The sequence below is a fragment of the Phascolarctos cinereus genome, unplaced genomic scaffold, assembly GCF_003287225.1.
Source record: "Phascolarctos cinereus isolate Bilbo 61053 unplaced genomic scaffold, phaCin_HiC Scaffold_3;HRSCAF=262, whole genome shotgun sequence".
Lineage (NCBI taxonomy): Eukaryota > Metazoa > Chordata > Mammalia > Diprotodontia > Phascolarctidae > Phascolarctos > Phascolarctos cinereus.
In genome coordinates this window covers 211149187-211221275 of record NW_027555736.1, presented here as the reverse complement: position 1 = coordinate 211221275, position 72089 = coordinate 211149187, and the positions used below count along the sequence as shown (strand labels likewise).

At 38.8% G+C, this 72089-nt stretch overlaps 1 long non-coding RNA gene across 1 annotated transcript; it reads right to left on the bottom strand.

Moving 5' to 3' along the window:
• Positions 1-41645: 41645 nt before the first annotated feature.
• LOC110217803 (uncharacterized) lies at positions 41646-70710 on the bottom strand. The gene is made up of 6 exons (XR_002327144.2): positions 70591-70710; positions 70051-70153; positions 67910-68037; positions 52019-52636; positions 42224-42289; positions 41646-41815 (listed from the first exon to the last, which is right to left on the bottom strand). It is a non-coding gene; the product is annotated as an uncharacterized LOC110217803 (long non-coding RNA).
• Positions 70711-72089: the final 1379 nt, after the last annotated feature.

Sequence of the window (72089 nt, the reverse complement as noted above, 5' to 3'; positions counted from 1 at the left end):
TTGTTAATATTAAGTGAAATACAATAAAACTGGAAAGGTAGGCTAAAGCTAGAATGTGAAGGGTTTTAAAAGCCAAAATAGAGGAATTTACGTTTTGTTCTAGATGTAATAGGGAGCCACTGCAGCTTCTTAAGCAGGAGAGTGGCAATGTCAGTCAGTTAGCCTATCAACAAACATTGAACACCTACCTTGTGCCTGGAACTGATCTGCTTTAGAGATACAAAGAAAAGTAAAACACACTCAGTGCCCTTGAGGAGTTTACAATCTAACGGAGATCAGAACTGTGCTTTAGGAAAATCAATTTGGCAGTTATGTAGAAAATAGATTGGAGACATAAAGAGTCAAGAATTTATATAAAACATGGAGTTTCCTCAGGACCATTCAGATACTGCACAAAGTCAAAATGATTATCTCTTATAAATTTTTACTTGATATAGCCATTCACTTACCAGTTAAAAATGATCCCCTTTCAATTCCTTCTGACTCCTGATATCTTTTCATCATCCTGAGAAAACCGCTCTGTCAGCTAAATAGCAGGCTCCAGTTTGGACTGAAATCCTGCAGCAGATTTACAGCTGTTACTTAGGATTGCCTTTTAATTGCCTTGTAAGTTGCAAATACCACCTTACATGTGAGAATTCAACAAACAGAAACATCTGGTCTTCACAAATTGCCAGCATTAGAAAAGCCACCATCCAAATTCACAACACATGTACATTTTAACGGAGACAAACAATGTTCCAAAGAAGTACAATCCCATTTTGCTATTGGGTGAGACTGATGTCTTTTTCAATTTGGGATGAGGCCTCCAACTTTGAGAGAGGATGAGATAGAAGAGTAAGAATACCAAGCTGGAAGCCAGGAAACCTGGCTCGGCTCCTAACTAGGTGAGAAAATTACCTAACCTCTCCGAGCAGTAACATTTTTTTTGTTTATAAAATCAAATTTTCAAGGTAGATGGTCTTCAAGATTTCTTTTCTGCGGGGAAATCTACAAGTGAGGGCCCATTAATGAACACTATGAAAATAGAAAAAGAGCATTATGTTATGGTGAGGCATGTAATCACAAAAGGGAAATAGAGTCTCCATTGGGTGAAGGAAATTCTATGATAATCTAACACTACAGAGACTTTCTATAATCATCAGATTACATATTTAGAGCTGAAAAGCAGCTTAGAAGCGATAGAGTCAAACCCTCCTCTCCCATTTTATAATTGCGGAAAACTAAGTCCTAGACAATATAGGTCACTTGCCCAAAGTCACCTAGGCAGTGACAGAGCTGAGAGTCTCATTTTCCTCTGATGTCAAATTCATTTTTCCATGCTACCTCTGAAAGCTGGAGACCAATGTCTAGCTCCTGTCATTGCTATAGCTGGTCAACTAAAGTTAACTTAAATAATAACAATAATATCAACTAACACTTATATTTTTGTTTTTCAGTCATGTCCAATTCTTCCCATTTGGGGTTTTCTTGGCAAAGCTACTGGAGTGGTTTGCCATTTCCTTCTCCAATCATTTACAGATGAGGAAACCGAGGCAAACCAGATCAAGTGACTTGCCCAGGGTCACACAGTTAATAAGAGTCTGAAACCAAACTTGAACTGAGGAAGATGAGTCTTCCTGACTCCAGCTCTGGCACTCTATCTGCTGCAGATTAAGTGCTATAAAGAGCTAACTATGAACATATTCCTTCCCACCTTACCAGAGATCCAGGTGGTACGGAGTAGATTATACCCCAAGGTATTAAGGAGAAATGTTTCTCCTGGCTACATGTATGACGTAACTATTCTTTTGTAAAAGCTTTTTTTGAAAAAAATGAGAAATATTGTAAAAGTTGAATTGACATGATTTGGTAGCTGATTGGATGACCAACAGTCAAAATAAAACCAAAATTTCAAGCATGGGTGACTAGGTGGTAATTTTGTTAGAAATAGTCCATTTGAAAAAAGTAGAAGTTTGGGTGAAAAGGATGCCCCTAAGAATTAATTGATTACCTTCCCTGAGCTAATTCTATTCTTTAGTAACAACTCACATTTATGTAGTTCTTGACAATTTTCAAAGTTGTTTCCTCATAATAATACTATGAGGTACTTTTTAAAAAATTTTTATTTATTTTATTTTTAATTTATAGATAAAACAAGCATTTCCATAACATAGCATAATAAAAAAAATGATTGCACATGAAACTGCAAATCTATTATGTATAACTTGCTATTCCTTTTAAATATATAATAAAATTATCATGCAAATTTCTTTTTTCCCTTTTTTCTTTTTTTCTTCCCTCCCTACTAGACGCTTTATTGTAACCACTTTTACGAATAAGGAAACTGAGGCTCCAAAAGGTTAAATAATTCACCTGAAGTTAATGAATGCCTAAACTTGGACTTAAGTTCATCTACCAACTCTATACATAACACTCTTAAACTACATTTTGCATACTATAGTTCAAATACCTTCTGATCTCTTTTGTCTTCTATTTCTAATGAGAATAATCATTTTCTACCTTCTTCACAGTATCCACTTATATATTAGTAGAGAATTATTTCTTCTCCAACTTTATGTGATTCAGAACCAAAAATATTTTGCCCTCTTGCCTTTTATTCAAGGGTCTTGTTTTCAAAGCATTCAATTGGTTTTTTTTGTTATTCTCCACTGAGCTTATCCAGGTAGCTCTCCGTAATGCAATTTCTTTTGAATTGTATCAGTCATGCAAAAGGATTGCAGAAAGAGGCTTGCCAATACTTAGGGTTTATATCAGCCTTTGTGTCTTCAAAGGGCTTCATTCTCATCAGCTGATAATTGTGGATAACCCCTTGTACCATGCCCCAAGGATACAGAAAAGAGAATCCAATAAGCAATAAAACATCCTAAGTGAGAATCATTGCATGTATTTGCATTAGGCTGGGTATTTGAGATAAATGTCAGATGTGCTAAATGCCAGGCTGTCAGAAGCAGGTTCCACTGCCATCGTTTTAACACTGTTGGAGAAGAGAAACAACAGCCTCTCAATCCATAGATGAGAACAACTAAGGCAGACAACTAAGCCATCTGCCCCTGGCCAGAGGCATGACTCATATTCCCAGTGCATGAATCTAAGACCTAAAGTGTTCTGCTCCAATTCCAGCCTAATGCATTCCTCTTTATATGGAGACCACTTTCCACATATAACTTCTAGGGATCATAAAAAGCCTCTCAGATGAAAGACTTTTTTTTCTTAGATTCTCAGAAAATCATGCCGCTGAAGCTTTAACTTTCATTGAACCTTCCCACATTTACCATCATCCCAGGGAGTAAACATTATTCTAGGCAGGCATGTAGATCATTCCTCCCAGATACTGTGGGAGGAAAATAACTGGGGGTGAGAAGAGTTTAAGTAAATTTACAGGTTAAAAGGGTAGCAAGAGGTTATCAAAAGGAAGCTATGGATGTTACTGGGTTTGAAATCAGGTCCTGACACTCATTAATGGTGGGCAGCTACCTAACATTATAAGGTATAAGTGAATTGCTAATCTATATTAGCAGAGAGGGTCATTATACCAGGAGTTTTTACCACATCCATGAAATCACAGATCTGGATGAAAACAAAAGAATATCTGGAATACATGCATAAACTTTTTTAAAGCAGGACCTGTGTCTTATGCTCAATAAGCATTTCCATAAAAGTCTCAGAAAAGGAACTGATTTCATTTTTGTCATTGTGTCCCCAGATGGTAGCATAATGCCTGGCACACAAAAGGCTCTTGATAAATGTTTATTGAATAAGTAAATATTTTGAAGTGTTCATTAGAAAAGTTATCTGACCTGATCCCATAAACCTGTACTCATGAAGTATCTCCAAACCACAATCATCCCTCCTAAAAGGTTTGCATAATCGCTAATAATAATTGCCGTTGTTGTCGTGTTGCTCGGCTGTATCTGATTCTTTGTGATCCCATTTGGGGTTTTCTTGGCAAAGATACTGGAGCGGCTTATAGCTAGTAAGTGTCTGAAGCCAGATTTGAACTCAGGAAGATGAGTTCAGCCACCTAGCTGCTCCAACATTTATATAGCATTTATTATGTGAATACATAGCACACTCATAGCAATAATGCCATTTGCTATACATTAGAATTCCATGCCAGATGACAGCTTGGATCTAGCCAAAAAGCTTTAGTGCTTTAACACAAAATAGACCTTTATATAAGGTGTTCTTTTTTGTTGTTTGAGTTATTTCAGTTGTATCCAACTCTTTGTGATCCTATTTGGGTTTTCTTGGCAAAGATACTGGAGAGGTTTGCCATTTTCCTTCTCCAGCTCATTTTACAGATAAGGAAAATGAGGCAAACAGGGCTAAGTAACCTGAATTATACAGCTAGTACGTGTCTGAGGTTGGAATTGAACTCAAGAAGATGAGTCTTCCTGACTCCAAACATAGTGTTCTATCCACTGTACCATCTACCTGCCCCTACCTTAGCCAAAAAAACAAAGGCAGCTATATTGCTATGTTGCAGTACTTAAGTTCTATTTATCTTCTACCTCCTTATCTTCTCTAAGATAATCAAGAGGTAATACAGGGTAATGAGTGCTATAATGTTGACCTAAGACTCAGGAAAACTTGGGTCCAAGTCCCATCTCTGACTTATACAGAGTATAACCTTGAGCAAATAATTTAATCTTTTAATGGCTCCAAGCAAATGACTGACACTGTAGGAGAAGCAGAGGAAGTACCAACCTGCACTGTCAGAGAAAGTTTCTCACCAAGAGCTCCTTGTGCTGTTAAAATCACAGTACTGATTCCTCCCCACCAGCACTCCCCAAAAGATAATTGATCTAAGATGGGGACAGATTTGGTTCCTTTACCCACATCAGTTGATATGACAGGCCAATATGACGACCACAAATAGCAATGTATTAATATGTTAACAAAGTGTTGATGCCCTGTCAGAAAGAAGTGATTTCACTGGATGATCCAGGATTGGCCATTCCTCCAGGAGACCCTTAAAAGATTCAGTACAGCCAGTTTGTCAGTCAACACAGTTCAAGACATTTCGATCACTCTACCGAGTTAGAAAGAGAACCAATGGTCAGGGAAGAAAAGAGGATTTCCTCTCATTCCCTTGACATTGCCATAGACTATATAGCAGCAGAACTTGTCGCCTAGAGGGAGTCACCCTATCAAGTGGCTGGAGCATTAGCTTGAGAGAGTCTGAGGCACTATTGAATGGAAAAGAGACAAATATACCAGACACACACAAATATGGAGAGACTGTCACTCAGAACTGGAAGCTTGAGTAGTATGACCCCTGCCAACTATGAAAAGAACCAACTATGAACTCACAAGAGGGACAGCCCCTAGGAGGAACAATGACCCAGCAGAGATTTCACACCTAGAAGGGAGCTTCTAGGTTTCTAACTTCAGATTCATGAATGTGGTTTTTTAAAATATATTTTAATACTTGTTTCAATGTAATTTATTTCCTGTATAATCTAAATATTTTATTTTATGGTTTTAATAGCATTATTCTGAGGAGAAAGGGTCTATAGGCTTCATGAGACTGCCAAAGGAATTCATCTCTCTCTCTCTCTCTCTCTCTCTCTCTCTCACACACACACACACACACACACACACACACACACACACACACACACACACACACACAGAAAATTCATCAAGGTCCTGCAATAGTGGAATCAGTAGTCTTAGCCACATGTGTTTCATGCACATGTGTCTTGCTACCACTGTATTCTATGTATGTTCTTATATTTTTTGCAGAAATTACATGTGTATTAAAGAATGTACCCCCAGGCCTGCAGAGTGAATATTTTGTACCTATTGTTCTTATTATGACATCTTAGTAAATGCCTTTGCTACAAGCTAATTGCATCTACTGACTGTTAATAAGAAATACACCAACGGAGGTTCATGAGTTATAATTTTAGGAACAGGTACCCACAGGGTCCCCTTTGAACCTCATAGTAGCAACGTCCCTCTTGAGACCTACATCAGTAGTGTAAGGTTAAACTGAAAGAGGAGCCCAGAGAGAATGCTACACTGGGTAGGTTGCTTATGGGATATATTTAGGTCCTCTATGCATTTGCAGAGACCAACTAGAGAAATTCTTCATCCAGGGCTCTCCTTCTTGTATAACCTAGTTTTGCAGGTAAACAGTACTGCTCCTTTTGTATAACAGCAGTTTGCTGAAAAGTCAGTCAGTTAGTCCACAACCATTTATTAAGTGTTTACTATGTGCCAAGCTCTGTATATAGCATTGGGAATACAAATATAAGCAAAAAAAAAAATCAAAAATCTCTTCTCTCACAGAACTTACATAATTGGAGAAGATAACACATAAAAAGAAGCTGAAAGGCTTCTTTCAAAAAATAAACTTTTACATAAAGAAAAAGAATTAGACCAACTTTTGAAGGATGTAAGGTCCTGTTGCTTTCGTATGTAAACAGTTCAGTTGTGAAAGAGGACAAGAAAAAAAAAACCTTTATGAAAAACTGATCAAATTCATGTGTAAAGAAACATAGTTTTCAAATAAAGTGTGCCAAATCAAAGAGAGAATTGAGAGGACCTGTTGGAGGAAAAGATTGACTAAAGAAATCTACAGGGCATCATACTTCCTCAACTCATTTGTATATGAATGTTTTTAGACTGAGAAAGTTTAAAATCCACAAAATTATAAACTATATACCTTTTGACTACTCTAGAGTGATTAATAAGGACTATAGGTTTCATAATGATCAGAAATGTGGATTTTGTGCCTTTTATCTCATAAGAGAAAGATGAGTCACTGGCCACCAGGAGACTGATTTCAGGCATTGAGAGAGTTGAAGACCACAGCAGGGGAGATGGTAACAGGAGCACAGTTAGGTAGGCAGCAGGAGCTGAATGGGAAGGTGCTAGCAGGAGCCATCAGCAAAGCTTCAGCTACCATACTGGGATGCTGCTGATGGGAGAAAAAGCATTGCTTTGCAGATTGGCTGAGCAAAAGGCTACAAGCTTTCTGATTGGAGGAGAGCTGAACTCTGTTGTGGTTTCAGGTATTGTCTTTCAGCACCATCTATAGTTTGAAAGAGGCGAAGCCTTTCAAAAGTGCTCTTGAAGAAATTGTGACCTCTACTTCACTGTAACAAGATGTTGACAGCTGATTGGACAACAAAGAATCCAAAATCCTGACAACTGGCACCATGAACCATCACAACCACCATTTGTGCAGAGACACAAAATGATATTGTAAAATCATAGCCTTCTCTACCTCTAGTCAATTTGGCTTAATAATAGCTGTTCAGTCATTTCTGACTCTTCGTGACCCCATTTGGGGTTTTCTTGGCAAAGATATTGGAATGGTTTGCCATTTCCTTCTCTAGTTCATTTTACAGATGAGGAAACTGAGGCAAACGGGTGACTTGCCCAAGGTCACATTATATTTGGACTCAAGTCTTCCTGACTCCAGGCCTGGCACTCTGCACCACCTAGCTGCCACCAGTCATATTACTGATCTTCACCAACTCCATCAAGCATTTCTCCATATCTCCATATCCATATCTCCACATTTTTTCAAAGTAATACCATTATTATGCTCATGATCTATTATTTATTGTCAAATGATGAATAAGATATCTAAAAAATAGGAGGCATACATCAATCCATACCTATCACATATCTTCTCATCTATAATAATTAAAAGCTTTGCTTTTATCTAGCTTACCATTCCTAGCTGTGTCTGTTTGTATTCCCCAGAATCGATTTGAGGAGCTTTTCCGTTCTTTGGTTGAAGGGACCTGCTTATCATTACAATAGTAAAATACTTCCTTGACACCCTTCAAGGGTGATTACTAATTTAAAAAGCTTATTACTGCCTCATCCCTCTGAAAGTAAAAGAGAGCCTAGCAAGAGAACAAGAAGGATCAGAAGGGGAACAGTTAGCTGAGAAGTAACTTCACATAAGGGAGATGTTCATGAATGGACCAAGGATTCCAAGGCCTACGGACCAAAGTTGGGAGCTGCCCCAAGCACATCAATCGGTTGTGTCTCTTCTAGGCTTCTGTAAGTATGTGCCCACTCTCCCCCACAAACATTAAATGCATTGGTAGGAAAGTGTGACCTAGGTTTACATATGGACAATGTCTTTCACTGAGTTTATATTGAGTAAGTATGATGTTGTGGTTATGATTGATTTTGCTTTTATTGTTAAGTAAATGTTTTGTGTTTGAGTCAGTGATATTGTCTTTGGAGTTGAAGATTTTGTATTGGCGAGAAGCACATTGAAGGGAGGAGGTAGTTCATGAACTACAGTATCAAGGAAGGAGAGTGTACCCCTCCCACAACAGGGTTATCTCCTGGCACTCTAAGAAGGTTTCAGTTGTAGCCATGTGATAGTGGTCGTTCTCTGAGAACCCAGACTTCCCAGTGTGAGGGCAGGTTGGAGTGAGTTAGTTAACCAGAGAAAGAGTGGTTGACATGCCCTATTTGAGGGGTTACATTGGGGTTCTGCCATGCAGTTTTACATAGTGATTCTAGTATGGGGCAAGTTCAGAATTTCATTGGGATTGTCTTCTGTGTTATAGAGTTCTGCTAGAGAAATTCCAGGTGCCTGCTGCATTGCAAAGAATTTTCACACACCTCCCCAATACCTCCTAAGACAAAGTGGTTTGGTTTTTCACCGGAAGGATAAGGAGGTGACTTCCAGCCTACATCAGATCCCTAATCCCTGTGGGAACTGTGTAAGGACCAGGCTTTATCTCTGAGGGGGTGAGACTCAACTTTTCTTTCCCCTTTTCTTTATCATCTTTGGGTTTAGGAAGTTCTTTACAAGTACCAAGACGGTAGTAAACCTATAGCGATTTTTTTAAAAGATCTACTTGCGAAAAATTGTATAACTAGTGTAATCAAACAAACCCACCAATGGTGGTATATCTTTGAAGAAGAATATTATACTGTGTGAACTGTGCCATATAGGCTCTCCCAAAGCAAAAGGAATTTTCTCTCCTGTTTCCCCATTGGCTATGGAGTCGAGGATCAGAGCTACTTACCCAGAAAGATACTCCTCATCTAACATTTTATTTGTTAGTTCAAAAAAGCTTGAGGAGCAATTGAGAAAGCAGAGTCATATACTTCACATAGACATAAATACAAAGAAGTTATTCAAGGTCAGAAGCAGCTTCAAGAATTGGAACCCCAGGCAGTAGAGAAAAGAGCTAGATATAGACTCATGAAAGTTATTGTGCTTGTTTTACAAATAGATACCCACAGAGCATACCCTAGAACCCCATGTATCAGTAGCAAAGTCTCAATCCAAAAGCATGAGTACAAGTTGTATATATAGGAGAATATGGCAGAAGGGGATGTAGGGCTACATTACAGCTAAGAAACTTCTCAACTAAATGGGGTTCATCTATCATACCAAATAATGTGTACAACCTTTATTAGACAGTCATCACTTGGAAGGCTTTGTAAGAAATTCTAAGGATATAAGTAATGTTATACCCAAGGGCTCCCAAACCTAGGTGCTTTATAGAGGCTAACAAAATCAAAAAAAGACCTAGGGTCCCTAACCAAGGCCAGTAGGAGCTATCAAGGGGCCAGTTGTAGTGAGGTATCACTAATGGAAAGTTTTTTCACTTAGGGAGATGTGGCAGAATGTGAGAGAAATTGATAGATGCCAAAATGGAACAGAGGCAAGAGTGGCAACTTGGAAGCTGATAGTTCTAGAACCAGGAAGCCAAACACAGGAAGGGAGCAGGGGTCCACTTCAATAAGACCAAATCCAGAGACAAGTCTGAAGTGGAATACCAAAATCAGACAGGGAGCACAATAATAGTAGAGGTACAGGAGGGAAAGACCATTGGAATTGACTTGAATTTTACCAGAACAAGGCACTTTGGACAACCTTTAAGTACCACTGCATTCTCAGAACCATAGCTCACAATTTTTATGTCTGATTTGCAACAGAAACAAACTACAAACCACACCAAAGGCAAATAGTTGGCCCTAAGTTTTAGAAGTTTGGGGATGAAGTAAGAAGATGGCCAGGATCTCAACCCAACCCAACATTTGGTAGTTTTGATTTTAACTAATTATTTTTTCTAAATATCTGCTGAATTCTGCTATTTCTAGCTACTGATGGACTATATGTAATATCAGTCCCCCATAAATTCAAGAACCTAGGGCAAAGCCCCAAATATCCTGCCCTAGTCACAGCTCTATTCTGTCTGACTATTAATGAGTCACCATCTAGCCAAACACTAAAGTCCAGTCAAGACCTGTCATTTAAGAAATGTATAAGTAGCAAAAAAAATATTTCCTCTCCATACATTCAGGTATTACAGACTTGAGAACTATAATCCCAACAGTTAAATAGAGTTCTGAGTAATTCAGGCCTGCACAACATATGGCCGCTTGTGGTCCACCAAAGGATTTCAGGCAGCCTGTGAAAAATGTAGAGGATGTAAAAGAAAGTAAAGCTGTAACAAGCACTTTGTCCATGCCTCGCTTAACCCATCTTCCACTAGTCTCTACTGTGCCCATCATGTAACTTGGTGGGTGAGATGCCACTGTATACTCTCTCCCATTTGTCATGTGACCTGTGGCAGCCAACCATTGTCAATCTGTCTCTAGTTTGAGAGAAGCAATTTCATGATAAATAAAAATCTTAAGTAATAAAAAGTAATTACTTGATATTAATTGAAATTTCCCTTTTTAATATGGTTTATTTGCAAAATATTTTAATTATTAATTATACCTTTACTTGGAAAGTAAGCTGCTAAAAACCTATCTGCAGCCCAAAGAAATTTAGCTTATTTTAATTTTGGCCCCTACCTACTACCAAGTTGTGCAGGTCTGGAGTAATTTGAAATCAAGATAAAAATAATCACATCTAGAAGCTCCTGTGCATAACATCTTATTACAAAATAGAAATACAAAAGAGTAGAGCCATTAACTAGCAATTTTAGCACCTGAGCAAGCCAGGGCCTGGGGAGAGACCCCAGGACACTATTGTGTGGTAATGGTGGAGAGACACAAAGAGCTAGGGGTACCTTGAGGCCACTTCAGGAGAGACTACCAATGGGGGACAAAGAACAGATTGGAGGCAGGCCAAATGAGAATGCCTGGGGTATGTCACCAGGGAAGAGGAAGTGTACTATCTGGTAGCTTCCTAGTTCAACTGATTGTAGTTATCTCTTCTACATTGCAACTTACCCCATAAAAGTTTCAATATATCACAGACTGGCATAAGAAATTAAATGGGAATTTTGGGGGAGTTATGCAGAAGCTGGAGACAACAAGCAATGTTCAGCAGATGACAGAAAAAGTTTAGAAACTCAGAAATGCATAAAATATATGTATAGTATTGTACAGTTTCAACCTAAATTTTACAATAAAGTACTCTAAACACCACATAAAAGAAAAAAATTCAGACTTCTTCTCTGCTATGAAGGGAGGGCCAAAAAAATTTACCCTATTTTCCAGATTATGGGAATGCCATGCCCTGATCTCCATCGATGTGCAAGGGCTAACTGTATTCTGAGTAGATAGATACTGAACTTAGGTTTTGTTTTGTTTTTTTCAGCTGAAAGAGAACAAGTGCCATCAGCACCTCTAAAACTAGGAGTCCTAGGAGAAAGTTCAGTTTGCTATAACCTGGTTACAGTTCTGCATAGGCTACTAATAGACACAGATATCACACTCTTCGAAGTAGGCAGAAGAGCTGTGTATTCACATTCAAACCTATTTGAAATGTACAGGAAAGAATCGCTACTGGAAAAACTGCCTGGGATGCATTTCTTTATAAAGGAGATAACTGTGTGGGTAAATTTTCTTTGTGTATTTTGTATTGTTTTATGAGTTATAATTTCTATATATTTGGAGGGGTGAAATAAGACCCATTTATACACTATTAAGCTATTTTAAGTATAAAAATTAATGTTTAATTCATCATCACAATTGGACAAGTTGAAAATTAGGATTTTAAGAGCCTTATGAAAACAAAAAAAAAAACCAGCCAGTTTGAAGGACATGCCCAAAACAGAAAGCGGGCTATTTCCAGGATATTTTCAGCTGCGGAGAAGTCTGATTGGTCTGGAGTGGCTACTGAAGTCCAGTCCTGGTTTAGGCTTTGTCTAAAGGACTAGCAAAAAGCTGTCTATTCTCAAACCTGCATCCAAGAGTGGAGATGTCATATTTGTCTCTATTCCTTGGTTGGACTCTTATTTCTGACCATGTTACAGTACCAGGACTGACTGTCAGGGCCACTTCAGATGGGTGGGTAGCAGTGACCTTCAATTCAGCCTTCCTTTCATTTCTCTGTGTGGACCAGCACATCATATTTCATTCACTGTGTCTGTTTCCAAAGTCTCCATGTGAGAGCTGCAGTCTTAATGGTGATTACTGTCAGCACCTGTGAGCCAGTGCAGCCAGCAGAGACCAAATGGGTTTCTGGCTCGCTTTGCACGTCATCAGCTGGGTTGTCAGCTATTCTGAGGATCTATCATTTCTAGTGACAACGAAAAAAGGAGAGAAGAACACAGCTGGATTTCTCCATTCCAGGTTGAATTTTCACCAGTGGCAATTGAGGAGGGGCAGGGGAAAGTGCAAAATTGCCTTTTTTCAATCGTCAACTGAGAAAATTTGACGAGAGACAAAGAGGCTGCCTAGAGGGGAAAAAATTTAAGTAGATAAGATTTGTTTTTTTATATTCCTCTGTCCCCTTTCTTTATTCTGTTTCTCCTTTGCTCTACTCTCTGACCATTCCACACCCTAATCCCCTCCGATTGCCCAGGGCCTTGATGCTTCTCTTGGACTATATAGGACGCTCTACTAGGGAGCCCAATCTAGACCCACTTTCCCTGGGCAGCCAACAATCTAATGGAGGGTTTAAACAAGTAGAGGCATGAATCAAATCAACATGTATTAGGCACCTACTGTGTGCAAAGCACTGCTTTTTCACCGTGAGAGATATAAACATAAGATCAGAGATAGTCCCTACCCATAAGGATTTTCCAGTTTAATAGTATAAGATACTAACACAAATAGTGATATATCATAATATTATATGACTTCCCAAGAGCAGATGGTGAAGGGGTGGATTCAAAAATCAAAGCTTTAAAGCTGAAAGGAAGTTTAGAGGCCATTAGTTTACCTTTTCCCCAGCCCAATTTTGCAGATGAGGAAATTGATGCACAGAGCAACTAAGAGACTGTCCAGGACCACACAGCTAGCAAGTGCCTAAGGGGCCAGATTTGAACTCGGGTTTTCCTGACTCTAAGTCCAATGCCCCATCCACTATGCAAAGCTTCCAGTGACCTCCACTCCATCAACACTGCATCTGTCAACCCATACCAGCTAAAGCAGTGACTTGGCTAATTGGAGTCTCAGAAGTTCTGCTGCCTTTTCTGCTTTGTGCTTCCTTCCAGGACCACAGGTGGACAAATGGCAATACTAAATTGGACATATTAGCCATTTGCGTTTAAAAGGTTGAAAGGTTCAAGGTCTCTCATTAGGACATGATACAATATGACCACAAATAGGAGGATGTATCCAATCTTTGACCTGACTTTTCTGAGGATATGGACTTGGAAGAAATTATTTAGACAGAGCAGAGAGAAAGAGAAAAGTAAAATGCCTATTAGGAAGTCTGGAAAACTGTGTATCTTGATGTTTTACATATTAACCTCACAGGAGAGTATAGGTAGGTGGTGCAGTGGATAGAATGCTAGACCTGGAGTCAGAAAGACTTCAGTTCAAATCCAGTCTCAGACATTTATCAATTGTGTGACTCTTAGCAAATCACATTAGCTCTGTCTGCTTCAGTTTCATCTTTTATATAATAATAATAATTATTATAGCTTCCAGAATTGTAAGAATCAATTGAGATAGTTATAAACCTAAAAGTACTATCTAAATGCTAGCTAGTGGTATTAGTGGTAATACATCAGTAGTTACAAGTTATTACTTCTACTTTAAGGATTTCTGTCAATATGTATTACAAGTCTTTTGTGTTTAGTAACCTTTTTTTTCTGTAGAAGAAATAAATAGCTGTCCTATGCCTGGTTTATATTGTACTTTAGGGTAACTTTCTATTCTCCACTTTGAGGGAGACCATAGATATGAGCCAAAACCTCAGCTTTAAGTAATTTACCTGGGGAATCTGGAATGATGGTGTAAAGAGCCAATAAGACAAAAGGGCTGACCTTTCCCTTTGGAAATCAGGCTCTCCCAGGTCTGAACCTAGGCTGAGTACACAGGCTGAGAACTGAGAGGGTTCTTTGGGCTACTTAGTGGAAAGGAAGAGAAAACAATATCCCAACTTCTCTGGGCCTAGCAATGGTTATTATTGTTACATGAGGTTTTAAAGGATTTCCAGCCATCGAGGGTTTGAAGAAGAGGTTGAAAATCAATCAAAAAAGAATGGAACAAAACAGTCACCCTGTCAGTCTATATCCCTTGCATTGGGGGTGATTCTTGTGGTTTATAGCTATTATTTTTTTACTCTTTGCTTTCAGTCTCCCATTTGCTTAAAAATGATGGCTTGAAATGGGAAATTTATCTGGATCCACTCACCAAGTTGACAGTCTGCTACCACAGCTATTATGATAATATATCACTGTTCCTTCCCTTGCTGGATGTGGAATGGAGAAGAAGGAAGAAGACAGAATTCTGCAGTCTTACTTTTGGTAGGTAGCCTCATGAGGATGCTGGCAAGATTAGGCAAGAGGAAGCAGTTTATTCTTCCTATCAAAACAAGCATTTCTTTTCTCTAAAAACAAATCTGTCATAGCGATAGCTCAAAATCCAGCTCATATCAAAAGGCAGTGAAAAATATCAAAGGACATCAATAAGAAAAATGGTCATCATAGCTGGCATGATGCCTGAAACAAAGGCATTTGTCTTTTAATGTTTTTGGAGGGCTTCTTAGCACAGTGCCTGGCACATAGTAGGGGCAGTATGTCTACTGATTGATTGATGTTTTCTGAGGTGATGAGAAAATTACCTTGACTTGTATGTATTTTGGTGGATATGCTGCTCTTTGAGAATAGGCAACAGGACTGCTTAATTAATCATCAAGCATATATTTAGCATCTTCCATGTGCCAGGGATTGTGCTGAGCACTGAAAATATAAGGACAAAAATGAAACGATCCCGATTCCAAGAAGTTTACATTCTATCTTGGGAAGACAGCATGTATCTCTTTAAATATATAATCAATGCATGCATACATAAATGGATTAATTAATTAATATGTGTAACAAGAAGTATTCTGGTAAATGTATAACAACTGGCTTTCCAAAAATACACACACACACACACACACACACATGTATAATATAAACACAACATACTTTTAAGTTTAATCTGCATTATTAACATTTTCTCCATCACTTTCTTAAGTCTAGACAATCCAAGCCCTGATTTGCCAGTTTCTGAAATGTAAATGCTCATACTGAAATTTTAACAAACTCAGCACACCCCTTTGTGTTACCCTTTAAATGAATCATCCCCCTGCATTGAGGGAAAGATTTTAAAATAACTTGCATCTAATAGAACTCTGGGACCCTGGAACAAGTCTGTGAACCAAAATTGCTAACCTGTCAGGCGTGAGAGGGAAGGATTAATGTAGAATATGGCCATTCTCCTTTTAGGCTAGGATGTGTGTATGCGGTAATAAAGAGCGAGACAAACTATGGGAGACCAGGACGCAATCTGGGGAATTTAAAGCTGGTTAAAGTAGACCTTTAGACCCAGGAATCTTGACAGTGTCTATTTCCTTACAAAATGCAGTGAAATCAATAAAAAGAATGCTCTGGTCATCAGCGGTGATTGCACATCTTTATTACAGGTATATGGGCATTCCAGTATTTATACCTATCAAATTCCTCGTAACAGAACACTTTGGTGGTCCGTGAGCATACTCCACCTCCCGAATCCATACCTTATTACTGGCTTGTCTCCCTTTGCCTGCAATGTTCCCTCTTCTCATCTCTACCTTCTGGTTTCCTTGGGTTTCTTCAAGACTCAGAGCTCATCCTACCTTCTTCAAGAGGAATTTCCCAATCCTTCTCCTACACACACACACACACACACACACCCCACACCCCACATGTGTGTATACATATATGTGTACATATATGCATGTGGCTATAAGTATATGCATGTAGACATATAACATATGTATATAAAATACATGACTCAATGTGTGTACATATATGTGTATTATGCCTACATGTGCATACCCATTCATAATAGATATCGTCTACATCTTGTGCATATCTAGTTATTTACATGTTGTGTCCCCCATTAAAATGCATAGTCCTTGAGGGCAGAGAAGAGCGGGTTGGTTTTTGCTTTTATTTGTATCTACAGTGCTTAGCCCAGCACCTGGAAATTAAATAAGTGCTTGCTTGTTGACTGATTATATAGAACCTTATGATTCGAAAAGCACTGTGTGTTATCTCACTTAATTCTCACAACAACCTTTTGAGAAAGGTTCTATTATTTTCCTCAATTTACAAATAAGGAAACTGAGGCTGAGAGAGATGATGTGACTTGCCTAGGGTCATTCAGCTGGCATGTGTGTGAGCCAAGAGTCGAATGTGGGTCTTCCTGACTCAAGTCCAATGCTCTATCCAATATTCTTCCTAACTGCCCATCCATTTAATCAAAGGACTTACAAAATAGCTCTGGACTCCAGGGCACAGAGATTCTACAGCCAGACTCAAAATAGACTCCATTCAATTAGAGAACAAGATTGTTTACTTGGAGACAAGGCTCAGATGGTAAGTGAGCACAACGATTCTCTCCCCACATCACATTAATTATCCAGCCACCACCAGGATTCTATTTTCCCTAAACTGGCCATTTTCATTAAACAAAATGCCCCCTTCCTGATTCAATCAAGCAGCTCAGGAGCTTCCTCACACAAGGAGCAAACCAAATCGCTGCTACATTGGCAAAGCAAAATGCATCTATTTGTCAAGAATAATCCTCTTCAGTAAGCAGGGATAGGAGTTTTAAACTCAGGTCCTGCCAGGCCAGGATGACTGAAAGGTCTCCCTCACTCTATGTAAACATCAAAACAGAAAAGAAATCGGGCAGAGATGGAATCTGTCTTCTCCTATACCTACCCCTAATTCCAGGGCTACTCAAGAGACCGCTGGCCATGTTTCTACCAGAGGCTTTATTTATTGTCAGTCAGATGATTTCTTCTAGCCACGGCGTTGTGGTGCAGAAAACTGGGTGTGGAGTCAGAGGACCTGGACTTTCATCCTGTCTCTGCTGTTTAACTATTGGGTCCAATTGGGCAAGTCCTCCAAGCTTTTCTGGGTTTCTTCTTCTACATCTGTAAAACGAAGGGGTTGGACGAGATGACCTCTGACATCTCTTCCAACTCTAAATGTATGATTCATGTACTTGGGGCTGACCCACAGCGGCATACGCATCCTCAGCACTTATAAGGAAAGAAGGGAAGAGGTGCGTGTGAGAAGAGGGGGGACGATGACGGTAACGAGCCTTTATACCAAGCACTGCATTAATCACTTTTGTTGTTGCTTAATCATTTTCCAATCATGTCTGACTCTCCATGACACCATTTGGGGTTTTCTTGGCAAAGATACTGGAGTGGTTTGCCATTTCCTTCTCCTTCTACAGATGAGGAAACTGAGGCAAAAGACAGGCAGGTGGCACAATGGATAGAGAGCAAGGCCCGGACTCATCTTCCTGAGTTCAGTTCTGGCCTTAGGCGCTTACTAGTTGTAGTAATGACTGGGAAAGTCATTTAACCCTGTTTGCCTCAGTTTCCTCATCTGTAAAATAAGGATGATCATTTCTGTCCCATCTCCCTCACAGGGTTGTGATGTAGATCAAGCGGGCTCTACTTTGTTAACGATTTTGTTGACGTCCAGTCTTCTCTTCCTGTTATCTGACGACTCACATCCATTCACCAGAAAGCTGTCCATGAGGATATGACACCCCAAATTTGTTCCACCCAGCAATCTTTATTGGTGGTGGCCATTACAGCACCTGGTGAGTCAAATGCATTAAATAAATGCATTCAATGTTGCTCCAGATAAAGGTATTTGATAGTGACTGCCAACTATGTGGTCTACCAGAGAAATTTCTAGGTCAGGACAAACATATAAATGTATGAAAAGTAACTTTTAAGTAATGAAAATAGAATTTTAGCAGAATTCCTTAAAAATAGCTGAGAGGTAATTATTCTGAAAAAAAATGGTAATGACAATGAAAACCTCTCCTGGGTCTGGTTGGGCTTAGTCATGAGGATCGATGGGCTTCTCTAGCAGAGAAATGGAAAGAAAAGGAAATAAGGGAATAAACATTTATAAAGCACCTGCAACATGCTGAGCACTGTGCTAAGCACTTACACATATCATCACATGCCATCCTCATGTAGGGTAAGTGTTATTATTATCCACATTTTCAGATGGGGAAACTGAGACAAACAATAGACTAAGTGGCTTGTCCAGGGTCACACAGTAAGTATTTGAGGCAGAACTCAGGTCTTCCTGAATCCAGATCCAGTCATCTCTCCACTGCACCACCTAGCTGCCTCTAGAAAGGAGGGGGGGGAAAGAGAGAGCTTAACATTGGGAAAGAAGGAAGGAAGGAAGGAAGGAAGGAAGGAAGGAAGGAAGGAAGGAAGGAAGGAAGGAAGGAAGGAAGGAAGGAAGGAAGGAAGGAAGGAAAAGGAAGGAAGGAAGGAAGGAAGGAAAAAGGAAGGAAGGAAGGAAGGAAGGAAGGAAAGAAGGAAGGAAGAAGGAAGAAGAAGAGAGAGAGAGAGAGAGAGAGAGAGAGAGAGAGAGAGAGAGAGAGAGAGAGAGAGAGAGAGAGAAGAAGGAAGAAACAAATTTATGTGGCAGGCACTGTACCAAGCACCTTATAAACATTATCTCATCTGATTCTCACAACAACCCCGTGAGGTAGGAGCTATTATCATCCTGATTTTATAGTTGAGGAAACTGAGGCAAACAGAGGTTGAGTTACCCAGGGTCACAAAGTTACTAAGTGTCTGAGGGCAGATTTGAACTCAAGTCTTCCTAACTTCAGGCCCAGAACTCTACCCACTGCACCACCTAGCTGCAAACTTCTAGCTATAGTTGCTCACAGAGAAGGTTAGAAGTATCAATATTCCTTATTTCATCATCCTACACAGAAGAAAAATGAGAGCAGGACAAAGGGAGATAGAACCGTCATCATTTCTGCAATGTTCAAACATGCTTGCAACTACGCTCTCCCCCAGGGATTTGACTTAATTTCCAACCACACCATCTCCAGAACCTCCATATCCCTATTTCTCCAAATAATCTCCAATTCCTGCCTTTTTCTCTCTTGCCTATCCTCATCTCTGTTCCTTCATCCTGCATCTGGCCCTCATACTGAGCCATCAATATCCCATCAAAACCATGTGGCTCCAACCAGTCCTCAAAACTGTCTCTTCGATGAAACCTAGACACCCACAGAAATCAACAAATATTTGCTATGTACCTACTGTGTGGAGAATACTGGACTAGGCTATGAGAGAGAGAAAATAACTCATACTTCTCCGGTATTTTAAGGTTTATAAAAATGATCTCCTCACAACAACCTTGTGAAGCAGATAGTGCAAGTATTACCGTCCCCATTTTATAGATGAGAAAACCAAGGCTCAAAAACATTGTGTGGTTGCATAATTAATAAATGTCACAACCAGGACTCATATACACCTACTTCACCTGACTCTAGTGTGTTGTCCACTACACTATCCTGCCACAAAAATTAAATTAGACATGGTCCCTGCCTTCATGGAGTTCACAGTTTTGTAAAGAGGATACGATATGTACATGGTCTCTTCTCCACTCAGTTGTCAAATTAATCTTCCTAAGGCACGGATCAGAATACGTCGCCTCTCTATTCAATAAATTCCAGTGGCTTCCCCTTCACCTCAAGGATCGATACAAAATCTTCCTTCACAAAGCATTTCACAGCCTTTCCAGTCTTCTTACACCTTATTTCTACCCACCACCAATCCAGTGACACTGGTCCCCTTGCTGTTCCTCCAACAAGACATGTCATCTCCCGACTCCAAGCATTTTCACTGGCTGTCCCTCATGCCCAAAATGTTCTCCCTCCGCATCTCTGTCTCCCAGCTCCCTGGCTCTCTTCACGTCTCATCTAAAATATCACTTTCTAGGGCATCTACGTTGTACAGTGAGCACAGCACTAGTCCTGGAGTCAGAAGGACCTGAGTTCAAATGTCAAATGCTTGACACTTACTAGCTAGATGACCCTGGGCAAGTCACCTAACCCCAATTGCCTCCAAAAATTAAACTATACTAAAATAAAATAAAATACCACCTTCTCCGAGAACCCTTTTCTGATTTCCCTTAGTACTAGGCTCTTACCTCTATCAATTATCTCTAATTTATACACACAAATACATTCATACATATGGAGGGAGGGAGGGAGGGAGGGAGAGAGAGAGAGAAAGAGAGAGAGAGAGAGAGAGAGAGAGAGAGAGAGACAGAGAGAGAGAGAGAGACAGAGAGAGAGACAGAGAGTTTTACATAGTTCTTTACATGTTGTCTCTCCCACTAGGCTGTCAGATCCTTGAGAACTTTTGCCTTTCCTTACAATCCTCAGTGCTTATCATAGCATCTAGCACACAGTAGGCTTTGAATAAATGCTTATCAATTGACTGGTTGATAGGTAACTGTAATAGAAAGTGGTACATAATAAATGCATATAAGAAGTATAAAGTATACTGTCCAAGGGGGTAAAAAAGTAGTTATCTTCAGTGAAGGGGGTGCAGATCAGGAAAGGCTTAGGGGAGGAGGTGGCATTTAAGTTGGTTTTAAAGGATGAGTAGAAATGTCAAAGTGGAAAGAGTATTCCAGGCAAAAATATCAACATAAACAAAAGCAGAGAGATAAGAACATCTAAAGAGGGGATACAGGCACTTATTCCTTTTCCATTTTATGAGTTGTATTTATCCTGAAGTCCTAGATTATAAGGTTAAATATTTAAATGCTCTTCATGTTCACATACAGCCTTATAATAACAATAATAATGTTCCATCAAATTCATAATGAAAAGGGCTTGCATTTCTGATTTCCAGTGGGTTTTAACCTCCCCACTTACAGCATTTTTTCTCTTTACCAGCTTCATAAAAGGAAAAGAGAATTCAAGATTTAAAGGAATCCCAAGAACATTCAGGGCAGCAATACCCTCCAGTTATTGTCTTAGTCAATATCTCCCACCTCCAGCTGTAGCCCTTAGGTGCCCACCAGGAATTTACGGACCGCGTTGCCCGTGGGTTACTGACAGAACAAAAGGAGCATGGCTGCTGAGTATGTCCCAGAAAGGAATCATGGCATCAGAGAACAGAGCAACAGCCTGGAAAGCCCCAGTCTACTTTCTACTGGTTTTATGACCTTGAAAAGTCGATTCCTCTCTCACAGTCTCCAATTCCTATGATGGGATTGGATTAAATCAAGGGTCCACTTGTCAATGAATAAATTTCAAAAAAACCTGTGATCCTGGATGAGAAAAAAATTACATCTTTATTTTTTCTAACCTCTATCTGAAATTCAACATTACCTTCAATTATTATTTTTTTTAAAAAAGCAACATTGCTCTGAGAAGTAATCCCTAGGATTCACAAGACTGTCAAAGCAGTTCATGACACAAAGAAGCTCAAGAATCCTCAGCCTATGGTCACTTTAAGGTCTAAAATTCTATGGTTCTATCACTTTCGTTCTTCCCAGGTAATAGAGACTGGGGTTACAGGGAGAGCTAAAATACACAGATCATTTCAAAACTTTTATTTCAGATATTCATCTGAATATCTCCAAAGCTTATTGATCAGAGTCACTCTCAAAAGTGATTAATGACAGGGGCAGCTAGCTGGTGCAACAGATAGAGCAATGGGCTTAGAGTCGTGGAAGATTCATCTTCATTAGTTCAAATCCAGCCTCAGACACTTACTAGCTGTGTGACTCTGGGCAAATCACTTAATCCTGTTTGCCTCTGTTTCCTCATTTGTAAAATGAGCTGGAGAAAGAAATGGCAAACCAATCCAAATATCTTTGCCAAGGAAACCCCAAATGGGGTCATGAAGAGTCAACAACAACAACAAAAGATGTTTAGGAAAGAAGGGTGCTCTGGCAATGGCTCAGTTGGGCTGCTGGTGGAGCAAAAGACAGAGAGATCAGTTTGAAGAAGGTTAGGTTGACCCTCTAAGACTCACAGGATGTAAAAAAGGAGAAGGAACAGGAAGAGAAGAAGGAGAAGGAAGATAACAACAACAAGAACTAGAATTTGTATGACACTTCAAAGTTTGTAAACTGCTTTACAAATATCTCACTTTACTCCTTACAACAACCCTGGGAGGTAGGTACATTAACTTCATTTTACAGATGAGGAAACTCAACGAGGCAAACAATTCCGTCATGTTCATGCAGCTAGAAATGTTAGGACAAAGATTCAAACCCAGGCCTACCGATTCTAAACCCGATGTTATTTCCACGATACCAAGGTGCAAGATGTATTTATAGAAATATGCTTCTATCTGTAGCTAAGATATCTGGGAGGAAAGGGTTCACTAGAGAATGGGGCCTGATTTGGAGATTGTATCTGATCAAAGATAACATGGGGCTAGCAAATGCTTTAACTATCACATTATCCATTTATAAATTGTATGTTTGCAGTAATGTTACTGTTGGAAGGCAGTAGAGAATGGCCTACTAAAAGGAGTCTTCCAGGCCCAGGAATCCAAATCTACTCTCTGTACATAGTCCCACTTTTCTTTACATTCCTCAGCTCCTGTCCAATCTTTTTTTCCAGATCAATATCTAATTGATTTTAAAAGCCAAATCTAAGGTATACCTCAGACCTACACCTGCCATGATTCAAATAATAATACTAATATGGTGTCAATGGACCAAGTACCTAAAGCTATGTACCTGAATTCAAATCCAGCCTAAATCACTTACTAATTGTGTGACCCCAGTCATTTAACCTCTGTTTGCCTCAACCGCAAAATGAAGATATTAACAAGGCTGTTGTAAGAATCACATGAGAAATAACAGGGGGGCAGAGTCAAGATGGTGGAGTAAAAGCAGTGACTTGCTTGAGCTCTCCTCCAAACCCCTCCAAATACCTGTAAAAAATGGCTCTAAACAAATTCTAAAGCAGCAGAACCCACAAAAAGACAGAGTGAAACAAATTTCCAGCCCAAGACAACCTGGATGGTTGATCAGAAAGATATATGGCACAGGTTGGAAGAGGAGCACAGTTTGGTGTGGGCATGCAGGCCTCAGCAAACCTGGAGCAGGCCTCAGAGGACTGAATCATGGGCAACTGTGGTGGTTTCCAGACCTCTCAACCCATGAACACCAAAGACAACTTAGAGGTCAGTAGGAAAATTCTGTGTCTACAGTAAGAGAGAAGCGCAGTCCCAGCCCCAGTCCCCAACCTCTGCCCCAGGGTGGCGGCTGCTTTCTGAGCTTCCAGCCCACAGACTGAGGGGGAATCCAATGACTGATCAGAGGGGGATTGCAGGAATCTCTCTGCTGGTGCAGGATTCTCTTGCTTTGCCTGTGCTTGGATCTGGGTCACAGTTCTGGGTGGTGGAGCTTGTAGTGGCAGTGGAGAGGATAGTTCCAAGGCAGAAAAGAGTGCTTGTGGTCACTCACAGAACAGAGCACAGGACAGGAAGAAGTAAACACCTCGCCCTTGATCATAGCACCTTGGAAGAACTGAAAATTAACAGGTCCCTAGAAGTATCTCTGAAAACAGCTACACAAAACCCCTGAAGCTTGGGACAGTACGTTCTCCACACTGGAAGCAGACCCCTACCTTAACAAAGAGTATGCAACTCAAGCAATTGGCTGGGATCATGAGCAAGCAGCACAAAAAAGAGTCAGACCATAGAATCTTACTTTGGTGACAAAGATCAAAACATACAACCAGAAGAAGACAACAAAGTCAAAGCTCCTACATCCAAAGCCTCCAAGAAAAATATGAATTGGTCCCAAGCCATGAAAGAGCTCAAAAAGGATTTTGAGAAACAAGTAAGAGAAGCAAAGGAAAAACTGAGAGTGATGCAAGAAAATCATGAAAAACAAATCAACAGCATGCTAAAGGAGACCCAAAAAAATACTAAAGAAAATTTATACCTTAAAAAAATAGCCTAACCCAAATGGCAAAAGAGGTCCAAAAAGCCAATGAGGAGAAGAATGCCTTAAAAAGCAAAATTGTCCAAGAATCAAATGAGATAATATTTGTAAAATACTTGTAAAACATTGCCTGGCACATAGTAGGTATTATATGTATGTCCATTCCCTTCCCACTCATTCACATCCCACCAAGAAGGTATTATCAAGGTTCCAAAAATCATGTCATGGGGGCTATTTCTATCTTGTTTAGGTAGATATCTTCAAGGCCAGAAGAGAGGCCTGATACTATAACCTTTCTAAGTTGTCCAGGGTGCTCTTGGGCATAGCTTCTACAATATTATTTCAGCGTCACCTTCAGTCCTCTCTGCCTGAAAGAATTTCTCCCTGTGACCTTCCACAGGGCCTGCAATCTTCAGTTAGCTTAAGTCTTTGGCTTAAAGTCTGTGCCTGCCAAAAAAAAAAACATTAAAATGCAAAGGCTTACCTGAGAGATATAACATTAAATATCCTTATTATCTATGAATGCTTTAGGATGAATCTGATTTATCAGATTAGCCTGCTCTAGTCCTGGAGCAAGAGACTAAGGGAAGTGTTTATAGGAGAGGTCCTACTCCTAATAGGGCAAGGATTCTTAACAGTGTGTGTGTTGGGGGGGGGGAATGGACCCTTTTGACAGTCAGGTAAATCCAATCGACCCCAATAGAATGATGTGCTTTTTTATCATTAAAATAAAAAAAAATGCTGAATTTCAGTTAGATGTTAATGGAAAATAGAGATGTAATTAGTAGAAATTAGTTATTAGTTTTTAACAGAAATAAAGATGAAATTTTTCCCATACAAGTTCATAAACCTCCTCCCCCAAAATCTATCCATGGATTCCTTGGGGTTCTGTTTACCTTGGGTTAAGAACCGTTGTAATAGGGTAATAAAAACCAGCCAAGTAGTCTGCCTTTAAGCGTCAGTAAGGATAGCTTAACAAGTGTCTTGGGGTCCCAGCAGTTCATTCAATACCCGTGGCTTCTGATAGTGCTGTACTTTGAATTCATCATTTGAGGTTTTCCATGCTCTTATCTGACCTACTATCCTAGGCTGTCTCTGGGGATCTACCCTTCAGCCTTGTAAGTTTGGAAGTCCTCTTCATTCAGAGGACTTTGTTCTCGCTTTTGATCCATTTCAGCATCTCATAACCAGCTCCCCTGTGACTCAGGCATGTCTCAACAGGTAAACCAGTCCCACCTCTGTTAAATAAGTATTTCTCAAACCCCTTCAGGGGAATTCTAGGATTTTGAATAGCTTCAGTCAGTCAATTAACATTTGTTAAGGGTGTACTATGTTCTAGGCACTATGTGGGAGTATCCAGAAAGGCAAAAACCAGTTCCTGCTCTCAAGGAACTCACAGTCTAATGGGAGAGACAATACGCAGACAAACAAGACACACTCGGGATACATTGAAGTTAATTGTAGAGAGAAGACACTGAGATGAAGGAAGACTGGAAAATGTTTCTCATAGAAGTTGGGATTTTAACTAAGAAAGAAGACCAGGGAAGCTAGGAATGAAGATGAGGCAAGCAAGCATTCTAGGTATGAAAGATAGCCAATGACAATCCTCAGTCAGGAGGAGTGTCATGCTCAAGGAGCAAAGACACCAGTGTCACTGAATCACAGGGTATGTGGAGTAGAGTAAGGTATAAGAGGACAGCTAGATGGGGCAGTGGGTCAAAAAGATTCATCTTTCTGAGTTCAATTCTGGACTTAGACATTTACTAGTTATGTGATCCTGAGCAAGTCACTTAACTCTGTTTGCCTCAATTTCCTTATCTGTAAAATGAGCTGGAGAGGGAAATGGCAAACCACTCCAGTATCTTTGCCCAGAAAACTCCACAAAGGATCATGAAGAGTCAGGTACAACTGAAACCAAACAACATAGGTAGGTATAAGAAGACTGGAAAGGTAGGAATGGGTCAAATTAAGAAAGCTTTGAAAGCCAGACAGAGGAATTTATATTTGATCCTGAGAGAAATAGGTTCTACAAAAAAAAAAATTGCCACAGAGCAAACTCAATTATTTCCTGACATTTTGTTGAATGCAGACAATGTTATGTATCTAGTTAATAAGGTGAACCATTGGAGACTGAAACTGATTATGTGACTGAAAATTTGGCTTTTTATTGGTCAAGAATCAATCATTGAGGGGCAGCTAGGTGGCCCAGTGGATAGAGCTCCAGCCTTGGGGTCAGGAGGACCTGAATTCAAATCCAGCCTCAGACACTTGACACTTATTAGCTGTGTGACCCTGGGCAAGTCACTTAACCCCAATTGCCTCAGCAAAAAAAAAAAATCAATCATTGAATATGCCCAACATATGAGGAATGCTCTCCATAAGCCTATATGCTATTTAAATGTTATTATTTTTATTGGTCTTGGCAGAGAGCATGTAAATAATTACTATGTATTTAGAGTCTTGGTGTTGGCTTTTTAAAAAATTATAAACAATTTTTGTGTCAACACTCATTATGAAAAATTGGGTAAAATCCAGAAGTATAAAGAAACAAGAAAACAAAACTGATAATAACCAAGGCTAATGATGAAATTAACATCCACGAACCAAGTTCAATACCCTATCCCTAAAACAAAAGAAATATAAATATAATGATAGCCCTCTCTAATATAGATTTACTTCCGTTGAAAAACTAGTAAAGATCCCAGAAAACAGCTGATGTAACATATCTCCTTATATTCTATAGAGAAGCAGGGGGACCAAAAGGGCAGAATGTTACCTACATCGTCAAAGGCAGTCATTGAATCAATTGCTTTTGCTTGACTGTTTTTTTTTTCCTACCTTTGCTAAAAGATGGAAAGAGGACTGATGTATAGTTGGATCACAGAATATATGGTGAGGAATAAAGCATAAGGCTGGAAAGAAGACTGGAAAAGTGGGAAAGGGGCCAGGTTGTGAAAGGCTTTACATACAAAACAGTATTTTATATTTAATCCTGGAGGGCAGAGAGAGCCAATAGAGTTTAGAGTTACAGGAGGTAGGGGAGGTGGGGTGGTTGACATGGTCAGGCCTGTGCTTTAGAAAAATTATTTCAGCAGTTAAATGGAGGAAAGATTGCAGTGGTGAGAGATTTGAGGCAGGGGGACTTGTGGTCCAAAATGCCTGACCTCATTTCAGATGGGACTGTGTTCTTCCAAAGTTCCTGAAGTAGACATGCTCTAAGAGCCTACCCATAATGCACCTCACCGAAGTCAACTTTGTGGGGAATGAGGACAGAGCTAAAAATCCACTACCCAGAGCATAACTAGGACAGTTATTCCAGCTTTACTATAGAGCACTAGAACTTAAAGAACATCAAAAAAATAAAATGGAATTATGATTTTTAAAGATTCTGCTATTTGTCAGTTTGTTTCATTTACCTGATGACAGCACAGATTTCTTCACCCATGCAGGAAAAGTAAGAAAGCAAGAACAATTAGTCAAACTAGGAAGCTACCAAACGGAAAGCAATGTTAATTATACTCATCTGAGAACCAGTATACTTAGCAATTCCACCCACACCACTACCACCACAACTCAATAGATGTATCTTAGTTGTTTCTTGTATTTACTCACAACATGGATTAAAAGTGGATTTGAGAAGGTAAGTTTCATGCCACTTACTCTAGATGCAAAAATAACTAATTAAGGCTCTGTTTCTGTCCTCACGTGGATGCCAGATAAGTGGCCATCATCCAGCCTCAACTCAAGGAGTTCCAAGAATGGGCAACTCCAGCAGCCTCTCAGTATTTTTTTTTTTGCAAAATCTAAATCATTTTGGTTATTAAGTATAAAAGCTGCATTTGAGGAGTTAACGATGACTTATATGTGTTTGCTTAAGGAGACTTTTATGGTAGAAAATAAAAAAGGCAACCCAGAAATTAAATGCCTTTACTTCACTTTTCTGCTTTTCTAAGTCCTGAGTAACTTGCTATTTCTCTAAGACTTAATGGAATTGAAAAATTGAGAATAGTCACTCCCTTCTCCTCACTTTGCATTAGACTCCCAATGTCGGTCAACTTTAGCTCCTGTTTCCTATCTCCCCTAGGGAAATGTCAGGGTCTAACTGGGAAATCTCTGATCTTCAGCAGTTAGGAATTATTGAATCATTAAAATTCCACTCCCTACCAACCCCTACGATAAAATGGAAGTCCTTCTTCTGAACCAATCCTACATACAGGGTGTTAAATGTCCTTTATGGCATGGAGCCATCTTCAACGGGAGGGCTTCATGAGGCCGCAAAGAAACATAGACAAAGTTTCAAACCAAAGTTTCATTTTCCATTCAGATCACACCAGGGCTAATCAAAGCTAACAAACCTGGAAGGAGAGAGCTCTCTTTTAATAGCAGTGCTTGGCTGACTTCATTTTTTTTTCCCCAGCTTCTTTTCACTCTCTCCTCTCATCTGGTATATTTTATGAGGAATGAAGGGAATTTTCATTTAAAAGCCTCATTCAGCAACTTAGTATGCCTCACTACCAGAGAGTACAATCGGTGAAGTAGTTACCCGTCCCATTCTGTCAGCAGTCTGTCAGGTTAGCTTATTCTCAGCCCTCTGGTAATCTGCCTCCTTCAGAGCTGGCAGGTATTTAGGATAATGGCTAATTATTAATTGCAGCCTTTGAAAGGTCTCTAATTAGGTGTAATATGTAGGGCTGGAAAAAGGAAGTCTTTTGGTACAAACTTTGGCAAATTGTTAGAGAATAATTAGAGTAGCGCTCCTCCACTTGCCAGTGTTGTAGGCTCGGGAATAGAGGGAAGAGACAAAACTATCATTATTTTCTGAGCTGATTATCTTCTTCCCAGTAAGCATTCTGAAGCTCTTTCATCCCCAAACCTCAAAGCACTTATTATTTCAGCCTCAAAGCATCCAGTCTTTGAGGCATCAGAGACCTGTCTTAGAAATGGGTAAATGGCAGATGAGAGACATTAAATTGCTGTAGTTGTCAATTTTGGTTTTAGATTCACAAAAAAAAAAAAGTATTCATATCAAGATCCGCAAGAACATGAAATGGGAGTTAAAATAATTACCTAAAATAACAAATAACAAGCAAAATCAAGATAGAGCCCAAAATTTATAGACACCTGTTATGAAAAATAAGAGAATGCTCCAAAAGCACATCACCTTATCAAAGGGTCCAAGGGCTCCAAGTAGATAGGGCAGGATCCCCACCAGAAAGCCAGAATTTCTTCCTAGCCCTTTGTTCTACACATCCCATGATCACCTTGATGCAGTGGATTAGTTCACCCTCCATACTTTATGGGAGGTTTAAGTTTAATTTGAATTGATATCTTTTATTTTTTACGTTATCCCTTGTAACAAAAAAAAAAAAAAAGAAAAGAAAAGCATTTCAGCAAAAGTAACCAATGCACCATTCCATGCTCACATTCCTCCACCTCTGCAAAGAAGGGACATTATTTCACCTCTTCTCCAGGTCAAGTTTGATTGTATAAATTATACCACTTTCAGATGTGGAGTTTTTTATTGTCATTTTTTTCGTTTACATTATTGCAGTTATTGCATATGTATTCTTCCCGATTTTGCCTGTCATTCTGTATCAGTTCATATATTTTCCCATGATTCTCTGAATTCTTCATGTTAGTCATTTTTTACAACTCTACAACGTTCCACTATATTTTGTCATTTGTTGTTAATGTCTTCAGGTATTATAGCTAACGTACTTACATTTTATTTGAATCCCTTTGGAGACAATGTATTATGTCAAAGTAGATAGAAAATTTGCAGAATACTTTACGTTTTTAATCTCATAGTGCAGATTGAAGTACTTTTTTCCCACTTTATTTTTTCCTGCCTTTTTGCAACAAGGCTAATACAGAAATGTTTTGCATGATTTCACATGTATATTTGATATCATATTGCTTGCTTTCTCAATGGGTGGAGCAGGAACTAGAGAAAGAGAGAGAAAGAGAAGAGAGAGAGAGAGAGAGAGAGAGAGAGAGAGAGAGAGAGAGAGAGAGAGAGTTCCAAACTCATTTTAAAAAAAATAATATTGAAAATAAATAATATCTTTTAAAAATTTAAAGGTAAAAAAAGCAAATATTATATCATAATAACCTCACAGCAACCCTGGAAGGTAGTTACTATTATTATCCCCATTTTATAAACAAGGAAACTGAGGCTTAGAAAGATTAAGTGACTTGTGCTGTTAATTAGCACAACTATTAATTGTCTGAAGCTGGATTTGAACTCACATTGTACCACCTAATGAACCTAAGGATGGGAATTTCAATAACAGATGTTATTAAGCAACTGAACTTCTAGGACCCCTCATGCTACCTTATTTAGGTAGAACACTTCAACCACACAATTATTAACATCTAAGTAAATGCTATCTATAACATTTCAGTTGTCTACCAGTTCTGTGTGAGAAAGGACGGAGGGAAGGAAGGAAGGAAGGAAGGAAGGAAGGAAGGAAGGAAGGAAGGAAGGAAGGAAGGAAGGAAGGAAGGAAGGAAGGAAGGAAGGAAGGAAGGAAGGAAGGAAGGAAGGAAGGCAAATAAGAAAGGAAAGAAAGAAAGAGAGGAAATGAGGTTAGTCTGGAATGATTTGCTCTTGCTTGAAGCCATGGATAGCAGTTTTCAATAACCTCTTCCTTTGCTAGATGTTCACAACCTCTTTAATATTCTATTCTAGAATCTTGTTAGGAATTGAAGTCAAACATACTGGTATATAGTTTGCAGACTGTATTTTCTTCCCTCCTCTTCCCCCCCAACCCGCTTTTTTAAAAATTGAGACAATTGCATCTTTTTCAGTCATATGAATCTTCTCATTTTCAAACACCTCTGAGAGTGGCTCAGCAATCTCATCAACTAGTTTATTCAGTACCCAAGGATGTGGTTCATCTAGACCAGATAAACTGAATGAATGCTTCAGGTATATCTATAGGTTCTCTTACTATCCTCTTATTTACATGTGTACTAACTCCATTAGCCAATTTTGTCTTATCCTTTTCCAGTCCAAGTTCTTCTCTGTAAACAAAAGCTAAATAATAACTAAGCTGTTTTACCTTCTCTCTGCTGTTATGATTACAGTAATCACTTTGATACCCCTCTTTCCCCCAAAGTAACTAAAAAAAAATCCCTTTTATCATTTTTAGTTTATTTCACCAATTTCATTTAGCTCATTCTGAGCTTTAGCAATCCTGATACCTCAATTTTGAGGAAGGACCCAGACCAGCATGCTTCACTCTCTGGACTTTGCCACCATCCTTCAGCTAGCTTATCCCTCTGCTCCTTCCACCCCCTTGTCCTTTAGTGAGTTACTCCTAGATCCCCGATTTTAAGCAAGAGTACGGATCATCCATCTTCATCCCCCAAACTTCACCACTGTGCCTCAACTGCCGTTTTCCACACCTGAGGTCCCTTCTCCCATTGGTGAGTCACTCATACAACTTCCATTTTGAGGAAGGGCTCAGAACAGCCATACTTCTCTTTTCAGATTTTGCCACCATGTGTGGGTATCATCCTTTCACCACCAACCCAGCCTTTCAGCTTCCTTTTATTGGTTCACTTCCTTCATAAACTATGAGTTCCTTGTGGGCTGGAGCTGTCTTTAAAAAAAAAAAACAAACCTGTATTTGTATCTCTAGTGCTTGGCACAGTCCACATAGTAGGTACTTAATGTTTGTTGACTCGCTTGTGTGACAGAATCATGTCACACTTTTGCATTCATCCTCTATTACCTGCCTTGCATCTATCTTCTGCATATATTTTTTTAAAATCTAAATTAAATGATGAGTAGACTGTGTATCCACATTGAACTATGCTGATGACTCTTGCTTTTCCTTTTCATAGGAATCATTTCCCTTTGTGTCTTCAAAGTTTAATTCTTCAAAGTTTTGCATTCCTGTTATGCTAACTTCCCCTTTAGTTCACAAAAAAAAGTCAAGACATAACCCCATGATGTCATTGGTCCTCTTCAGAAACAAAGGATAAACAAGAACAAATGTTCCACATAAAAACAATAGCCATCTATATTATTGCAACCAAGTCAAGAAGAGCTGGTTCAGTATCCCCTGAGAAAGGGAGTTCCCAACCACCAATTCTTTTCTTCTTCCTCTAACACTTCCTGAGTGATCTTTAACCTGACAGAACCCATAAAAAGAGCAACTTTATAATCCTTGCAGGACAAGCATCCCCTCAGTATATCCAGGTCCCTCCTCCTCAGGAAAAGACTCAACTTTGTCTTTGGTCATTGTTTTTTAATTCTATGTGTACAATGAGTCTTCTTCCTTTCCTTCTCTGTGGCCCAAGTTAAGATTCTTATCTACCACTTCCGATCTCTTTTTTTTTTCTTCTTCTTAAATACCTTCCTCCCCTGAATTGAACCTCTTTTTCCTGGGTTGTTTCAGGAACATTTCATTATCCTTAGTAACCCGGAGTGTGTAAAGGCATTCCTTGAGTCTCCATACCTTTTCTCTTAGGAAAGAGACCGTCCTCTACTTTGATTTTGTTCCACCCACAGAGAATAACACTTTCTAATGCTTTTTTCCACCCTTTTTACAAAAGGGCATAAAAAAGAAAGAGTTTAAAAACAAATGGACCAAGAATATTCCCTAGGAAGTCTTTCAATTTCACACACAAATTCCTACACCACGCCTATTATAGATGCTTTCTTAGGTCTCTTTATGCATATTCATCATATTCCTCTATAGCTATGTTATCACTTAATATGACACCTACCCTCTGAAGTCACATCCCCTCTCTTCCAGTTTTACTGAGGGGCAAAATATTTTAATCATAAATTCTTATATAATTTCAAGAATATCTTCTGAGAGAGGTACAGAAGTAACCAAAAGCAGGCCAGGGATTTGTAAAGCGAGCGTTCTAATTCCTTGACAGGTGTTCTACTTTGTATAAAATTAACCTCTTTTCACATCTTGCGCCTACATATGAATGAGTTTTTAAATACACTTTTCTTATACACAGACAACAAAACTGCCAGAATCTACAAGGTAAGGACTATGGTACCATAGCCTTAAGCAATGTTCAATTATCTACCTGAAAGGAAAGCAGAAAAAGGGCTAAGAATAATTATCAGACATGCCATCTGGAGCTGAAGGATCACACACCTGAAACACCTGAATCTGGCATCAACTACAAAGCTGCCCAGGAAGAGCAGACTATGCTTAAGGCTTCAACAATACATGTGTCAGACAAAAAAAAAACTAATGTGACCTGACTTAATGCTGAGATTCGACAATGGATCTATGATCTGATCAACATGGCAGCACTCCAGTAATGCAAACAGGAACTCATCCATGTCACCCATATTATGTGACTCTTATTACATCACATCCTTCTATAAGTATTCCACAGAGGATGGCCCAATGTGCTGGGTGTCTTCTTTGCTTTCTCTTGATGTTGCAAAGATACCAACTGAGTATACAAGTGGTCCATATAGGCAATTATCTGTCACCCTCACCATATGACCAGCCCATGTTCAAGGATACATTTTTATGGCATCTTTTACTGTTTCTCCTTCATAATTTTTATTAGTGGGCCTACAAAAGCAGGCAGGTGTCTAGATATGGCCCAACAACCATGGTTTCCAACCCCCTGACCTAGATCATCACCTCTCTATCAAAGGGTAGGCAACATTCTAAATCATCAATCCTCTAGAATCATGACTGATCATTAACATTAATTGGAATTCTTAAGTCTTTCAAAGTTGTTCGTTTTCACACTGTTATTTTTGTAATATAAATTATTTTCCTGGTTCTGCTAACTTTACTCTGCTTTAGTTCAGAGTGAGGTCCAAGTGGCATGTTTCCCCCATCAATTCCTTATCTGTATAGACTTCTATTTATACTCTCTTATTATATAAGGTAATGCACACCCCCTTTCTTCTTTTTTTTTCTAGTATATCCTTTCCCCCTCCTTTACCTTTCTCATTTTAATAAAATTAAAATATAAAAATCACTCCCAGGCCTTCTATCTTATTTGACTGCTTCTATGATCCCTGCTGACATCAGGGTTCTCAGGGGATTTTTTTTTTATCATTCTCTTCTCCTCCATTAGAATGCAGACACTTCATCCTTATAAAGTTTTTTTTTCCAATTACTTATTTATATTTATTTTTGTGTTTTTCTTTACTCCTGTGTTTGTATTTAAATACTCAACTCCAGGTTGTGTTTTTTTTGGGGGGGGATTGTCTGTTTGTTTATTAAAAAGAATGCTTAGAAGTTCTCTCACGAAAAATCAATTTTTTTCCTTTATAGGATTATACTCATTTTTTCTTGGTAAATTATTCTTGGCTCTAAGCCTATATGTTTGCCTTTTGGACTATCGTAGTCTCTGTTTGCTGCTTCTTTATCTGCCAAATCTCATACGATTCTGATTCCTCAAGACTTGAATTTTCTTTCTTTCTGGCTTTTTTTTTTTTGGTATTTTTTTTTCATTGAACTGGAATCTTCAGTATCTTGTCATTGGAGTTTTAATTTTGGGTTTTATTTTAGGAGATGATTGGTAGATTGTTTCTATTTTCACTTTATCCTCTGCTTCTAGGAGTTCTGTACCATTTTCTTTCCTGATAGGAAAGAGCTCTGAAAGTTGCATCTAAGACCATAGGCTCTCCTGGAGACCCTCCTTCACCATTTTCCTGGGCAGGGAACTAAACCTATGATCTGCTCTGCGTGTTCCTGTTCTCTAGGTGATCCTGTGTTCAGGGCACTGGCTACTGAGTCCATATCCCTGTCCTGTGGTTGAGTCTATAATCGACTCTGAGTGTTCCAGGGCTGCAGGCCTAGCCTGGAGCTCTAGCTGCTGAGCTCAATCTCCCCCTTCCTTCACACAAGGATATTTATAGGATCTGCTGTAAGAGTCCTAAAGCTGCTGGCTTTGCTTGGAACCCTGGGGAAGTAGGTACATAAGTGGATAGTTATTGCTGACCTCTCAATCACCTTGTTTTGGTAACAAAAAATTCCAAGATTCCCCCCCCACCTTTGCAATCTTCCCCTCCTGCCTTACACCTTTCAATTTACCTTGAGAATTAATCCTTTAATGACCTCACAATTGCATTGCTGCCACCAAAAAAGGAACTCTTCTGTGTACAGTTAATCTAGTCACACAACTTTTTCCCCATTGTTTTTTTCCCCTTCTATAAGCATATCTGGATTTGTGATATTAGAGTCCAAATATCACCACTCTCTTCCATGGTGAAAAGTTTGCCATTAAAATATTTTTAGATTTTTCTATTTTTGTCTATTTATTGTTTTCCCTTCCATTTCATCCTTAAATGTTTTCAGGACGGTTTTGCTTATGTAATACACTGTCTTTTTAAAACTAGTTGCTGAGTTAAGTCTCTGCTCAGAGCTCTAAGAGAAACTTTAACTCTCAGAAATGATTGCTGGGCATTAGTCTGAGAGTTCTGAAACAAATGATTACTGAGTTTTAATGGTGACAATTAGATACATTGAAGAGACTGAGACATAAGAACTGTTGTATGACTGTAGAATAAATGTGGTACATTTGAGTGTAGTCTGAACTCAGATAAGAAAGGACAGGTGAAGGGACAGATTTCAGAACTGAATTAGCCAAGCTTAAAGGTAGAAATTCCATATTTCAGAATTGTTCTTGAGAAATCTATTTGAATGAAACATATTGAAAGCAAAAAATGATAGAAGTCACTCAGTGGATTACCTAGTTGGGCTGAGACATTATGCTGTCCAGGAAGATATTAGTCAAGCACAGGTGTATCAACTCAGCTTAACAGTGAACATTTATAATCAATGTGGAAGTTAAATTCACAAAAAGTATCATGAACAATTTTTGGAACAGAAAGAGAATGCCAAAGTTTACAATTCTGTTGTTATAAGTTGCCCTGAGCATATGGGTTTTTCTTGCTCACGTTCCTCTCTGGCTTTCTGTTTGCACCCACTTTTCCCCATAGATACCAAGTGCATTGATTGAAAAATATAAATCAAATTAAGTGTAGCTTCTAATGTATTTGCTATTTATGAATTTGCTTCAGTATATGAGAACTCACGAAGTTATCTTTTTTTGCCTTATAATTAATGGGTACATTTAACATCTAATGGTGTTATTATTGTGGGTAGTTGATCATATAAATAAAAATAGATTAGTGGGGACTCAGAAGTTAAGGTAGTAAGTATTGGGAATATATTATTTCCCTTCAAAAGGGTTAGCATAGGACCCTAAGAAAATTTTAGTACAATCAGTATTTGTAATCCTTTACTATGAACCTAGAACTGGCCTATAAGAGTAGGTCGGAGTGAGTGAGCCAGCCCAGAAATGGAATAGGTGTCCAAATGCCCAGGTGGGGGGTATGAAGTGCCACAGGGTGGGTGATCACCACATATAACCATTACATTTTGTAGGCTCATCTGGGTCTTTTGCCAAGCTTTCTTTGAATTGTTTTAGCCTCTATTGTTTCCCTGATTTATAAGCTGATACCAACAACGTTTTGCAATCCTTCTTTATAATATTTGCAATCAGCACAATTCAATCTACTAGCAGGTGCATTTGAAAGACCTCACCATCCACAAGAAGCTCTTCCTCAACCTGAACTCCACACTGAATCTCCTCCATCACAATGGTGAGGATACCTTTGCCATGTTTCCTCCTGTTTTCTGCCTCCCCTCATTTATTTTTATCAAAGTATCATTTAGCAGGGTTATTTCTTTTGTCTAGTAAGGTATCATTTTGTTTGACAGAATCAACTACTTTTTTATAATCAACAAACAATAAGTACAGTGAGGTCTTAAGTTCTCAACATCTTTTAGTCAATGTGAGATGGTAAAGATTTGGTCCATTGTTGAATATCACTTGCTAAAACCTGGCTTATTTCCCTCCTAATATCATCCTTAAGAATATCTTTGATTTGTGTTATAGATAATCCACAATTATTTTGTATGGAAAAGAGAAAAGTTGCATAGTTCAGTAGCTTGGTCACCAATTTTTGTATCAATAATTCATTGGGTATCTCCTAGTCATTCAGATACACTCTCAAGGTCTCTCTGAAGAATTTTGGAACTGATTGTGAGACATAGGAAACATTGGCACAGGACCACCCACCATGGCATGCCCTCATCAAAGAAAGTATTGTACTCTATGAGCAATGCAGAATTGCAGTAGTTAAAAACAAAAACAAAAAATGTGAGATGTGCAAATTTAGAGACATCTCCACTTCAAATGTTCACATGGACTATTTGTGCCCGACCTGTGGTAGAGCCTTCTGAGCTTATTTTGGTCTGATCAGCCACAGTCAGACACACTATACCTTGACCCCAACATAGTGATGTCATTTTGGTCCTTTTCAAGAATGAAAAGCAACAACCATCTTCACTGGTCCTTCAATTTCCTCATGGTTGTGTTATCTCCAGCACAGATTTTTCTATATACACTTGATCCAATCCCATTGTTTTTCCTGTATTTGTTCTCTCTCATGCTCTTTCTGTCTCTTCCAAAGCACATCCAGGACTGTGCTTTAGGATTCAGATGCAGTGGTTCCACTGTACTTGACAGAGAAAACAATTTGTTATAATTATTTTTGTAAATATTTTACATTTTTCTTCTATCTGTAGTGATCCTTCAATTTTCATCTCTGAGTGTCCTTGAAATGACTTTGCTTAGGTGGATATCTTGCCAACCTCTCTGTAAACTGTTTATACCTTCCTGTGTTTCTCTTTGCTCTTTAATATGATATTGTGCATACATGATTTTCTCATAACTCATTTTACAAATCAGCTTGTAATCAAACCCAATGTTGCTTTTAGCAACCATCTCTCTCCATTTGACAAGCAAGATAGATATTTGCGGACTACAGTGTTTTCTGGTCAAATTGTAGTGCCAACTTTTTATTATTACACTTATGGATAAAATTATCATAGTCACTATTAATGCCATTTCTAGTATATATTTCCTAGTTGCAATTTTCAATTAGTTGTTCAGGGGTTACATTGTTTCAATTGTATGCCTTACATTTTTCTCATTATTATTATTTCTTCTTTAAAAAAAATTCTGACCTTAGCTCTGATGAATTAGTAGTCTATACACAGATGACTTTGTGATAACCACCATATCAATAACCAATCTTTTCCTGGTTGCTAAAACAAAAAACACACCTAAGACATAGTTTCATCCTTTGGGATAGTTTTCTCTTTCTTTTTTTCTTTCTTTCTTCCTTCCTTCTTTCCTTTCTTTTTGCTATTTTTCATTTGCAGAGCTTACCAATTCTTTTTTCACAGAAAGTGTTCATGATATAGAGGCTTGAATTTTTTATACAATTTACAAGTCTTTGTCCTAATTCTTTCCTCCTGAACCATATCTTCCCATGTATTTCTGCTCATCTTTTCCATTTTCTTCCTAAGCAATGAAGTCACCAGTCATTAAATAATTTATTAAGAAAGTCCCTAACTGGGGCAGCTAAGTGGTGCAGTGGACAGAGCACTGGCCCTGAAGTCAGGAGGACCTAAGTTCAAATCCGGCCTCAGACACATAACACTTATTAGCTGTGTGACCCTGGGCAAGTCACTTAACCCGAAAGAAAGAAAGAAAGAAAGAAAGAAAGAAAGAAAGAAAGAAAGAAAGAAAGAAAGAAAGAAAGAAAGAAAGAAAGAAAGAAAGAAAGAAAGAAAGAAAGAAAGAAAGAAAGAAAGAAAGAAAGAAAGAAAGAAAGAAAGAAAGAAAGAAAGAAAGAAAGAAAGAAAGAAAGAAAGAAAGAAAGAAAGGAAGTCCATAACTGTGCTAAGTGCTAGGAACACAAGGAAAGATAAAAGACAGTTGCCTGCTCTTAAGGAGTCTAATAGGGGAGACAAAATATAAATAATCTCTATATAGGAAAAAATGGAAAATAATCACCAGAGGAAAGCCACTATAAAGAAGAAGGACCAGGAAAGGCTTCCCATAGAAGGTGGGATTTTAGCTGGGACTTGACAGAAAACAGATAAGGAGCAAGAGTATTCTAGGCATGAAGCACACCAAGTATCAGAGTGTTATGCTGATTTAATTTGGAGGATCTTATCAACTTCTTTATTACTTCATCCTTGGCAACAAATGTTGGTGCAAATAATTTCACAGTGACCTCTTCACAAATGCTTATTCTTAGTACTGTAATATATGATGACCAAACATCTTGTGAAATAATATCTTTTTTCTTTCCAATATGAGTAAAATAAAACTCATTTATTGGAAAAAGGATTTGTGGAGATTAGGGAACTATTAGAGCCAGATCGAAGTTGTTTTAATTGCATTCCATATTTTTTCTCATTTTTATTCTTCTCATTTTGTGCTTTTTTAAACTTTAGATTATATTATGAGAAACATATTTGTCAGCAAGTGAAAGTTATCTGTTGGGAAGACTTCCCAATTTCAAAGGATATGTATGAACAATAGTTTTCAAAGAAAGAATTCCAAGCTATCAATAGTAATATGAAAAAATGCTACAAATCACTAATAATTAGAGAAATATGAATTAAAGCAGATCTGAAATTCCACCTCATACCATCAGATTGACAAAGATGACCAAAAAAAAAAAAAGAAAGAAAATGGTAAATGTGGAGCAGCTGCAGGAAAATAAGCACACTGATGCATTGTACAGTTGGTAAAGTGAATTGGTCCAGCCATTAGGGATAGCAATTTAAACTCACACACACACACACACACACCAATTATTGAATTGTGCCTAACCTCTGACCCAATTCTACTACTACTAGGCCTACTAGGGCAGGCACAATTTAATAACTGGTGTGTGTGTGTGTGTGTGTTTGTTAGTTTAAATTGCTGTCCCTAATGGCTAGACCAATTCACTTTACCAACAGTGCAATGCATCAGTGTGCTTATTTTCCTGCAGCTGCTCCAACATTTACCATTTTCTTTTTTTTTGTTATCTTTGTGAATCTGATGGGTATGAGGTAGAATTTCAGAGCTGCTTTAATTCATATTTCTCTAATTATTAGTGATCTGTAATCCTCTATGATTTGATGCAGAATATAGTAAGCAGAACTAGGAGAATATTTTTCCCAACAACATTATAGAGGGGAGAAAACTTTGAAATACTTGAGAACTTAATGCAAAGATAAACCATGAGTCCTAAGGACTGAATATGAATCATGACATCTACAGCCAGAGGAGTAATGGACTTAAAATTCTGAATTATTTTTGCATATTTGAACATAGCCAATGTGAGAATATGTTATTCAGGATTAAACATATTTGTTGTGAAGATTTTGTTTTGGGGTTTTTTTTAATTGTTCAATGGGAGGAGACAGTGGGGGGAGACAGAGTAATAAATATTTTTTAAATAAATGATTATAAAAAAACAATGCTATTCTTGAATCCACAGTGCCTAGCACATAATAAGCACTTAATAATGTTTTATCTATCTGAATCCTTGTCTCCTAAATAGAGAAGAGAAAATTTTTCTAGGCAGTATGATACCACAACTAACCTTCTAAAATCAAGAAAGGAGATTTCTTGGGCAGTGCTAGGCTTGGAAGTTGCCTGGTTGAGTGACTGACCCCAAGTTCTAGAGTTGACCTAGTAGAGGGAAAAGTGATATTTCTGAGTATTTTTCCTCTTAGAAAAGAGGATCACCTATTTGCTCTGCCCCCCGCCATTGATATTTTTGTGATGGAAAATTAGCCCATTTTTTGTCTCAATTCTTACCTAGCCCTTAGTCAGTGAATGGGCTTTGCCTCAGACAAACTGAGGCCTGAGAAATACCTTAATTTAAAAAGGCCAAAGTCATCCATTGCTTTCAGGGCCATCTCCAATTGTCTTAACTTTTGTCTTACCACTGGATTTCAATGATCCTGGAAGCTGACAACTTTGCACAGCTGTGCTTCACTTAAATCCAACTCACATGCAAGTCAAGATATCACCCTCCTGATGTCATTGGTCCTCTTCAAGAATGAAGGATGAAAAGAAAAAAGAATGAAGGACGAACGACAAACAACAACCTAAAGACAGAGGATTAGGAAAAAAGCCACAAATGGGGAAGAGGAGGATCTGTATTTTGTTTCCCAGTATTCCTGAGTTACTCAGATGGTGGAGGTCCTAGAGGAAGCTGAGTACCTATCCATGACCCCTCAAGTGTTTTTTGGCTACTGGAGGCATTTCAAACCCCATGGGACAGAATAGTTCCAAAGGCAATGCAAAACACTGAGTGGCATTTTGTTGGAAGCATACTAAGAACTTGGTGGAAAAATTCAACCCTCCAGAGAAGGAAGAGATTGGACTGATTTGTTATGGACTACTGTGGGTGTCTTGCATGTGTGTGTGCAAGTTTGCTTCGTATCTGTTTATATCCTATAAGCTGTCCTATAGCCATGTGCATTTGTTACCATAAGTACTTGAATGAGAGCTAGGGACCCTATTATCTACATTTGTGTAAACCTAGACATGAAATATATGTCGGCTATATAAAAACATTCTAGATGACAGTAATAAGAGATCAAAGAGAGATGGTGATTTTCTTTTAGGGTAGTATCCAATATTGGACTCAGTCTATGTGAATCCAGAGATATAGGGGCCAGGGGTTACACAGAACTAGATTGAGTCAAGAGATCTGATTTGCAGACTCACCAAAACTATTTTTCTCCCTGTTGTCTTCAGTGTGTCGTTTCTCTCTAGGCTATATTTTCTTCCTATATCAAGAGAGTAAATTAGATTATTTGATCTGTAAGGTCTTTTCCAGCTCTAATAATCCTCTGATTTTATGATTCTATTCTACAGAGGAGTACTTCACATTTTAGACAACTTCCATATTGATCCAGGTCAGCCAATATCTGGTAAGCTTGGTTTGAGAAGCTATAGCAGTAGTGAGAAAGGGATGGATGTTGTCAAAGAAATGCAGAAATTGTTTGATAAGGCAAGAACAGCAGATTAGTAGGGAGAAAGTAAACTAGAAAGAGATAAAATGCAGTGAGATGAATGTATTCTGGTTGAGATAAGTATAAATGCTGCAAACTTGCAAAACATAACATCTGAAAGATAATTATATAAATTTTAAAATATTGTTATGTTTAGTCAGTTTTCTAGACACAGACACTTACCAGCTATGTGACTTTGGGCAAGTCACTTAACCCTGTCTTCCTCAGTTTTCTCATCTTTAAAATGAGCTGGAGAAGGAAACGGCAAACCACTATAGTATCTTTGCAAAGAAAAATTTTTGTAAATGGGTCACAAAAATTACCAATCAACAAAACAACAACAAATACCAGTGAAACCATAGGCCTAGTGTGAGAAATGATTCATTTGGTCCCCTACTCCATTCCAATCAGTATTAATCAGTTTGGTATTTTGCATAAACCATATAGGAATGATTAGATGAGAAGGATTCTTACAGCAGGCCTTTATAATGGACCTCAAACTTTAATGTAATGGTCACTACTTGTTTACCAGTTATGAAGCTCACTTGCACAGCCACAAGAATGCTGACAAAAATATCTCCATCCTGTTTTACTCAAACTCTATAACCAAATCCAGCATGGGTGGGAGGCCTTGATTCTTTGGAAAGTCCCCAACTTATTTTTGTACCTCTGGACCACTTTCCCTTGTCCAACATGAACAGGTGACCATCTTATGTCCACTTAGTCAGTGGAGATGCCTCATTCTTTGCCCAACCCGAGACCTCACTGCTGACATAACCATTTCTAGCTGACGCATCATTTTTTGGCCCTTGAAGCAAAGTCTGTCAACCAATGGGATTCTGTATTTTGTGTAGCCCTCTAGAGTGTTCAAGTATCAAGTCTGGTATCAAACCTTATAAAAATAAGACACTGGAAGAAGGGGGCATTTCAGATCATGAGAAAGATCTGAGGTCCACTTCATTAGAGAGGACCACTGACCCTTTAATAAAGTGTCATTGGCTCGGAGCTCTACCTCAGTGGTTTTTCTTGTAGATTGGGCAATATAATCCCCTATCCATTTCTCCTGGTGATCTCAAAATAAATACATTAAGAAAAGGTTCTGGATTTCATTCTTTAAAAACTATAAAAACTTTCATCAACTGCTGCTCAGTGACAGAAATTATTGCATTTGTAATGATAGCTTTAAGATAATCCACAGAATGAAGTGTTGATGAACACATGACAGTTTTGATGTGATTCACAAGAAAAAGTCAAATGGAGATAGAGCAACTGACCAAAATGTCCAAACAAGATGACCTCCTCAATCAATCTACCAATCTGAGGAAATGTCACCCAGAAACTGCTACGTACATAATGCGTAACGGCAGGGTATCCCATTTTTTATCATTAAAAATATATTATTCAGAATTAACAAGACCACATAAGTATAAAAGAAATTTAAAAGAATTAAACTTTCAAATGAATTTTTTTGTGTTTGTAGCATTGATACTTCTGAAGCTATTAATGTAAAATTGTACTATGACTTTTGGCTACACCTTGTATTCCAAACCTCTATACAATATTAATATAATTCATACCTTAGTCATTTAGGTTGGTCATCTCCAATGTACCCAGTTCTTTGCTTATTTGTCATTTTTTACTGTCACATATAAGTGTGATCACCTCACTTTCCCCAAGGGAGTAGAGGGATGGTGGAACTATTCCACAGCCAAATGGAATAACTTGTATTTTCAGGAAGTCTCAAATCCAGATTTTTCTTTCCTTTCCATTCATCACTTCCATTTCTAATCCTTTATGCAGCATGAAGTAATTGTTCCTTTCTGAGGGTTTACACCTGTCAGATTTTTTTGGCTGACTCTCCCTGCAGCCCTTTATCTTCACTTAGTCCTCCTTCGTAAATCAGACCCACTTCCCTTGTGACCACTCATTGCTTTTATGCGTAAGTCCTTCCTTCCATTTGTCTAAATCTTCCCCAAACTTTGACATATTCCTTCAGACATGATCTCACCAGACTGTAAGAAAAGCACTATTACCTTGCTTTTTCTGTGAACTCTCTTCTAGCAGAGACTTGAGGCAATTATCTGGTTTAAGTTAGGGGCAGGAGAGTGGAGGAGAGGGATGGCTGGAGGAAAGACATATTTTCCTCTGAATTATCTGGAAAGCAATGGTGGAAGGACTCAAGCCATCTAAGAACCTCCATTCTTCCATGATACTCATGGGTAAAGACCTCAACATGGTATAATGAAACTGAAATGAGGATCAGCAAACACAGGTCCACAATCTTGGGAAAGTCCTTTGATCTCTCTGATCCTCAGTTTACCCATCTACAAAATGGGCTCGTACTAAATAATCTCTAAGTTCCTTCTGAATTGCAACATTCTGTGATTTGGGGAATAACAACAACATTAACAACAATTATAATGATAATAATAATAATAATAATAGTAATACCAGTCCCATTACCTCAAGGAAGTACCTTGAAGATTTAATTAATTTCTACTTAAAGAATACTTTGTGGGGGCAGGTAGGTGGCCTTTGAGTTCAAATCCAGCCTCAGACATATAACACTGACTAGCTATGTGACCTTGGGCAAGTTACTTAACCTCGATCACCTCACCAAAAGCAAAAGAAAAAAAAAAGAACACTTTGTAAACCATAGCATGATAGAAAAATATGATGTGTTATTATTATTGTTGTTTCAGAAAAAACCCATACTGAATTTGGTATCCATAGCACCCTTGGGTCTCCATGGTTTTACTTCCTTTTAAGACATATTTGTTTCAGCTTTTCCTTTCTCTTCTAGTTTGCATTTTTTCCAAAAATGAATCTCATTTTGCAGTTTAATACCCATATATTGAATCTGTCTATATCTCTTAGAATAAATGCTATCTATCATTCTTATTGGCCTACCAAGTTTGTGTAATTTGAAAATTTCATTAACATTCTCTTTACTCCCTCTTCTACACCATTAATAATATTGTTGCCTATGATCAGGCTTAACACCAATTTCTCTGGCACCCCTACTAATCAACCACCCCTAGCTAGATATAGCACGATTTATCACTGCTCCTTGTTTATGGAACCACTGGAAATTATCAATCCACATGACAGTGCTCGTATGCAAGCCAGGTCCAATTAATTTCATTAGTAAAATCTCTAGACATGGGATCAAATGTGTCCCCCAAATCAAGATGCATTGCTGAGGCTTTGTTCCTCTCGTATATGAATTTAAAATAGGCTTTAGATCGGAGTGGTGTGATTTATTCCTCGTAAAACTATGTTTGCCTGCTTACCTCTGACTTCATTACTTCTATCATATCAAAGGATATTCTTCTCTGTAAGGTTTAACTTCCCACAGAAGTACATCAAGGAACAGTCTTTCCAGTGAAAAGATTGGTGTACTTCTGGGTTATTATCTGGAATTTCTATTAGATCTATGGTTTTGTCAGCATGAGAAATTACCTCCTGGAAGGCACAGCACAGTATAAATTAGAAGATAAGGTCTATGTGGGCTTCTGTCTGAGGCACATTGAGGCCTTATAAGTGACTTGTCCAGTATCATACACCTGAGCAGATGTCAGTGTCAGGGGCAGTATTTGAACCCAGGTCTCCTTGATTCAAAGACCAGCACTAGTCTAGCTACTATGCTTTTTTACTTCCAAATACATCCAATTATTTTAAAAGTTTATTTGGGGGTAACTTGGGTGGGGTGGGGAAGAGAGAATTTTGCCCAGCAAAATCTTAGGAACTATTTTGTTATTACCACCATCTCTGATATATTGCTAACTAATTGCTAATATCCAAAATGAGATTCATTTCAGGAAAAAAAAATATAACCTTAGAAGGAAAAGGAAAAAAAGAAACAACTATCTCTTAGAAGGAAGCAAAGCCCTGAAGACCTGTATATGCTATGGATACCAAATTAAGTGTGAGTCCCTTTCTGAAACAATAACAACTTACATTTTTATATCATGTTAACGTAGTAACCTATATCTACATTGTATTTTGACACTGACAATCGCTGTACATTCAGTATCTCATTTAGCCTCACAACAATCTTCTGACAGAACTGCTACAGATATTTGCCTTCATGGTTCTATTTTGCCTTATCTTGCCTGAAGGGACCCTTCCTAGGGCTCAGGAAGTTTTTCTCAGAGGGAGAAAGATGCAACAGAATTTCTGAGATACCACCATTAGTAAGACTGTGCCTATTCTCTTTAGGAAAGAGGAAGGAGAGGTGAAGCACCCTGTATGCGCTCTGGAACAGGAAATCATGCAATAGGAAAGAGATGTGATTATGTATACTGACGCATTGGTGGTTTTCTTCCTTTCTTCCTTCTCCGGACCTTGACACTCCAGGCTTCCTCTAGGGAGAGGGGAGCACTGGGGCTGTGACTTTGATGGCAGCTTCTGCCGAAGTAATCGGTGATGGGAATCACATGAGTTAGCATAGGTTTGACTATAACCAGCACTGCCCTGAAGGCACAATTATTAGGTCGAGCTGACTGCAGTCTTGAGGGGTCCTGAGCAGAGACTGGATCTGGGAGACATGAGGAGAGGAGATCTGAAAGCCCAGAGCCAAGATGGCCAGCTATTGTGAATCTCATTGTGCACAGAAACTAATTTCTCTCCTTTCGTCTTGTTTCTACATTTCAAACTAGGATATAGACAACCCTTCCCTTCTTTTATTCCCACAAGTCTGTGGTTGGAAATCCCCAGGGCACCTAAACATCTGAAAACTGGTTAGAGGTTTAGGAGATGAAGACCTGAGGCATGTGACTCCATGTGGGAGTATTTCATATATTACCTTTTGCTTTATTTGATTATATAATAACCTATGTAACCATAGCATACAAAGTCTCTAAATCCTGTAAATGAAGCAGGCTGTGAGCTGAGACAGGGAGAGGCCTGATGGGATGGGGACTCAGGAACTAGGTGCAGACAACAGGTTTTATATCTTAATATTTGAGCTATATAATATTTTATCTCCTAAATTCAGACTTAGCCAGTGAGTATTGTTCACAATCACTTAACAATGTCATCCAATCTGAGAATTTGCAGGCCGATTCACTCTGGTGGCCAATGTGGATACAACCTCTGTAATAATAATGATGATGATAGCATTTATATAGTGCTATCAGATTTTCAAAGTGCTTTACAAATATTATCTCATTTTTATTCTCACAACTCTGTGAGACAGATGCTATTATTATCCTCATTTTACAAATGAGGAAACTGAGGCAGAGGTTAAGTGACTTGCTCAGAATCACACAGCTAGTAAGTACCTGAGGGTGTATTTCAACTCAGATCTTCCTAACTCCAGGTCTAGTGGTCTGAGTCATCTACCAATCTACACAAACATGAGCTAAGCACTTCTACATTCATACCATTCCCTGCTGTCATGCAGCTTGCAATCCGGGGTGGGAGAATGACAGAAATATGTGTCTGGGCTACCATACCATCATTCAAGGCCCATCCCAAATACCACCTTTCTCTTCTCTAATGTCCCCTTCCACAAAATGACCTTTCCTTTTTCTGAACTCAAATCTTCCTGACTCCGGGACTAGAGTCTTACACTATACCACTTGTCCATTCCATGAATGAACTTGCAACTGCTCCCTTCCCTCCCCACCAAAAAGAAGACACGGCCAGGCTGATGGCTAACATAGAGCACTGCTGAGTTGATAAAGCAATACCCCTCCTTTGTCTAGGCTTAAAGAAGGCAGCACTCCAGTCATACAATCCGAGGGGACTGAGGGGAGAACTAGCATCATAAATGCCACATGCAAAAGACAAACTGATGCTCAGAGAGGCTAAATGATTTTTCACGGACACATAACTAATGTAGATCAGAGGTGGAATTCAAAGGTAAGTCTGCCTGACTTCCTATCTAAAACTCTATCATGCAACTTCTTGCCTGTTCTGATTTACCCATTATGATTTCCCTCCCACAGATACATTGTTGTTGAGTCACGTCAGTCATGCTGACTCTCCATGGCCCCATTTGGGGTTTTCTTGGCAAACATACTGGAGTCGTTTGCCATTTCCTTCTCCAGCTCATTTTACAGATGAGAAACTGAGGCAAACAGGGTTAAATGACTTGTCCAGGGACATACAGCTAGTAAGTATTTGAGGCCAGATATAAACTCAGGAAGCTAAGTCTTACTACTTTCAGGCTTGGCACTCTATTCACTGTGTCATCTACCTGTCACCTGCACAGAATCACAAATTAGTAGAGGGAGAACACAATTTAGAAGTCATCTAAATCCAACCTTGTCATGTTACTCACGAGGAAACTGAGACCTAGAAAGGTCTAGAGTTTTGCTTAGGGCTGCACAACTCATCGGTAGTGGACAGACCTCAGAAACCAAATCTCCTAACTCTTGGTTAAGTCCCTTAACTTCTCTGGTCCTAAATTTTCTCATCTTTAAAATGAGGGGATTAGATATGTCCCTCTCAACTTCTAATCTAAGAATTAATTAACCTACAGTTATTGATATACACAGTAACCATCTCATAAATTATCCTAGATTAGTTTACTCTTGATAGCTAACCTAACAATAATAATGGTAATGCTAATATTAACTAACACTTATATAACACCTACTATGAGCCAAGCACTGTGTCATTCTTGATTACCCATAATTAGGGTTGGCTTATTGGGGCTTTGTCCCAGTTTTTTTTTTTACCAAAACTTAGAGGACACCCAAGTTGAATACTTGTACTTCTCCAGATAGTTAGCAAGAATAAATAATTTTAAAAGGAAGAGATGAGAATACACATTCATGTAGCACCTACTAGATGCTAGGCACTGTATCAAGAGCTTTTCACAAATAGTATCTCATTTGATCCTCACAACAATTCTAAAGGTAAGTGTTCTTATTTTCCCCATTTTACAGTTGAGGAAACTAAGGGAAATAGAAATTGAATGACTTGCCCATGGCCCCACAGCTAATACATGTCTGAGATCAGATTTGAACTCAGGTTTTCCTGACTCCAGGTACATCAGCAACTACTACCACCAGCTGCCTTGGGAAGCTACCAGATAAATACCTTCTGTGACCCACCATAATAAGGACCTCCCTCTTCCACTCAGTTGAATTTGTCTTAATTATTTCTTGTACTATTTTCATATAATGATTAGAAAGTTGATTTTAGGCCATGCAGGGTCAAAATTGCTAGTTATAGTTTGGCTATCATTTACTAGATATGAGCATAGTACAAGAATACAAACTATTTTGAATGGTCACCCAAATTAAATATAACCAGAAAGATAAGCAGATTGCAAATTTGTTGAAGACAAACATTGTTTCTATTTTTTCCATCTTAATATTTTTTCATCTTCAGTGCCTGGGACATAATAAGCACTCAACAGACACTTGTTGTTTCATTGATTGAAAATAAATATGCTATGGGGCAGCTAGGTGGTGCAGTGGATAGAGCACCAGCCCTGGATTCAGGAGGACCTGAGTTCAAATCCAGCCTCAGACACATAACACTAGCTGTGTGACCCTGGGCAAGTCACTTAACCCCATTGCCTATCCTAAAAAAAAGAAAAGAAATCTGCTATAACTTGCACATAGTAGGCATTGAATTTTTTCTTTGAATAAAATTGCTATTTCAAAACGATGAGGTCTATAATTAATTTAAAAGCCCAGTTCAAATGATGTGCAAATTATCCATCTTTTTAAATTATCTTTATTACAATCTCCCTCCTCACCCTATCTATATTGTCATAATACCAGAGAATTAGATATATGAAGTACAGCTGTTAATATTAATGCTTACTCACAAAGACTGAAAATAAAAGTTTAGCTTTAGGGTTTGAGATAGAGGAAGAAAAGGAAGGGAAAATAGAAATTACCCCTCCACAATCCCAAGTTCATGTCCCCTATTCTCCATCCAATTGGACTCTAGAAAAGAAGGTGGGTAGGAGAAAAGCAAAGACAATGGAAGGGGTGGGAGGGAGGAGAGAAGAAAATAAAAGGAAAAGAGTCAGAATAATCATCTTTTTTTTTAACAGACTTGAGATTCTATTGGCATAAAAATAATAACATCAAGAACAGTAATAAAAGCTAACATTTATATAGTGATATAATATATAGAGAGATATGTCTATATAGATATAGATAGGTAGAGAGATAGATAATTTTGATTGAGCCTCACAAAAACCCTATGGGGTGAGCACTCTTATTATACCCATTTTACAGATAGTGCCTTGACCCAGGCCTCATAATGTCTGAGGCCCTCCCTCTCCAATGCAGAGGAGTACTGATCAGTAGTTTATAGCGTATGGAGAGTTGCCTGAGGAACTGAGAGACTGAGCAATTTTCCCAGATGCTCACAGTCACTATGTGTAAAAGTCAGCATTTGAACCCAGGTCTTCCTAACTAGGAAGCTAGCTTTCTATCCATTATACCCTCACAAACATCATAACTCCTTACATTTGCATAGCACTCTACAATTAGCAGAGTTCCTTTACCTCCATATTTTACTTAATCTTCACACCAATTACGTGAGATAGGTTTAAAATTACTCAGTTATTATTCTGTTAGTAGACAGAAAAAAAGTGTTTTAATATCAAGTATAACCAACCTAGAATCAGTTGTATTTGGTGTTTACCAGAAATGAAATTCAGTAGTCAGTGGTAACAATCCTGTCCAAAAGGTTACATCTTTCAGCAATTTAGAGATTCATTTCGCAGCCAACTTCTCCTGGAGGCCCAACAGGATACAGTTAATAAACTAACGCTCTCTATAGGGGCCTTCTTTAATAGAAGGGGCAGACATCTGGTAACACCTAACCCAAGTATTTTTCCAGCTGAAGTTTTCTCTTCCATGTTATACATTATAGCACTTTGGGGCTTCAAACTGTCAATAGTACAAGAACTGAGAGGATTCAACCCTCTTTCTTAGGGAGAAAAAAAGAAGACTGGCAGTATTATAAGCACCTCTGTTAAATGTCTTTCTGTCTAACCAAGAATACAACCTTATTCCTTCCACGACAGAACGTCAACTCTGCCTCTCTTGAGTCAAGGAATTAAAGCTTCATGCTCTGACTTTAACCACTGATGTAAAATATCTCTACTATGGTTATTATTTATTTTTTTAATATCATTTTGAAATGTTATTAAAATGTTATTTGGACAAACACCAAAAAACATAAATATTTCCATATATAAAGAAAAGAAAAAGGAGATTATAAATGAAGCCATGAATTTCTATTACTTATTGTTTGTTTTGTTTTAAAGAAAATAATGAATTCAGTATGTTAGTTTAAAAATCATTCTGGGAGGCAGCTAGGTGGCGCAATGGATAAAGCTCCAGCCTTGGAGTCAGGAGGACCTGAGTTCAAATTTGGCCTCAGACACTTGACACTTACTAGCCTGTGACCCTGGGCAAGTCACTTAACCCAGATTGCCTCACCTATAAAAAAAAATTGTTCTGGATCTCTTTTTCAACTACCTTTTGTTCTCTGAAAGGCATTTTTGACACTTTTTTTTTTAGTTACTGTTTGTAAAGCACCTAGCAGAGTGCCTGGAAAACAGTAAAGTGCTTCATAAAAGAGCTTAATCCCTTTAGAACTCTTCTCTCTTCCTCTTCTTTTATTTTTGATATCACTATCATTTTCCTTACTCTTTCCTTAAAGCTCTTCCCCACCCCCACCTCCCCAAAACCCTCTCTTATAACAAATAAGGATAGTTAAGCAAAATAAATCTATATGTTGGCCATGCAAATATATGTGTGTGTGTATATATATATATGTATATATATATATACATATGTATGTCAATCATTCTGCACCTCTAGTCTATCACCTCTATGTCTGCAGGTAGGATGCATGTTTCATCATTGGCCCTCCAGAATCAGGGTTGGTCATTGGACTGATCAGAGTTCTTAAGTCTTTCACAGTTATTTGCCACATTGTTCGAATATCAAATGAACGCTTGCCTAAACAACTATTTTATGGAGAACTCACGCAAGGATGGTGTTCACATGGTGGTCAGAAGAAGGACGCTCTTGAGATCTCTCTGAAGAACGTTGGAATTGATTGTGTAACATGGGAGAGACTGGCAAAGTCTCTCACACCCAGCATGGTATGCACACATCAAAGAAGGTGCTATGTTCTATGAGCAAAGCAGAATTGCAGCAGTTCAGAAGGAATGTGAGATGCACACATTTAGAGAATCCACCCCAAATATTCACCCGGACTATTTGTGCCCAGCATGTGGTAGCGTATTGCAAACTCATACTGGTCTGATCAGTCAAGAGTGATGTCATCTGGGTCCTCTTCAAGAATGAAGGATAACAAACAAACAGCTTTACATATTCAGTGTAAAAATTACTCCATCACTTGCCCTTCTCCTCTACTTACCTCTTCCTATGGGGAGTGGGGAGGAAGGAGAACACATGCACATGCACGCGCGTGCACACACACACACGTACACACACACACTCCATTCCATCATGCTGCTGGTCTTCTCCCTTGGATGTTTCCTGTCTGTAGGTGAGGTAGAGAAATACTATTCCATCAGCTCCCTTCATTGGTCTCCTCATCTGAGCTGCCTAAGACCTTGAAAAGAGTACACCGTGAGACCTGTGGGGAAATTGATAACCTCCATGAACTCGTTCCTCAATGATTAACAGGCTCCCACCCCATAATACCCTTTCCATCCAAGTGATTCTGAACCACTGGATGACATTATTCAAACACCATTCTCAATCCCCCCAGTACCTCATCCCCCAACTACCATCCCTACCATGTCCTGCTATACTACTTACTCCTTCCACTGTGGTTTCTGGGATTTGCTTTTATCTTAAGTCTTCTTTTCATACTTCTTTCTTCTGAGTCTCAATGAGACTTCCCAATTATACTGCCTCCCTAGTCTGCTTCAAAGATCTTCACAACCTGATTCCCTCCTACCCTGTTAGTCTTCTTCCACCTTACTCACCCCCTTATACTCTGTGATCCAGTTCACTGGCCTCTGCGCTATTCCTTGATTAAGAAAACTGCATCTCCTGACTCTGGGCATTTTCACTGGCTGTGCCCCATGCCTAGCGTTTTCTCTCTTTCTTCATCTCCACTTCCTGTATTCCCTGGCTCCCTTCAAGTCTGAACTAAAATCACACCATCTATAAGCAGCTTTCCCATTCACCCTTAATATCAGTGCTTTCCCTGTGTGGATTACCTCAAATTTATCCTGTATAAATCTTGTGCATATACAGTTGTTTGTATGTTGTCTCCCCATCAGACTGTGAACTTGAAAGCAAGGTGTTTTATCTTTTGCCTTTCTCTGAATCCACCCCTTTTATCATCTAGTTTATATTCAGATACCACTATTTTTTTCAGCTATTCCCCAATTAATGGACATCCCTCTAGTTACCAGGTCTTTGCTATAACAGAAAGAGCTTCTATGAATATTTTTGTACATATGGATCTTTCACTCAATCTTTTATCTCTTTGGTATACATGCTTCATAGCAGCACTGCTGAGTCAAGGAGTAAGCAAAATCTAGTGACTCTGGGGATATAGTTCCATATTTCTTTTCAGAATGGCTAGAGTCTAACCACTTCCCTCCCTTTCTCTTCCCTTCCCTTCCTTTCCCATTCACAGATCCATCAATGGTGACTATGGATATTTCTTAAAAGATTTCTTCTTGAATTGAATGTGATCTAGCATCTGTCCTTGAAGCTATTCAATATATGAAAGAAAAAAATCCAATGATCATCTGAACTTCACATTTACCTAGATTCTCCGAGCTTAATTCCTAGAGTAAATTAAACTATATAAAAGAAAGTACAGCACCTGTATTACTTAACTTCCTCCTAGGAACTGCATCACTGACTTCAAATTTAATAATGTATCTTGCTTTGGGAAAAAAAAATTGAAATGAGATCTCCTGGTTGAACAGTGTTTCAGTACATGAAAACCATACTTGGACATATTAAATGTCATCAAGTTTTTTTAATTTAGATTAATATCTATTTTATACTATGGTCATTTCCAGATTCATCCTGACTTACAGTGAACCCTCTCTTATAACAAAGAAAACTGCTGAACAAAACATGATATGACATTCCCCTCTTAAAGTCCCCCCACCTGTCTTATATTTCATCATTTTTTTTCAGGATAGAAATCATTCATTGCAGTTAATCTAAGTTTACCTGTTTTTCATTCATTATTTAAAATTTCCATTATTCTAGTTACTATAGATATTGTCTCCAGGTTCTCTTCAGACTGTGATGGAGATATCCTAGGACCCTGAACCCAAGAGCTTTGGGAATAGCAATGTCTCCCCAAACCACCATATCTGCTTCTAGTCTCAACCCCTACTACCATCATTAAAGGGAAAAATCATTATGAAGAAGGGGCCACCTTCCTTACCATTCTTACAACTGCTCAACAATCACCATGAGCACATGGAAGTAGCAGCACCACCCTCATTTACAACAGGTTCTACATTTCTAGACCAGCCCTCACAGCTAACATCTGGAGGAGTAACTCTTAGAAAAGACGTAAGCCATTCCCACCCACTCTACACCAAATGCCACCCACAGGGTAGGCATGCCAAGCAAGCTAAAATAGCAAAGAACCTTTAAAGGAGAGGAAAAAGGAAGCATGTGCTAGGCAAACCAAACCATCACCACTACCTTGACCATCATCTCTCACACACCAAAGGAAACGGCCCAGGACCCTGAACTCAAGAACCTTGGGAATAACAATGCTTCCAGCACAGTGCCTGCATCCATCATCTTGGTTATGAAATAACCCCTGTGGAGATGCAGTATAACACCCTATCCATGCTATAGCCACAGCTGCTAAAGACCCAGGAAAGAAAGTTCTTGCTATCAACATCCTTGATACTGTCAAATAGTTCTGAAACTGACATAATTTTATCGATGGAAATGGCATTAAAGAAAAAGACAAGCTTTGCTGCTGAACCCTAAGGACCTCAGGACTTTTCCATTTGCTTGTAGGTGAAACTTTCCCTATGTATTGTCTCTGCCATTAGAATGTGAGCTCCTTGAAAGCAGAGACTATCTTACTTTTCTGTTTTTACCACTCAGTGCTTAGCACATAATCATCACTTACTAAATGTTTTTTACTTATTTATTCATTCATTCATTCATTCCTGGTTCTGCTCACTTCATTCTGCAACTGTTCATTCAAGTCTTCCTATGCTTCTCTGAACTCAATGTTTTTTATGCCAGAAGCAAACAAGAAATTACTGTTCAAGTTTATCCATAAAAAAAAAAGAATGTGGTCGCTAAAGAGAAACTGATATATTTTCCTTTGTCAGAAAATGAAAATTATGTAAGCTTATGTGGTCAACTTGCTTAGTCATACTCCAAGAGGAGCTGGGTGAGCCCCTCACTCTCCTATTATCTCTTGGACCAGATATGAATTCTCTTTGTCCTGGGTCCTCATTGGCATTTTTTTCCATCACAAACTCAAGTGCACAGCTTTCTTGCAGCAGCATTAAGGGTCCTTAAGTTGATACCTCAAAAATAACAGAATTCTTGCATTTTAATTGGCCATGGTCTATAAAAGTAGGACTCTTAAGAAAGAGGTTAGAAGGAAGATCTACTGAAAAGGACACTAGATGATCCAGAGGGTTTCTCATGAAGGGAGAGTATGCAAAGATATCTGAGAAGTTCTCAGAGGGAAAAGAAAACAATAACAACAACAACTAAAACACAGAGGATAGAGAAATCCCCAGGACAAGAAGAATAAAAGTAGCTAAATCACATCTCACGGAATTTAAATGGCCTAAACCTCTATATAAACGTCTATAGCTAGATGTCTCTGGTTAGAGTGTTGGGCCTGAAGTTAGGACAACTTGAATCCAAATCCAGCCTCAGACACTCATGAGCTGTGTGACCCTGGGCAAGTCACTTAACCTGCTTTAATAAACCAAAGAAGGAACCAGCACACTATTCTAGTATCTTTACCAAGAAAACCCTGGGGTCACAGGGAGTTGGACATGACTAAAGGACTGAAAAACAACAACAAACTTCTACCTAAAACGTCATAGTTGGTGTTGATAGCATGTGTATTATCCATTTCCCATTTTTTGACTGTCACTTGCTGGACTTGTTTAAATAGTTCAGGATTGAGTTGTCTCAATCAGGTGCTCTAACATTTTCCCTATTATCATTCTTCTTTCTTTTTATTAATTCTTTTCTTAGTTCTTGGTAAGTCGCTAGTCTGAGTGTATGGAGTAGTGATATACATTGCTGTAGTCATGTGTATATTGTTCTTTTGCATCCTCCCTAATTTTATGCAAGTCTTCCCATGTTTATTCATATTTGTCATTCCTTATAACCAGTAATATTCCATTAAATTCATATACCTAAATTTGTTCAGCCATTCTCCAATCAATGGATACATTTTATTTTCAACTTTCACTTATCACAAATATGCTATAATGAATATACATTTTGATACTTGGTATGATGGGGTTGTGGGATTCATGCTGGACCCCTAAAAGGAACAGACCATGTCACTGAAAACAACCCAGTCCCGGATCACTGGTGCCTCTGCCCAAGGAAGCTTGATTACTTAATTAGCTTACTTGACACCCTTTAATCCCATCTAGACCCTTTATCTATGCCCCCACCACCACTCCAGGCTATTTACTACTCCTTAATCCCATCCAAATTTCCTTACTGTCATTTTCTGTATAAAAGTACCAATCTTACTCCCATTAAATTAGGCAGACTCACTAGGAGTCCTTCCCTCTTCTATTGGTGTTACAATAGTGAAGATTTACTAGAAATCTTGCCCGTCTAATCGGTGTATAATAAAACCTCACTACTCTAACTAAAAGAAGGCTTGAATGGCCAAATTCTTTTGAGGCAGACCCGCCCTGTACCCTTGCATTTCAGGATTCCTAGCACCCCAAATCTACAACAGGTACATGTTAATAAAATCAGCATGGACACTCAACAAATCTCTGATCAGTTATCGTGGTCATTGTTAGTGGCCTAAGTTCAAAACTGAAGGGTCCTTTATGCTAGCCGCTAATAAAATAACTGTTTCGTAGGAATGTACCTTTCAAAGCAATTTGTTTGAGTGGTGTTTGAAAAGTATCAGCTGGGGAGTCAGGGCCAAGATGGTGGAGTGAAAGCAGCGACTTGCTTAAGCTCTCCCCCAAACCTCTCCAAATACCTATTAAAAAATGGCTCTAAACAAATTCTAAAACAGCAGAACCCACAAAAAGAGAGAGTGAAACAAATTTCCAGCCCAAGACCACCTGGATGGTAGATTGGAAAGGTATATCTCACCGTGCAGGAAGAGGAGCACAATTTGGCATGGGCTCAGCAGGCCGCAGCAAACCTGGAGCAGGCCTCAGAGGACTGAATAGCAGGCAGCTATGGTGCTTTCCAGACCTCTCAACCCACAAATGCTAGGGACAACTTAGAATGTCAGTGGGGAAAGTCTGTTTCTGTGGTGCTGAGAGAGGAGAGTGGGGTCTCAGGTCCAGTTCCCCGAGAGCATGGCCCTGGGGTGGTGGCTGCCTCCTGAGTTTCCAGCCCACAGACTGAGGGAGAATCAAGTGGCTGATCAGAGGGGGATTGCAGGGATCTCTCTACTGGTGAAGGATTCTCTTGCTTTGCCTGTGCTTGGATCTGGGTCACAGTTCTGGGTGGCAGTCCTGGGGTGAGGAGGAGGGCTGACCTGGTGGAGCTTGTAGTGTCTCTGAAGAGGATATCTTCCTCACAGTTCCAAGAAAGAAAAGAGTGCTTGTGGTCACTCACAGACTAGAGAACAGGCCAGGAAAGGAGTAAACATCTCGCCTTTGATCATAGCACCTTGGAGGAACTGAAAATGTACAGGTCCCTAGAAGTATCTCTGAAAACAACTGCACAAAACCCCTGAAGCTTGGGACAGTACATTCTCCACACTGGAAATAGACTCCTACCTTAACAAAAAGTTTATAACTCAAGTAATTGGCTGAGATCATGAGCAAGCAGCCCAAAAAGAGTCAGACTATATAATCTTACTTTGGTGACAAAGAAGATCAAAACACACAACCAGAAGAAGATAGTGAAGCCAAAGCTCCTACATCCAAAGCCTCCAACAAAAATATGAATTGGTCCCCTGTCATGGAAGAGCTCAAAAAGGATTTTGAGAAGCAAGAGAAGTAGAGGAAAAACTGAGAGTGATGCTAAAGGAGACCCCAAAAAATACTGAAGAAAATAACACCTTAAAAAATAGCCTAACCCAAATGGCAAAAGAGGTCCAAAAAGCCAATGAGGAGAAGAATGCCCTAAAAAGAAAAATTGGCCAAATGGAAAAGGAAGTCCAAAAGATTACTGAAGAAAATACTTCCTTAAAAATTAGAATAGAGCAATTGGAAGCTAGTGACTTTATGAGAAATCAAGACACTGTAAAATAAATCCAAAATAATGAAAAATTAGAAAACAATGTGAAATATCTCATTGGAAAAACAACTGACATGGAAAATAGATCCAGGAGAGAGAATTTTAAAATTATTGGACTATCTGAAAGCCATGATCAAAAAAAGAGCCTAGACATCATCTTTCAAGAAATTATCAAGGAAAACTGCCCTGATATTTTAGAACCAGAGGGCAAAATAGAAATTGAAAGAATCCACCAATCACCTCCTGAAAGAGATCCCCAAAGGAAAACTCCTAGGAATATTGTAGCCAAATTCCAGAGTTCCCAGGTCAAGGAGAAAATATTACAAGCAGCCAGAAAGAAACAATTCAAGTATTGTGGAAACACAATCAGGATAACACAAGATTTAGCAGCTTCTACATTAAGGGACCAGAGGACATGGAATATAATATTCCAGAGGGCAAAGGAGATAGGATTACAACCAAGAATCACCTACCCAGCAAAACCGAGTATAATCCTTCAGGGTGAAAAAATGGTCATTCAGTGAAATAGAGGACTTTCAAGCATTCTTAATGAAAAGACCAGAACTGAATAGAAAATTTGACTTTCAAATACAAGACTCAAGTGGAACATGAAGAGGTAAACAGGAAAGAGAAATCATAAGAGACTTATTAAGGTTGAACTGTTTACATTCCTGCATGGAAAGATGATATTTATAACTCATGAGACCTTTGTCAGTATTAGGGTAGTTGGAGGGAAAAAATTATATGTATGTAGATAGATAGATAGATATAGATATAGATATAGATATAGATATAGATATAGATATAGATATAGATATAGATATAGATATATAGATATATAGATAGAGGGCACAGGGTGAGTTTAAGATGAAGGGGTGCTATCTGGAGAATAAAATAAGGGGTGAGAGAGGATTATACTGGAGAAGGAGAAAGGGAGAGTAGAATGGGTAAATTATCTCACAAAAAAAAACAGAAAAGAAAAGTTCTTACCGTGGAAGGGAAGCTGGGGAAGGTGAGAGGGAATGAGTGAATCTTATTCTCACAGGATTTGGCTTAAGGAGGGAATAACATACACACTCAATTGGGTATGGAAAGCTGTCTTGCCCTACAGGAAAATAAAGGGAGAAGGGGACAAGAGAGCAGGGGGATGATAGAGAGGAGGGCAGATTGGGAAAGGGGGCAATCAGAAGCAAACACTTCTGAGGACGGACAGGGTCAAAAGAAAGAATAGAATAAATGGAGGGATGAGATAGGATTAAAGGAAATAGAGTTAGTTTTTCACATGACTACTATGAAAGTGTTTTGCATAACTGCACATGTATAACCTATATTGAGTTGCTTGCCCTTTCAATGAGGGTGGGTGGGAAGGGAGGAAGGGAGAAAATTTGGAACCCAAAGTTTTAAAAAGACACATTTTAAAAAAAAATTTTCACATGCAACCGGGAAATAAGAAATATAGGAAATGGGGTACAGAAATCCATCCTGCCCTACAGGAAAGCAGAAGGGGAAGGGAATAAGAGAAGGTGGGGGAGAGATAGAAGGGAGGGCAGACTTGGGGAAGGGATATTCAGAATGCATGCCATCTTGGGGTGGGGGAGGGGCGAGATGGGGTGAAAATTTGGAACTCAAAATCTTGTGGAAGTAAATGTTGAAAACTAAAAATAAATAAATTTTTTTAAAAAGTATCAGCTGTGTCAAAATAAAATGTGCCATATTTTTTTCAAGAATGTGGTAAATATATGGATTCCCAATTTTTTTCAACTTTTTCTGTTGTGTTTTGTCTTGCAAAAGAGAATAGCAGAAGACAACATTCAATGGTGATTAAATCCCATAGTCACAGTGAGTGTTTTGGGTGTGGTTTTAATAGATGAGGCAAAAAAAAAAAATCTCATTAATAGCTCCTTGATGGGAAGATGATAATTTATTTAACTGATCTGAGTTTTCTTCCTTTTTCTGAAAAATATCTAAATAAATGTAGTTGAACAGTGTTTATCACCTGAAATGCACCATTTGAAAAAAGAAACAGGAAAACATATTTTTAAACCATAAATTTCCCTGTATTCACCTCTTGCATAAATAAGTAGTCCCAGACTTTGCAAGAAATATTAAAGTTCATTTAAATTGCAAATCTGACCTTATTAAAATGGCTTTCTCAGAGAGCCATAAACAAATAGTGTGTGTCGGTAATACTGCCAAACAACAGAATACATTTTCAACCAGCTCTGTAATTAAAGTGGAAAAATATCATTTTCACAGTTCAGAAAAGCTTAGAAATGGAAGAAAGCAACCCAGCTTATGACAATATATTGGAGAATGCGTCCATCTGGAAGGTCCCTTTAAAAATTCCTTAGTACAATTACTCTTTCAAAGTCAATATAAATTCTGATGAACAGCTTGAGCACGTTATTATACTCTTGCTAATTTAATGTGTTTTGAAGACTTTTCTTCTACAGCTACGACATTGCCTCTTAATGTTTGAAGCACAGCCATTAAGATTTACTATGTTTAGGGGTAAGAATAAAAATGGAACAATTAAGAGGAAGCTTGTATCTTCAATGGATAGGAAGAGCTAATAAATTTCAGAATTAAAAGCCAAACAGATAAGCTGGGCTTGTTTCTGGGTTTATAGAAAATCCATATTTGAAAGCATATTTAAATCAGTATATTGTCAGCAAGCAAATTGTTTCCTTTTACTTAGAAAAATAATCCAGGTTACGGCAGGCCGCACAAATCCAATGTAGCAGAAGGAAAACTTGACTTCATTCTTGCTGAGCTTAGCAACTATGGATTTATGGCCAGTTGGGTCCTCATACTCTGCTTCTGTGCACACATACAATTATGTTATTGAGTTTACAAAGTGCACAGGGCAAGAGGAAGAGAGAAAGAGGGGGGTAGAGTGAGAGAGTGAAAAAGAGAGACAGAGACAGCAAGACAGAGAGAGAAACAAAGGTAGAGTCAGAAAAGAGAGAGAGAGAGAGAGACAGAGGGAAAGAGAAAGAGAGAGAGAAACAGAGCAACAGAGACAGACAGAAATGCCACTAACTGGAAATGAACTCAGAGCTTTAAAAAAATGAACTAATGTATAATATACAGGAATCACTTTATACCTCTTCTCAAAACTTTTGTGTCCTGTTTAAAAGAGGTGCTATATGAGGCAGAGAGAGGGAGTGTTTTTCAGGTATGGCTTAAAGCAAAGGCACATAGACAGGAAATGAAGTAACATGAATGAATGAAGCATTTATTAAATGTTTACTATGTACAAAGCACTATGTCAAGCAATAGGGATGCATACTTGTGTGTATATATATATATGTATATATATGCATATATACTAATATATGGGTACATATACATATATGTACACACACACACACATATATATATATATACATATATATATATGTAAGAATGTACTTGGCTCTCAGAGAGCTCATATTCTAGTGGAGACAACACATACAGAAGGTTTCAGCTACAAATCAAATGGAAAATTCCCATGATCTTTCCTTAGGGTTTAGTGGCAAAGCAGATGATAATGCCTCTTTAAATGTCATTTTCACTGATAAAATTATATTAGTTTCTGATTTTGAACCAACCAACAGTGCCAAAGACTTTGGTGACAAGAATTTTATTTCCTAGCTCTCCAAAAAATGTGGCTGCTGCTCCTACAGGAGCAACTGCCAGGGTGTATCTCCACAGGGGCTGCTTCCCAGGATAATGGCTATAGGGATTGGGCTGGATGCATAGCTATTGCAAAGGTTTTTGTGTGAGGAAACAAAGGGCAGTTTGCCTGGATCACACACTGCAGGAGGGGGAATAAAGACCAATGAGGCTGGAAAGATAGTTTGGAAAAGGATGTGAAAGGCATGAAAAGATAACCAAAGGAGTTTATATTTTATCCTCAAAACAATAGGGTGGCACAAGAGTTGGTCTGAACTTAAGGAATATCACCTTGGAGTGGGGAGAAACGAGAGATAGTAAGAACAATTAATAGGCTGCTGTAATAATACAGACAATCAGTAAAAAAGTGATGAGACCCAACCTAAGTTGGTAGCTGTATCAGTAGAGAAAATATGTTGGTTGTGAGAGATGTTGTCAATGAACGGCAAAATTTGAGAACTGATTAGATATTCGAGGTAAGGAAGAGTGGGGCCTCAAGGATAATGCTGTGGTTACAAATTTGGGAGGCCTGAAGAATGGTCGTGCTTTTGACACAATCAGGGAAGTTTAGAAGAAGAGTGTGTTTAAAGGAAAGACAGTGAGATCAATTTTGGACCTGTTGAGTTTGCATTGTTTCCAGGACATTTGGTTTAATGACCAATAGGTAATTGGTGATGCAACACCATCAAACAGTTGATCAGAAAGGGAATCTCAAAGCTACTTGACTGACACTTCCATGGTGAGGATTCACTCTCCAGGTCACTCACATCAGGGCTCCTTTCCAAGGCACCTCCTGACCTGTAGCTTCTCTGGTGCTTGACCCCCTTGCCCTGCCCCCATGCAAAGACTACTTTTTTCTTCTTTTGTGTTTGCCTGCCTCACCACCAGTTCTGCTTGGCCACTGGTTCCCAGTACAGCTGTGAGGTGACAGTGAGAGGCAGCTCCCTTAGCCTTCCATGACAAGCTTTCTCCATCTGTTATCCTTTCTCTTCAGGCCATGTTCTGAGATGTCCACCTTCCCCTTTACTTCTCAATCAGTCTGGCACCAAACTATGACAGATTCAGAGCAGCTCTCCCGCAGCTCAGTGGGGATTTCTGCCCTCCAGCTGACATTGTCTCCAGCATCCGGTGATACCCAAAGGGTTCAGGTTTACTTTGCTGGATTTTTCACTCTTTAATTTCATGCCCAGAAAGCCTGGGAAGATATATGAATGGCACTCTCCAGAAGGTTGGGGCCAGATGCCCATTCACAGGAATGTACTGTGCAATAGTACAGAATAAAGTTTTATGAACAAAAGACTAACAGAATAAAAATCTTTGATTGTTCAACCATGAATCTCAAAGATGTAGGTAAATCCTCAAAGTGACTTACAGCCCCAGTTGTAAGAATTTCTCTAGTAGAGTCACTATTACATAAGTCTATCTCTCAGACAATGAGGCACCATGTTAATTGAAAGAGGACAGGTAGCATTGCTAGTAGCATCTTCCCTTCTCTCCACCTTCCTGCAGGTCCTCACAGCTTCACAGAAAATGCTGAACCTGTTTCTCAAATAAGGCCACAGAATTTTCGTGAATTTATCCAATTCTTCAATGCCATCTCCTTGGTTCAGAATGAGAGCACGAAAAATGTTGGGTTTTTTCTACTCTTCTAATTGCTGTCTTCTCTACAACTGGAGGCAGTTAGGTTCAAATATTTACTAGTTTTGTGACCCTGGACAAATCATTTAACCTCTGTCTGCCTCAGTTTCCTCAACTGTAAAATGGGGATAATAGTAGCACCTATCCCTTAGGGTTGTTGTGAAGATCAAATGAGGTAATAGTTGCAAGCACTTACCACAGTGCCTGGAATATAGTGGTCACTTTATAAATACTTGTTCCCTTCCCCCTTCCCCTTCTGCCACCTTGTTCCACCTTTCCCTCCTTAAAAGCCCCTACCTGTGCAGTGGATAGAGCACCGGCCCTGAAGTCAGGAGGACCTGAGTTCAAATCTAGCCTCAGACCAAACACTTGACACTTACTAGCTGTGTGACCCTGGGCAAGTCACTTAACCCTATTTGCCTCAGTTTCCTCATCTGTAAAATGAGCTGGAGAAGGAAATGGCAAGCCACTCCAGGATCTTTGCCAAGAAAACCCCAGACGGGAGCCTGAAGAGTCAAGCACAACTGAAAAGACTAAATAACAACAACCCACTGCATCTTGGGCCCTTGCCACTTTCTTGACCTTTGTCTTGCCGCTGGACTTTGATGATTCTGGAGGAAAGAGTGAGGCAGATGACTTCATGCACAGTTCAAGACATCACCCCGTGATACCATTGGTCCTCTTCAAAAACAAAGGATGAACAACAAGACCCCAACACACCCCTACCTAGAACTCAACTCTCTAGCTTCTGCCCAGAAGCCCCACACCCCTGATTAGTGAGAGTTCTCCATAACTAACCCAATCCAGACCCCCAATTCCTATCACTCTCTGGCCATCATTATACCATCCTGTCACCTGGGTAAACCCTCCCCCTTTCCACCTACAGTTTTGGCAAATCAAATGGAGAACCTTCTATTTCCCAGAAGGCACTATCCATCAGTTGCCCCGTGGCTACACTTCCTATCCACGTGAAACACCTCTCCCTGGCCACCACCGTTCCCTTATATCCTAATAATATAAGTTCTCCTTAAGGACAGGGACTGTCTTGCATTTGGATTATACCCTCAGCACTCAGTGCCTGGAATATAGTAAGTGCTTGCTTAATCAATGAGTTTTCATTCTTTCACCTGGGAAATTATGACACATCTTGCATTAATTAGTGAGTGGAATAAAATGAAAGATTATTTTAAAACAAACTCAGTGTGGAGAGGAAGACTATGTTCCTTAAAATTCTTAGGAAATAAAATTTTCTATTTTACTGAATGTAGACTCAGGGGGAATATTTTTCCAAATCATCAGAGAAATATATCTGATTCTTTACTGTCCTCTCAAGGCTACAGAGCTTGCTGTTCTCAAACCTGTATTAATTAATAGGGTATTCGAATTTAGAACTATAAGGGAGTTTAAAGATTATCTTGTCCAATTTGCTCACTTTACAGAGGAGGAAACCAAGGCCCCAGAAGTTTAAATAACATGCCCAGGGTCATAGGATCAGACAGATTCTAAGGAGTTGAGGCAAAGTTTGAGTGCAGGTCACCTGACTTTAGATCCAGTGCTCTTCCCCCTACACAGGACAATTTTTTGGCTTCTCATTTTCCACTTTTTGTAATTGATTAAGATGGGGAACTCTGGAGATGCTGGTATTTTTTCAACTCTACAATTCAAAGACAGGATGAGTTTTTGTTTTCTTTGTTAGAGCTGGGGAGAAAATAAATATTAAATGAAAAAAATTATATAGCACACCTCCATTTCCTCATGTACAAAAAAAGCATTTTAATACGTAAATATCTTACAGAAGTAGGGAACTATGGGTGTGTAATGCAGCACATGCTGAATGACATATTTCTTTCTTTTTCAATCTTGGTTACAAGGGATGACTCTAGAGGTGTGGGATGATAGCAATAAAAATAAGATTTTAAAAAGAAATGTAATTAGTGTAATATATAGCAATGCTAATTATTTTATTTTGGAGTGTGCCAGCTGATTGATTGTGATCAGTTGGCTTGTATGGAACTTGACCTGGTTGATTATGAGGTTGGCAACTGAAGCCAGTTCTACTCTCCCTCTCCATGGCATTTCTAACATGGATCAAGGCATGACTGAAAAGAATCTCTGCCCTCTTCTCCCCACCCCAACTCATAAGCAGCCACTACTACCTACCTCTCACCCCAGTGATTTACAATATCAGTATTCCCTGCTCCACTTAATGTCTTGCCCTGTCACCTCCCACTCCAGCCCTAAAACCAGACCAGTATAATCAGCAAATATACTCTTGTCTTCATGTTAAAACTTCTGTGACATTAAAAGTAGGTCCTCCTCCAGAAAAGGCTGGGGTCCCTTTGTTTAGTCCAATTCTAAGATGCTAAGAGTCACCTTTAAGCTAATGGGACTCTCCCTTAAAACCCCCATAGAGGGTGATTGGGAGAAGAATGGTGGAACAGCTACAGAAAGGATAAATCAGATTCTTCCCGGGTGCTCTGCATTCCAACAAGGATCTTTTACTCCTGTATCGTCTTCATTTCCCCATTCTCTGAATAACACTAGTTAAAAGGACATTTTAAAAAAGGGTAAACTCTGATAACAACAGTCAAACGCTTTAGGCATTGACTCTTGTTTGAGAACAGCAAGCTTTGTAGCCTTGAGGGGACAGTAAAGAATCAGATATATTTCTCTGATCATTTAGAAAAATATTCCCCCTGCGTCTACATTCAGTAGAGTAGAAAATTTTATTTGCTAAGAATTTTAAAGAAAATAGTCTTCCTCTCCATACTGAGTTGTTGTTTTTTATTTTTTAATAACTCTTCATTTTATTCTACCCACTAAAAATCCCCACTAAAAGATGTCTATCAGATAAGGTTCTGGCCTAGTCAACAAGCTAACCTGGAAATATCTACTATGTTCTCTGCAAAGTGCAAGGCATGACGAAGATAACCAGAGAAGGAGAAGACAGTGCCTTCCCTAGAGAAGTTCTTAATCCACTTGGGAAGAGATGTACCACATATGAAACAGTAAGAAGACAAAGTGTAGCAATAAATATGCAGGTCAAATTGTATGAAATAGACTATAAATGCAAAGAAGGAAATGATTAATTTGGGATGAGGCTGGGGGAGGGAAAGGTCTTTATTGGGAACATGAAAGCTTGCCTGGGCTAACAGGCCGTGTTACCCAGTGGTTAGAGAGCTGTCCTTGGAGTCAGGAAGACCTGAGTGAAAGTCCTGCCTCTCAAACTTACTGAACAAGTGACCTTGGGCAAGTCACCTCTCAATTCCCAAAACAAATATGTAATGTTATAAATTGTAGAGATGTGCTAGTCTTCAGTGGTATAGGAAACTTTCTTACCAAGTTCTCTGTGCCAATGAAATCACAGGTCCAGTCAAAACATACATACATGTATTCCAGGTATCAATGAGGGAGACATGAAAGGCACTATGGTATATAGTGATGGCACCTAGGTTGTGCAATAAATAGAGTGCTAGCCCTGGAGTTGGGAAGATCTGAGTTCAAATCTGGCCTCAGACACTTACTAGCTGTGTGGCCCTAGGCAAGTCACTTTAACCCTGATTGCCTTTTTTTAAAAAATGATGATAATGATGATAGCATTTATATAGCACTCTAGGTTCACAATTTTTTAAAAACAAATATTATCTCTGTTTATCCTTACAACAATCTCCATTTTACAGATGAGGAAATGATGACAGATAAAGGTTAAGTGACTTGCCCAGGGTCACACAGCTAGCATCTGAGGCCAGATTTGAACTCAAGTCTTACCTGATTCCAGGTCCAGTATTCTATCCATTATGCTGCCTAACTAATACTTAACTTACTTAGTGTGACCATGGGCAAACATGGTAATCTCTCTGTGCCTTACTTTTCACATCTGTAAAATAGAAATAATCAAAGAGGCATTGTGCATAGTAGGAAAAGGTGTTGGATTAGGAGTTAAGAGAGCTTATGTTTTGACCATGGCTCTGATACTTACTACTTCCGTGACCATGGGCAAATCACAACCTCTCAAGACCTCATTTTCCCCACCTGTAAAATGAGGAGAATGAACTAGATGATCTTTCAGGTCCTTTCTAGTTCTAAATATAAGATTTTATGTTTCTGTATTGAAATACCTGTTGGGTATTGACCATGTACAGAAAAATGATATAAACAAAGGACCACTCTTGTATCTCCAACCCACCTACACACTGTGCCTTGTAGACAAGGTCCACTTCCCATCGGCTTGATTTTATCAGGGGCCCATCTGTACGGCAAGCAAGGGAGATCTCTACAGATTCTGTAGCTTTTCTTAGAGATTCAGGACAACACCTGTGAACAAGACACATTCACTAGCCTGATGTTTCCCACCTAAGTGACCTTTAACCATGTCCCCCTTCCAGTGAAAGAACTCATTTTTCTCAACTGCAATTGTTTCATCTGCAATGTGACAAGATCAGGCTGAAGCATCTCTATAGTCACTCCCAGCTTTAGATTCTTTTAGAATAAAATTTTGACCTGTAGAAGCAACAGCTGTGCTGAAAGCATTACATAATAGGATATTGACATCATCGAGAAGAGGAACACTGCTGAAATAGTATCAGATGGCTTTCAGAGTTATTTTAAATGGTACTGGCAAAAGTTTTACAAAAAGAGATGGATTCACACTAAAATTATACGCAGCTACCTTGAAGGTTCTTATGCCTCAATTGAAAAAAACAATTAGGATCCACGGCAAATGCTTAAGGAGTCATTTTAGTCACTCTTTTTTTTTTTTCAGCCACATCTTACCCTTTGTAACCCCATTAAAGGTTTTCTTGACCTCTCCAGAAAGATACTGGAGTGATTTGCCATTTCCTTCTCATTTTACAGATGAAGAAACTGAGGAAACAGGGTTAAATGATTTGCCCAGGATCACACAGGTGGTCTGAGACCAGATTTGGACTGACAAACATGAGTCTTCCTGACACTAGGCCCAATGTTCTATGCTCTAGGCCCACTGCACCACCTCACTGCCCAATTAAGGAGTATTGTTACTAAAATGTAAGAATTTAAATTATATTTTTCCTAATCTTAAAATTAAAGCAGATTAAGGTAGTGTGACATAGTGGATAAAGGGCTAGCCAGGAAGACCTGGATTCAAGTCCTACCTTAGACACATAAAGGCTGTGAAACCTAGGCAATTCACTTACCCTCTCTATGCTCTGAGGCAGTAGTGTCAAACTCAAACATTAATGGCTGCCATGGATCCATACATAAGGATCCCTACAGGTCACATATTGATTTAATTTTAAAATGCAATATATTATTTATGTTTTATTATATTTTTATGTATTTTGTGAAATATTTCCCAATTGCATTTTTAATATGGTTCTGAAAGCACACAAGAGTGTTCCAGGCCTTGTGTTTGACACCTCTGCTCTTAAGTCAATGAGAGAAATGACTATTAATAACCAACAAGTTGGGGAGATCCAGAGTTCTCCTCTTTCCAAAGTTCTCATTTCAAAACTCATCCTCTGAAGGCTGAATTAACTTTTTCCTCAATCCCATAAGACCTCACCCAGTCTTACAAGAAATTTCATCTAAGGTAGGGAAGTTCATTATACTCTGCTCTGGTTTGGGTGTGGATAAATTCCTTGAATTGATTGCCCAAGGCTAGGGGTAATTCAGAAGTAAATGACATAATCAAAGTTCATTAGAACAGGTCCAGGCCTTCATTGTAATATTCATTCTCTTTCATTACTTGTTAACCAATCAGAGTTGATTGCTACCCTCGGGAACACCCACTTTTTGAAGGGCATAGAAGCAATGTGCCCACTCACCATGATGATTTTTGGCATTTGAGAGTGCCACTGACTTCTCTTATTAATAAAATGATATCATTATTAATAAAATGTTAAAACCATGTCTCTTGAACTTTTTTAACATCACAAGCAACTCTCTTATTATAGATGCACAGAAGGTGCTGATCTACATTGATAGAAAGAGTTGTCTCACCCAAGAGTTGTTTATATCAATGAAATCACAGGACCGGTACTTATTCTAAGATTAAATGTCAAATTATTCCATGAAGTGGGAGGGAGAAGAGGAACACTTCTTCAGGATGCCCAGGAAAGAAAGACATTCATTCAGCAAAAATGCAAACATATATTGAGTGCCTACTATGTGCAAATCACCATGCAAGGGACTGAGGAAAATATGAAGACAAGTAAAACTCAATGCCTGCCCTCATGATGCTTATAATTTAGTAAGAGATAGTACATCAAGTGCACAAGTACTAGGATGCACAATAATGTGGTAAGAAGGAAGGAGAGATCACAACAAGAATTCAGAGGAAACACTCACCTCTATCCAGGGACCACTGGGAAAGGCTTTACAGAGCAGGTAGTGTTTGAGTTGAGCCTTGAAGGTCAAGTCTCTTCATCTTTCTAAGCTGCAATTTCCTCATCTATAAAATGAGGATAATGATATTGATATATAGTTTTTTGTGTGTGAAAAAAGCACTTTGTAAATTTCAAAACTGCATAAATATGAAGAGAGAAAAATCAACTATACCAATTCCAAAATAATTATACATGCTTCAAAGTTTGCAAAGTGCTGTAAAATATCTCATTTTATCTTCTCAACAATCTTGCAAAATGTGACTTGCCGAGCTTCACAGAGCTAGTCAGTCTCTAAAGCAAGATTTGAACCCAGGTGCTTCTGATTCCAAGTTCAGCACTCTAGCCCCTATACCATCTAGCTGCCTTGAATATCAATACCCCAACCTGCTGGAAATGCTTTAGTGTAGATGACACCATGAAGTAGCATGAAATCGATTGATTCCATAAATGCTTTCATTATGTGCTCATTCTTTATGATAATATCTTTGGAAACAGATCTTACCATTTATAGGCAAGGACTTCCTAGTGTCCTCCGTCAGTAGCACCCCCAGCTCCAAGTAACTCAATAATCATTGCCAATAATTGCCAGTGCAGGGCAATCTTAAGAAATAACTTCATCCTTAAGCCTAGATTAGGAGAAAAAAAATGAGATGAAATCAAGGGGCTACAAAACCTTAAAACCAAAACATTGAAGAATCTTTGGTCATTGAAAATCTCCACTTAATGAAACTCCAAATGTTCTATGTAGTGAAATGGAAGATAAAAATAGTACTGATGCCACAAAAATTTTTGAAAAAGAGATGAACTGAGCTAGAAATTTCTAAAAGCCCTTTCTGATTGAGTTTGACAGCATGAATTCAAACAGCAAACCAACTATACCACAGTAATTTTAAAAAGCTGGCATTTGCTGCAATCATCATGAACAAATGCATTCTCCCTCAGTATCTGACAAAAAGAGGAAAAACTTTTTCAGGACCTGTTCACAACAGTCTATGTTATTGCCAAGGTAAGTCCCATGGGAGGAAATCTGAAATTCTGAATGAATATGCCTTATCATAGGCATCAAACACCACCCTGGCATAAGTGATTTGTGAAAGCTACTAACAACCTGCAGAATGTCACAGGAAAATTACATCAATATCTAACTGGTATGTAGAGTCAAAAGCTTGAATGCCCTCTCTTCCAATTAAAGGAATTAGACAGATAGATAGATAGATAGATAGATAGATAGATAGATAGATAGATAGATAGATAGATAGATACGTAGATGTGAAGAGGTCTAGGACTTTTGGGGTGCTGCTGGGACCCCAAGATCATGGTACCAGGCCCTGTCTGAAAGAATTCAACTCAAATCTTTTTCAGCCAGAGGAAAGTTTATGAGTGATAAAACACTTAGGCTAGGTGACACCCTGGGCATGAGACAAGCGGGCATAAGAGATTCTCAGCCTTTTAAGCATGAGATTCTCAGCCCTGAATGAGGGCCAGGGTAGATCTTATATACTTTGGGTGACCAGGGAAGGGTCTGGGAAAATGGTCTGGGAAAAGGGTCTGGGTGAGAATTCCCAGAGATTGGAATGTCTAAGAGATTGAATAGACAATGAAGGAACTGAAAGGCATCTGAATGAGATTAAAAGGTAGGCTGAGGCAAGCTTGCAAAGGGAGATGAGGGGCTGTGGCCTGTAGACAAAGGGGAGCCAGATTCCCTTTGGAACAAGGGGCAAAGACCTTGGCTTGGGCCACACCCCATCAGATGGATGAATAAACATGCAAAATAGACTCTGGAAACAAAAGTATATCAAAATTCTAGATTACTCTAATCAGCAATTGAAAATACAACCCCTGTCCCAAGGTCCATTGGTATGGGACTCTCTCCTTAGTGGTGGAAATGAATGTCCTGCACTGCATGAGGGGCCTGGCAGAGTTGGTGAGAGATGAGAGGCCTCAAGATTGACCAGGACTCAATGTTCAATGAAGACTCAAAGCTTGACCAGTCCCAAAGGG